Source organism: Octopus sinensis, linkage group LG2 (assembly GCF_006345805.1).
Source record: "Octopus sinensis linkage group LG2, ASM634580v1, whole genome shotgun sequence".
In the NCBI taxonomy this organism is placed as follows: Eukaryota; Metazoa; Mollusca; class Cephalopoda; order Octopoda; family Octopodidae; genus Octopus; species Octopus sinensis.
In genome coordinates, this window is record NC_042998.1 from 58,690,575 (window position 1) to 58,762,663 (window position 72,089).

The window sequence follows — 72,089 nt, forward strand, 5'->3', positions numbered from 1 at the left end:
GCACATAAAATCACCCACTACTCTCTCGGACAACAAACACTACGTAAGTGGAACTGGGAAGCGCACAGTTCAATACAAGGATTTTTGTATTTTTTTCATAAACTAGGGTATGGCTACTGACATTAAGCTTAAGGATTATATAATGTACAAGTATAAGGAAAGAATTAAAGAAAAAAGGACTCATTATAATGAATGTTATCGATAATATCGAGTGGAAATAGGGGGTGCTGCAGTTCCGCAGATCCTATACACGAGCCGCCACCGGTTAATATTTATATCATCATCTAACAGTCATTTTTTGCATTCTGGCACAGGTTAGACAGTTTGAAATGAGCAGGTGAGCCAGAAGACTGCAACAAAGTGTCAATGCCTGCTTTGATATAGTTTCTACAGCTGGATGACTTTCTCAATGCCAACTACTTTACAGAGTGCACTAGTTGGTTTGTACATGGCACTGATACTAGTGAAGTCACCAAATAACACGCAAAACATAAAGTGGCTGATGTAACAGAAGTAATGTGACCTAAAACTGACAATAAAAAAAAATATATTTTATGTTTGCTAAATCATTCATTGAGTAGAGTGGTACAGTGGAAGTGTGCTGGACCCATAACCCAGAGGTGTGTAGAATGACACCATGCTTCAACTGAGTGGTAGAGTTGTATAGAGGGAGGTTGTTTTATGCAAGATAATGAGAGGTTAAAGCATGATAGAGGAATAGGTGTCTTGTTGCTAGGGAGAGACACAATTACTCTGTTGGAAAAGAAAGAGAATAGTGAAGGTGTGTCAGGTTAAAAATTGTGTCAGTTCTTATTGTGGTGCTAATACTGTACTCAGCTTATTTCATTTATATATTACTACACAGTTTATACACACACACACACACACACAGATAGATAGATAGATAGATAGATAGATAGATAGATAGATAGATAGATAAAGAGATATAGATATATATAGATATATGTATATGTATACACACACACACACACACACACACATTATACACACAATTATGTATATGCAGGTGTTATCTGAGAAGCTTTTGAAAAGTCATTTTAAAACTTGGCATTGAAGAAAAAAATGTTTCTAGATATTGAAAGACTTTAACCTCAATTGTTTTACTTACTTTAATAGACTAGCAATGCATCTGGGAAATATAGTTTGTTTTTAAAGTTTAATTTTTCTTAAAGAAACACTCAATGTTCCTTCCCCCACCTCACCCACCCATTACCTACCTGCTTTCAAAAAGCTAAAAGCTCCCAATGTTTCACACTCATCTGATGTTTCACGCATGCATAGAATTGTACTGAAATTACAGATGCAAAAAAATACCAGACCACCACCAGAAAGCCCAACATGCTAGAAACAACAGGTAAACGACATTATTTCTGAAGAAAATTTTGCTTTCAAAAAAGGTGAAAGTGAAGTATTGGGAGTTTGCAGCTTTTTGAAAGTGGTGAGGGGATGGGTGAATGTTTAGAAAGGATATTTTAGTGTTTCTTTAAGAAAAAAAAAGGAAGAAGAAAATTTTTAAAGATTCATACTCTCTGTTTTTTACCAACAAAAAATAATTGAAGAAAAGTAAAAAATGAAGAAATCAGGATGGGGTGGAAGAAAATTAAAATATTAAGAACATATTTTGGGGGGCAAAATCTTAATCTCCTGTATAAAAAACATAGGAATAAGAAGAAATTTAGGAAAAAAAATTAGGGTTGAGGTGTGTGTGCAAATGTCACCTTGAACATGCTAGAAACAATAGGTAAAGGACAAGATTTCTGGGAAAACTTTCCTTTAAGTTTATATCTAAAATCAAGTTTGTAAATACGTTATTACAAACATGAATTACAGATTAGGAAAAGGTCATTTTGATTTGATTTGAGCTGCAAGTTTGCTCGTGCACACAACAAAAAATAACATAATTCGTACAGACATTTTACCATGTATGTGTGTGTGTGTGTGCGTGTGTGAGCCAAAGGAAGTTATTTTATGGTATTCTTTTGTTTGAAGCAGCAAAGTTGTCAGCTCAATCATATGGGATCATATAACTGTTCGTTAATTTCCATTAAAAAATCTTAATTTCTTAATGCTTTGAAGAGAGCAGAAATTGAAAGAGAGGAGAAAGTGAAAAGGTGACATTTGCTTTAAGTGAGAGCAGAAAGTGAAAGAGAGGTGAAAGTGAAAGATGTATGTATGTGTATATGAAATAGACGTGTGTGCATGTGCATGAGAGAAAGAGAGAGAGAGGGGGAGGGAGGGAGGGAGGGAGGGAGAGAACAAGCTAAGGTGTGTATTGTCATGTATGTATTTTTTGCATGTATGTGTGACAATCACTTTCTCTCTCTCTCATACACACATTATCTTTCATATACACGTACATAAATACATATGCATACATTTCTTTTGTATGTGTACATGTGCATGTGTAAGAGAGAGAGTGAGTGACTGTATTTCCTCATAACATATAGAGAAATGGATGTCTTTTCATGAGTGACTAATTCGGAGAAACATTACTTTCATTAATCACACATCATCACTCTCATAATGCAACACTTTGTAATTTTAGTTCAAATTGAAAGTTTGAAACTATTTTCACATTTTAATGAAACCTGGTCATTGTAGAGCAGTGTTTTTCAAATAACTATAGCTGGTTGTTGAGATAACATAGAAAATATGTAAATGAAAATAAAGTTTATTTGGTAGCCGAAAGATTACTGAATCTTTTGATACCCCATATGTCAAAGTTGGCAAATTTTAACACAAGGCCAATAAACTTGAGGTAGGAGAATGGCATTGGTTACATCAATCCCATTACTTGACTGGTACTTTATTTTATTAACTACAAAATGATAAAAGACAAAACTGACCTAGGTAGTATTTGAACTCAGAACATAAAGAGCCAGAAGAAATACCACTAAACATTTTATCCAATGTGATAATGATTCTGCCAGGGGTTAGTCAATGCCATCAAATCCAGTTCTTCAATGGTACTTTAGTTCATCAACTTGGGTTGAAAGGCAAAATTGACCTAAGTTGAATTTTAACTGAGAATGCAAAGAACTAGAATAAATGCCACAAGGTATTTTTTTTTTGCGCCCTTTTAAAGCCTAGCCATACTCATGGGCCTGGTTTCCCAGTTTCAACGGTGTATGTGTTTCCCAGCTGGACGGGACGCCAGTCCATCGCAGCCCTACTCATTTTTGCCAGCTGGGTGGACTAGAGCAACATGAAATGAAGTGTTTTGCTCAAGAACACAATGCGTTGCCTGGTCCAGGAATCGAAACCACATTCTTATGATCATGATGCTGACATCCTAACCACTAAACCATGCACCGCCACACAAGGCATTTTCTCCAACATTAAGAAAAAAAAAATTAACAAGATGGTTCAGATACAAGGCAACTGGACAGAAAACAATACAAAGTGGTATCAAAAAGTTCACAAACAAGTTCTGTTTAATAATATAAAAAAAATAAAACTTATTTACCTAAGTTTTAATATCATCCCCTTTGCAATAGTCATCTTGCACAGCAATACACCAGTCCTAGCATTCCTGCCACTTCTGGAATCAGGCCTGGAAGTTGTTTTCGATAAGCTAGTCAAAGACCTGCAATTCACTCTTAATCTTGACAACAGTGCTAAAATGGTGACCTTTGAGCTGCATCTTCATTTTGGGGAAGAGATGGGAGTCCACGGGTGCTAACTCTGGTGCAGAAGCAATACCATGTTTTTGGTGAGAAACTCCCAAAGTGAGGAGAGCTCAAAGACAGGGAGCATTGTTATCATGAAGAATCCAATTCTTCAAGTGCCACTGATCTGGTTGCTGTCCTTGAATATCCTTTCTCAAACACTTCAAAACATCATTGATGACCTTCTGACAATCCTCTTGCACAAACAGATGACTTTTCTCCACATTTCCAGGAGTGACAGTCATGGCGGGACTTCCAGATCACTCATCTTCTTCTGTGGATATTCTTCTGCTTTCAAAGCACCCATGCCACTCAAAACAATGCTTACTACTCATTGCCTCATCACCGTAAGCTTGCCAAAGCATGCTCAATGTCTCTGTAGTAGATTTCCCAAGTTCAACACCAAATTTCATGTTGGCTCTTTGTTCCAACTTCCTGTCCATGACAAAAATCATAGACCACAGCATACACATGATCACAAAAACACAACTTTCACAACTTGCAAAGTCAACACTGCAATGTCACTCTGCACACTTCCTCATGAAGGTCACTGTTAACTCTCCCTGTGCACACAACCATGTGCTGCCATCTGTTGGCATGCTACAGAGCTAGTCCAGGAAATTTTTGATACCACTTCATACAATATTTAGCTTTTTCCTTTTACATTCTTGAGTTCCACAGATCACTGAAGAAATGATAAAAATGATTACTAGTGACATAAGTGCTTGTTGATTTTGTTACAGCCTATATCAGACCTATGAATAGGAAAGAGTATTCCAGAAGTGACCATCCCATTTTATTTATTTATTTTTTTTTTCAGATGAAGAAAATTTAAGATGAAATTATTCAATAGCCATTATTTGTAAATTGGGAGAGTGGAATTCGGGAGAGATTTGGCTGGTATTTCTAGCAGGTCAATCAGCTGCATTTGTGCTCCCTTTATTTCTAATGTAAGAATCAATATTATTAAACTACTTTTAAAGCTTTATTCATGATTCTAGATGAATATCACTTAAATTATTTTGTCATTATCATAAAACATCACTTTTCATTATAATTTGTTTGATGAGTGACTTATCTGTAACAACTAAGATATAAATGATAGTTTGTTAATATATATTTTCTATGCTTGCAAATATATAAGCACTTAATTTAATAATCTAAGGTAATCCCATTTAAGTGTTAGTAATCTTTTGTACTCAAGAACAAAGTAAAACAACCAAGGTTTCAGTTGTAGACGTGGCTGTGCAATAAAGAAGTTTACTTCACAAGTGTGTAGCTTTGGGTTTAAGCCAAAAACTGCAGCAACTTGAGCAGGGGATTTCTATCATGAATCACCTGCTCAAGTGATTCTATCATGAATCGACTAAAGCTTTGAGAATGGAACATGGTAGACGGAAGTTGTGTAAAAGCCTGTCAAAAGGAATGCTCCTTTTCGGAGATGTGGTAGACTTCACATGGCTCAGTGGTTAAAGTGTCAGGCTCACAATCATGAGGTAGTGAATTCGATTCCCAGACCAGGCTGTGTGTTGTATTCTTGAGCAAGACACTTTATTTCACATTGTTCCAGTTCACTCAGCTGTAGAAATGAGTTGCGACATCACTGGTGCCAAGCTGTATTGACCTTTGCCTTTCTCTGGGATAACATCCGCAGCATGAAGAGGGAAAGCTGGTATGCATGGGTGACTTCTGGTCTTCCATAAACAACCTTGCCTGGACTTGTGCTTCAGAGGGTAACTTTCTAGGTGCAATCCCATGGTCATTCATGACCGAAGGGGGTCTTTAGCTTACCCTTTAAGTTCAAATTGGCTATTCTATTTTTAAAATTAATATTACCATTATTAAAAAATATTTTTTTTTTCTCTTAGTTACTGTTGAGAGCATGTGCCACTGAAATGATCCAAAAACAAGAACAAAAAATACTAAAATACATCTGACATTCTTGCTGGTGACTGCTGGGGTGAATTATCATCTTCTGATATTTGTGTTTTTGATACAGCATGCCTGTAAGAGATATTATCTCAGAACAAATACTGCTATAACTGGCCAATCATCAGTGTCTATACATTAAGTATGATACATAGATTGCTATTTCAGTTTAATACTGCCTCAATTGCATATACCAGATTTTTATTCAGCCTAGCAGCTACTTGAAACATCATGTTTTATTTACTTTTTCCTGTATCAAAAGTGAGAAATCTCTTTCTGAGGATGTGACTGCAAATATGCATCATTAAAAAGGCCCATCTCATAGAATCTGAAATTATCTTAAAGTCACATTTTGTAATATCATAGGCTATTCAAGTAGGGAGTTGTTGACTGAGATGCATCCAGGTATAAATGGTTTGTTTGGTATATCTCAAAGAAATGTGTCCAGATATCGTTTGAAGGTGATGGGATCATTTTCTTCTTGGATTTGTTCTGGGATAATATTAAATGGAGCAGGGCCTGTTAAGGAAGAGTAATTGTGTTGCAGTGTATTTATGTGTTGTGCTCCTGAATTGTGTTGTGAGTGAATGGCATGTGGTCCCAGTCTTGGATAATTTCTGAATTTGATGTTAAGGTCTTTTGAGCAATGCTGGTGTTATATTCTTCACACTGTGTAAATTTCATAGTTGCTCATAGCAGCTTTGGAGAGAATAAAATTCCAATGTTTTAAGGCGGTCCCAATAATCAAGATCAGATATGCCTTTTGTGTTTTTGCTGATTACTCTCTGGGGTGTCTCAATTCTTGTAATGTTTTGTTTGATATGAGGAGACCATATGGGACAACAGTATTCCAGATGTGGCTGTACAAATGAGGAGAACAGGAGAATTATGACATCTCATTCTCTGGAACGGGAAGTTTAGTGGATGTCATATCGCCTTTATTATTGATGTAAGCACTCCAGTTAAGATTGTTGTCAGCAACCACTCCTAAGTCTCTGATATTACTGAATGATTGAAGGAAAAGAATAAAGTTGTTTGAATGCATTCTCTTTCCAAAAGTGCATGCGTTTAAATGATCACTAATTTAACAGCATGTTGTTTTTCTCCACACATTGACTTACAACATACAGATCAGGCTGACGTTTTGCATAGCCTTCTTTTTCATTTGCTGATATACTGAGATATTTCTTGTGTGAATTCTCTCTGTTCCCCCTCCCTCTCTCTTTTTTGTATACACACACACACACATAATACATTTATGTGCCGGTGGCACATAAAATACACCAATCTGACCGTGGCCGTTGCCAGCCCCGCCTGGCACCTGTGCAGGTGGCACGTAAAAAGCACCCACTACACTCACGGAGTGGTTGGCGTTAGGAAGGGCATCCAGCTGTAGAAACATTGCCAAATTAGACTGGAGCCTGGTGCAGCCTTCTGGCTTCCCAGAACCCCGGTCGAACCGTCCAACCCATGCTAGCATGGAGAACGGACGTTAAACGACGATGATGATGATGATGATATATATATATATATATATATACATATATATATGTATCATCATCATCATTTAACGTCCGTTTTCCATGCTAGCATGGGTTGGACGATTTTGACTGAGGGCTGGCAACCAGATGGCGGCACCAGGCTCCAGTCTTGATCTGGCAGAGTTTCTACAGCTGGATGCCCTTCCTAATGCCAACCACTCCGAGAGTGTAGTGGGTGCTTTTTACGTGTCACCTGCACGGGGATGTATACATATATATATAAATGAAGTATACACATATATATATATATAAATAAATGAAATATATGTATGTATGTATTTACTATTGACAATGGCTGTGTGGCATTCAATTATTAAATAAATGAAAAATAACCATTAAGAACAGGACATCACCAACGAGTAGAAAATACGTAAACACACAACAGGAGATAAGTATGGGACAAAATACCAAAAGAAGTCTAACCCTTCCTCAGTCGTCGGCTGTGATATTATTTCCTGTTTCGTGCTTTTAACAAGACAGGAAAACTTCATAAGATTGCAGCATTTAGAAATTTTTCTCTTCAAATATTTATTCTATATCCTTTCAAAATTTCCTCCAGGTGTTACCCATTACAATTCGTCTCTGTCTAACAACCCTAAATGTCTGACGTCATCGATTTTTACTACTATACTGCCTCGTATGCCCATGTTATAGACAGTACTGCCCGAGTGAGTGTAAATATCTAAACGAGCACTACATGCATTAAGTGTGTGAACAGTAAACATTCAAGTATTTTACGAAATAGTTTTATTGTTACATTTAAGAAAAAATGGGACAGAATTTTGGAATAGCAGTCCCTCAAACAACCATATCTTATTAGAAAGGAAAAGAGTGGAAAAGTTCCGTTGTTTTTTTAAAGTATCTCTCTTAGAAACAATAGAAATTATTATTCTGAAAACTTTGTTACAATAAATTTCAGTTTTTTCACATTTCTCTTATTTTCTCATCCTTTTCCATGATGTATGGGTTTTAGAAGCACAACTATTCCAAACTTCGCTGAAAATACTGACACATGTGCTACTCTCAAATATAATCGACATTAATTCCTGCTTAGCAAATACAATATCAAAGAAGATAAAAAGCTAACAAGCTATAAAATCTTTGATAAATTTTTATATTAACAACCGCACGATTTTCACTAATAAAAAACCCCTCAAAAACTTGGATTTTTTGCTTGGAATCAAATACCCTGACCTCCTAATATGCTGCAAGTCCCTTATTTTGGTTCAGAATAAAGGGAGGCGGCGACAACTACATATTCAATAACGAACCATGTAATTCGCACTCTGGAAAATTTATTTCTGTAAAATGTCTTTTTTCTTAAACGCGCAAGATATAGTCTATAAATTTAGAATGTTTTTGAAAGATACTATATTTTATCATCAGAATATATATACTTTCTCACACAACAATTAAGATATATTTATTTTAAATCGTTCATCTTTCTCCCAACTCCGCCCCACACACAAAAATTAGTTTGGGCGCGATTTTTATTTTTCCTTAGTGAAAATCATGCGGTTGAAAAGATCAATGGAGGTGAGGGTGAAATTTCCAAGGCTTTCACCTCACCCTACCCCGTTTTGTAGCATATTAGGAAGTCACAGGAATTCATTCAACGAAAAAAAGAAAGAAATTCCAATGACTTCGAGATGGCGGGGGGGGGGATGTCCCCTTCTTCCGAACCAAAATAAGGGATTTGCAGCATATTAGGAGGTCAGGGTACTTGATTCAACGCAAAAAATCCGAGTTTATTTTTTTTTTCTTAGTGAAAATTGTGTGGGTCTTAATATAAAAAAATTGCTAAATCTTTTCTACTGGCGAGGACTAGTTGATTACATCAATTCCAGCGTTGGTACTTATTTTATTACCTTCGAAACGATGAAGTGCAAAAGTCGACCCCGGTGACATTTGAACTGAGAATGTAAACAGTAACAAGCTGTAAAATAAAACTTAGATAAGAGAGATTATTTTTCTAATAGAGATAAATTATCGTATATCACCGTTTCAAGTTAAATAGTGAATATAATCCAAGTTTTTAATAGAAGCGAGGTTTCGTGGAAACTTTTATTTTCGATTTATATATATATATATATATATATATATATATATATAAATCACATCTTGTGACATATCCTGTCACATGCAAATCAGCAGACAGTCTTAGCTCGCTTAATAGTCTCAGCGCTTCAGTAAAAAACAACGTCAAACAATGGCAAGCACAAGGTGAGATCATGAATTCATTTATTATTCTTTAATGATTCTAAATTAATTACCAGTCTATAACAAATAAGATTTTGCCGCTAAAGTAAATACATGAATACTCTCCCATTATATGCTTTATATTTCTATAGAAAATCGTGATGGTTCGTTTCAACAAGGCAGAAATGTACGATAAAAAAATTTACCGGCTTTATGTCTTCCGTATTTTTTTTCCATGTTAACATAAATACACGTTGAAATAACGTAAATTTATATTCTCATAACTATCGATAAATTAAGGATCGTTAATTATCATTTAGAATTACGTTGTTTATAATGTAAGATGTAAATTATTTCACACGTGTTTGTTTCCGTAATTTTTTTAAACAATATTGTGTATACACTCATATTTTCTTTCTATTACGTCCCCACCTAAATAGCTCGTACGAAACAATTTAACGCAAATATATACAAATAGGTTTTGTTAGTTTGTCATCTGTAAAGGTATATTTTGCAAGGCAATTTATTCGCTCTACGCACGTCTTACCGGCACATCAATACTGAGATACCTTATGCTTATCGTGTGCGTAGATTGAATTAGAATAACTGTTTCCTTTTTTATTGTCTTGTTATTTACTGACTTGAAAACTTATCGTTTTTTTTTTTTTTGTCTTTCGAAAGACAAACAGAAAATAATAAAATATGGAATTTTGAAGCTAAAAAACGAATATGGTATATAAGGTTCGATGCGTCACTAACACTAATTTACCATTTTCGTTTTTCACCTCCAAAATTCCACATTTTATTATTTCCCCTCTGCTTGACAACCTCATATACAACGAATGAAGCATATAAGAGCTTTGAAGTAAATAATAATTTTAGAGTAAGCTTTGTGAAGTTTATAGGAGGCTTCCATCCTTTTAGAAAAGAATTGAAGTAAATATCTCGCATTACTGTACAATTCAGAGTTCAAAAGGATATATAACTCCATAATGATTGAAACGTAACAGATTAACGGTCACACTGCGAAATTCGGGATTGATAAACTTAATGTAGGGTAACGTTAAGGATTCAGTAAATAATTATAGGGGCGAAGGTAAATAATACGCGCACCCGGTGTTTCGAGTTTGTTACGCCGAAAACGAGTGGTGTACGTATTCTTTACTTTCGCCAATTACAGAACTGTATATGACCTTAAAAAATAGTCTCTCTCTCTCTTAATTGTTGACCAACTTCGAAGAAATGGAAAGACTTTGCTCGTCCCTCCCAATTTTCTTCCAAATTTGTTTATTTAAAAAAAAAATTTTTTTGCCCCAAATCCCAGTCTTTAAGATTTTTTTTGCCAAAAATGGGGGTGGGGGTGGTAATTGTCGATTTTTGCCAATGTTTTTGCAGATTCGTATTCCCCGTAGCTGAAAAGAATGGGGTTGTGTCGAAAAAAAAAAAAAGTTTTAAAAAAGGGCGTTTTGGGGGGGAGGGGGACGGGCGGGAGTCTTGCGTGAAGAAATACAAAGCACTTTTTCTGAGAAATTTTATGAAAAGTGAAAGTGTTTGTTCGGCAATTACCGTAAACGTTTTATAGTTCTTTAATTTTTTTTCAGCTGATTCGCTTATGTTTATGTATTTTTTTGTGTATGTCTGTGTACAAATATACTTGTCCACACACACACAGACATCTTTTATATAAATGGTAATTTCTGTCTGTTACCATCTTGCTAACTATACCAGCGAACCAATCTTCTCAAAACTTTGTATACATGTTAGACTAACATCCAGTTCAATTATAGGCTAATTGGATTTCAATAAAAAATCGAATAATGCCCCCCCCCCCACTTACGGGGTTGGGCTATAATAGGATAAAATAAGGGTGCAAAGAGTGTTAGGTTGAGGGAAATGTGGTGGCATAATGAAGGTGGCTAATATCAGGGAAGGGGAAGAGACTGGAAATGTGAGAGAGAGAGAATGAAAGACAGGGACAGATCGAGAAAGAGAGAATGTGTTTATTGAAGGGAACAGCGAATTTTAATACTTTGATCTTTAATTTTTACCTATCACTTAACACATACACTTTAGTGAATTAACTGTTGTATGCTCAGTCAAAACTTTTACAATATGTCCAACAGATGTAAAACTAATAAGTGAAAAGTAAAGTGTTTTTATATTTGTTTTCAAATCACCATATTAAAATTTATTAAAACTTTACCAGGAGTGGCTGTGTGGTAAGTAGCTTGCTAATCAACCACATGGTTCCGGGTTCAGTCCCACTGCGTGGCATCTTGGGCAAGTGTCTTCTGCTATAGCCCCGGGCCGACCAATGCCTTGTGGGTGGATTTGGTAGACGGAAACTGAAAGAAGCCTGTCGTATATATGTGTATATATATATATATATATATGTGTGTGTTTGTGTGTCTGTGTTTGTCCCCCTAGCATTGCTTGACAACCGATGCTGGTGTGTTTACGTCCCCGTCACTTAGCGGTTTGGCAAAAGAGACCGATAGAATAAGTACTGGGCTTACAAAGAATAAGTTCCAGGGTCGATTTGCTCGACTAAAGGCGGTGCTCCAGCATGGCCGCAATCAAATGACTGAAACAAGTAAGAGAGTACTGAAACAATAAAACTATTGTTAATGTCTTTCATTTTCTTCCATAGATGAATATCCCGTCGTTGGACAATTTTTATGATAGAATGTCTTATATAAATTTTTTTTTTATTCCATGTCAGACTATGCCTTCCCTGGCAGATAGGCTTCTCTATCAAGACTGATTCGTGCTATTTCTTGCAAAAAAAAATCCCATGACAATCTCTTCCTTTTTAAATTATTTACATGTTTATTCAACCATGTCACATGACCTAAGTCATTAAAACTTATTAAAACTTCAGAAGTTCTCCCAACTTATGCAGAAATTGTCACCTTCTAAGTCCTGTTTACTGATTAGATAAAATTGATTAAACTTTAAACTCCAATAACATTTTACTGCAATTTTTCTGGAGCAAGTAAATTTACAAAATCACATTTAACATGGAAAATTATTTCAATATACCAAATTTAAAAATTTTGACGTAATTTTAAAATTTCACAATGTGACAGCAACAGGGAAGAGCTTCAAAATTGATTATAATCAACCATCAATCGTTTCATAGTCCCACATCATCAATCCTCTCATCATTCCAACCATCCACCAATTCAACTTTGATATTGCCTTACGATTACAATCAATCCATTTTATGATTCAACTGTATTACTTGCTAGTGTTTGTAAATCTATTTGTAATTTGAACAGGACATGAAACAGTGTAACGGGAACTGGAAATAACCTCGCTTTTGCAAGTTTTACCGGGTAATTCAGCTAGTGTGTGTGTGTGTGTGTGTGTATGTATGTATGTATGTATGTATATATATATATATAATATATATATAAATGGTAAGACAACAAAAGAATGAAAGAGACCTCGATATTATGTAAATAGAGGAATTTATCTGTAAATGTAATATGTGACAATTAATCGATAGCCAAGATAAAACTCCGAGTTTTGGATGCCGAGGTGGTAATCCATGCCGCCATCTCTTCAGTTATCAGGCCATTGGAAAAATACAGTAGAAGGGGTGTGAGCACTTTTTTTTTTTTTCAGATTGTTTTGGGAAATTGCACTAGTGATTGTATATGCATTTTTCTTTTTGTATGTGAGCAACACTTTAGCATTGAAGCTGTTGGTATTATTCTGATGCCCGGATAACTGAAGAGATGGCAGTGTGGATTTCCACCTCAGCATCCGAAACTCAGAGTTTATCATGGCTACCAATTAATTATATATATATATATATATATATATTAAGGTATGTAGAAAAATACAACATGGACAAGAACGTATAACTCTTAGAAGACGATACAATAAACACGGACAAGACATTCGAAACCCTCAGTCTTCAGTCAAGAACCGGATCATCGTAGTAATTTCGGCTGATTAATCTTGAGATTACTAGATCACGGCCAGCCCTCCAAGAAAAACCAAGCAACGAGCATTAGAAAAACTAAGCTGGGAGCGTAGATTTCCTGGAAGAAGGATCGAATGCATACGGACACCAGGACAGCAAAAGGGACGAATATAAAAAAAAACAATGGAATACAGAAACATGAAATACAGAAGCATTAACGGTGAAAACAAGTGTCTTACGACTGATAACAAGCAAACAAACTTTTTCTCTGGCGCAAGGAAAGGAGCCTTATCGGCGATGCCTATAGCGGCGGACGAAAAACAACGATGTTAACACGACGCTGGTCAGAAGCTGAAAGGCAGATTTCGGCCAGCAGTCACGTGACAGAGAAGAGAGAAAAGAAAAGAGAAGCAACGGAAGAGAGAGAAAGAAGGAATCAGAGAGGAGAAGGGATGGGTGTCGAAGAGCGACCTGTGAGTGCAGAGCGAGACAAAGAAATAGGAGGGTAGTGGAAGATTAGACCAAAGAATCAGAGGAAAGAGAAGAGAAAAAGAGGATGAGTAGAGAGAGAAGGGGACAGATCAAGTAAAAGTGAGAGAGAGAGAGAGACAAACAAAGAGTCGTACCAGTTATTAAGAGTATATATATATATGTATATATATACACACACAAATTCATTAACATAAGCAGTTCAGCTAAAAGTGAAGTGTAATTAAAGAAATAAGGAAAAATACTATCACTTCATGTATTTGGTGAACAAATACCATCACTTTACATATATTGTCTCTGAGACATTGCCCAAATGAAAATGTAAAAAAAAAAATACTATAGAGCGGACGTGGCATATGAGTTAATCTTTACCATTTGATTTAATTTTTTTTCAGTCAAAGAACAATAAAGATCTTTCCAAATTTTCAAATAGTCTCCACTTATTTGCCGAAGCTGTTCTGTTTTTCATATTTTTTATTCTATTTTTTTTTATATATTCAGAAGTTCATTGTCTCATAATGTTTTACTAATCATAAATTCATGATTTACTCGGCATCACACCGTCATAACAAATTTTGATGCTAATTCAGCGTGCAGTCTACCACAATATCTCTGGTATGCAGTGAAATGATCCTGATCTGGGTTAGGATTCAGACCACTGAAATTACAGATTGAAGATGTAGAAGTCCATGTTAGTGTCTTACATTTAGACAAGAAATGTTGCTCTCCATGAACTTCTGGGGTGATTCATATCAGCGTAGTTTTTTGAAGTGATAAATATAATCTAATTTTCTTGTTATTATGGAATTTTTATTTACTTCTAATTATCAACTTTCATCGGGTAACTTTCTCAACTGATAGCTTGGGTGTTCTTTCTCTCTCCCCTAAGTATGTATAGTAGGAATATTCAGTAATTGCCCGATGTTGCAGTTCACTAGAATATTGCCCATGTGATCAACAAAGTCAAACCGGTTCTGACTTTGTGTTGAATAAGCTCCAGCAACGATCTCTCTTGAGCCTATCAGTCGGTATAAAATTTGACACACCATCACTACTAGACAGAGAGCATTGACAGACACTAGGAGTTGGCCAACAGAGATGACAGCCAGTTGCTGACACCACAAATGCAATGAACAGTGGGAGGATGAACATTAGAAATCAGTAGCTAGCAAGTAACTAACAACTCTTTTTCTGTTGAATAATCTCCCTTGCAAGAAGGATTATAGAGTAACCTCCCTTTACTAAGTTAAACTAAGCATCTGTGTCATGAGACATGATTCTTAATTATTCAAGAAGCTTAGTGTTTCTCTTGGATGTTTCTAGAATGTCTAGCATTCCATTAATAAAAATAGCTTGCTTACCCTGCTCTTTGCTTCTTAGTCGATAAGACTTAAAGCCATTCACGTCATTGCTATTTCTGAACTTTCTTGCATAGATTACTTCATTCAACTACATTCAACATATTAATTCTATGTATTACATAAATTGGTGACCCCACAAATAAACAAAAATTAGTGACTAACCGACATGGATCCCGAATTTAACCTTGAAGAATAATCACCATATAAACTGATGACCAACCAAAGTGAAATATAAGCAGAAATATATGCGACCAACTTTGGACTATTTTGTAGAAAAAAAAAAAAATCGTCCAGCTACCTAATCCCTGAAGCTATGCTCCCTGTTGAGTAAAACATTACTGTATAGCTCCTTCAGAGGAACTACATTTCATCTTGTATTTGGACCATATTTGTTCAGTCATTACCTGACATTCATGACCATGACTGGATTGGTATGAAAACTGAAATGGAAATAACAAGTTTGGGTTCTTTTCATCAACCTCTCCCCTTTTGAGGATTGAATACTGGAGTTGTCACATGACTGCTAGTACCTGCAATCTCAGCATTCAGTTCAGACTCCTACCTTCTACCTGTTGTGATTACAATTCCAAGATGCTTAAACTCCTCCACTTGTCTCAATGATGTTCCACTAACTTGGGGTTACAACTACTTACATTTGTTACGCTCATATATTTGTTGTGCAAGATTTTTTATGTGAAATCCTGTGTTGAAACAGATATTGTTGTATTTCGGAATGGTCATTTTGCCAGTTTAGCCAATAAAAACACACGTACTGTATATTTGGTGTTACTTTGCTTCAGTGTTATTTATTTTTTACATTAATCTTAATCTTATTTCGGCCAGAGTTCTTTCATCACACTCCTGTGACACACCCACTAACTAAACATAGATGCACATAGAGATATAAGCATGCACAAATGAAGACACATACAATAGAAATATAAAATGGCTGACGGTTAGTAAGGAGAGACACAAAGAAGAAAGTAAAGGACCACTGATGCGGTCACAGGAGTGTGACGAAAGAACTCTGGCTGAAATAAGATTAAGATTAATGTAAAAAATAAATAACACTGAAGCAAAGTAACACCAAATATATAGTACGTGTGTTTTTATTGGCTAAACTGGTAAAATGACCATTCCGAAATACAACAAATATTTACATTTGGTTTTTGTTAAATAATTAATCACAACGTTTGTAAGGCCTTCCCAGACTAGTTGCATTTAAACTACTGTTGGATATAAAACCTTTTTAAACTCATGCCAGCATGCAAACCAGACAGGATATCAAAACAGATTTGAGATAGATATACTTCAGAAATGTAACCACATGTAGACAGTTGGTGAATTTCCTTTTTCCTTCTTCTCTGGACTTTCTCCTTTCTGATGAAGAGCCATGCTCAAAATGTTAAAAACTCTCCTTTCAACGTACATCAAACTAATAATTCTTCTGCATGTCCTCATATGTTCGTTTTTTTTCTCTTTCTTTTGTTTTTTGATTTGTTTGTTCATTGAATTAGTTGTATGCATATAATCTTTTTATATAAAATCCATTCTGTGTGTGTGTGTGTGTGTGTGTGTCTTCTCGGATCTCGGGCATCCTACATCCGATTGCGCTCAAATTTGATATGTAGATACCGACAGTATCAGGGCGTATATAAGTCTTGAAAAAATTACAAAAACCAATTCCAGATGAGGATGCTATCGATAAAGCCATTCTTGTCCTGCTTTTCTTCCGTCAACCTGTACATAACTGCACCTTCCATTTTTTGTTGTTTTTGTACTGCTTAAAGGCACGTTTCTTTCCTGCCAAGCTTACTGTTCAAACCATGTTTGTGTTCTTCCAGTCAACAGCCTTATCATTACTGGTACTTTAAACTCTTCGGTTGCATATTTGTGTGAATAAAATCGTTTTTCTTTGGAATAGAAAAAAGTCTATCTTTATTTCTGATTTTGCTGGTGTCTCAAATTTAGGTTAAATCAGTGTTTCTCAAAGGGGAGGCCCATGGGATGGTCGGACAAGTTGTTTTGAGAAAATTTGGTTTAAATGTTTGACAACTTAGCACCGTCCGTTGGACGGTGGATGTTTTGCTCATGTGTGTGTGTATATGTATATATATGTGTGTGTGTATATATATATATATATATATATATATATATATAGGGAGCGTTTACGAAAAAGAAACAAAAGACGAAGATAGGTGGTGTACAAAACAAACAGATGTATTAGAATAACGCTCGGGAATTGAAAGTCTTTTACGTTTCGAGCCTATGCTCTTCTACAGAAAGGGACACAGAAAAAACAAGGAGAGAAAAAAATGTGTGTAGTGGCTAATGATCTATCATGGCGACATATATATATATATATATATATATATATATATACATATATGTAAATAGATATGTGAGAGAGACTGACTGACTTTCTTGGTAGATAGATATTTCTGTTCTATATTTAAGGGACGAGGAATTATGTACATTATTTGCACTATTTACTTTTGATGGATATTTGTCCTCATCTTGTTAGTTGTTAACACGTTTTGGCTGGTATACCCTCCAGCCATCATTAGGTGTCTTGGGGAAATTTCAAACCTTGGTTCTCATTCCTAAGGTATTTTTCGATATTATTATTATTCAGGTCACTGCCTAGAATCAAACTCGGAATCTTGGAGTTAGTAGCCCGTGTTCTTAACCACTGCGCCATATGCCCGTGGGCTTATGGCATAGTGGTTAAGAGTGCAGGTTAAGAGTTCGATTCCAGGCAGTGACCTGAATTATAATAATAATAACAACAATAATAATATTAAAAAATACCTTAGGAATGAGAACCCAGGTTTGAAATTTCCCCATGACACCTGATGAAGGCTAGAGGGTATACCAGTTGAAACGTTGTGTTAGCAACTAACAAGATGAGAACAAATATCTGTCAAATGTAAATAATGCAAAGAATGTGTAATACCTCTATTTTTGAAATCAGTGAATGTATTTCACTTGAAATCTATATGTTTACATAGGTGAATAAGCATCGACAGCTAGCAAGCCATGCTACTCCAGACTGATGATGAGCAATGACTCTGAAACTGGTTTCTGGTCTTGCTGGGTGGAGGTGCTTATCTTCCCTTTGAAAACATAAGGACACAGAAAATGTGTCATGACCAAATGGAAACGATGTTTCCTAGGGCTAAATATCAGTAACATTCTTCCTTTTCATGGGATTGCCACATTAAGTTGGCAACATACCATCACTTTATCGTGCTGCTACTGTATAAATCTCTCTTAGAGATTTAGAAATGTAATATTTCAACTGCTAAAGTGATTTTGAAATATTAAAAAAAAGACAAAAAAAAAGAAAGAAAAAAAAGAGCAGAGCCTGTTGTTTTCATTGGGTATATGACTAATCAAAAGAAGGACCAGGTGCCAATTTTTATTTTAAAACCAGCTCTAAGAGGTGCAATAGTTGCATTTTGTTACTGCCAGAACTGAGTTGTCAGAGAAAGCAATTAACTTCCAAATGGCCCAGTCAACCTAACTGTAAATAGTAAGTTTTAAATGGTGTATTCAGAAGAATTGCAGTGTTCATGACCTTTTCCTGTGGTTTCTAAGATGGTTGAGTGAAGTTATCCTCAGATTGGAGACTTTGTCTGAACGCTTCTAACTGATGGGACTTTCCTAAGGACATGAGGGAAAGGTGGTGATAAAAAACTGGATGAGGTTTTAAGTCTGCCACCAAAAACTTGGAATAGTCCTGCTGATTGTGTTTCATTTATTTTTTCCTTCTAGTTAGTTTACTAAATTCCACCTTGATTCATCCAAGGCTTTTATAAAAAATACTTGCCCAAGTGCTTTGTATTAGAATCTGTCCCAAAGTCATATAATCATGTCTGATCTTTGGGCTGAAAAGATCTCATTTGTTAAAGTAGAGAGAGAGAGAGAGTGCTGTATAATTGAGTCCTGTTTGTACATAGTACTCTAGTCATACTATTTGGATAAAGAGGATCTTTGCAAAGTTCATCTGTTTTAGATATCTTTTATAAAGATAACCTAAATATTGTCTCTGTAACCTAGTTTATGCTGGTGCTATTCACAACCATTCCCTTAGGAATGTAATGTCTTAGATTGTTTCAATATCAGCTATTGCCCTATTGACCTCTATTTTATTTTCTCACTTTTAATATGAAAATTTAAAAATCTGTTTGCATTTTTTTTACTTTTCAGATTAACTCCTGAACTCTTGGCCACAAGTGATGTGGCTGATTCAAGATTTGATTGTGTTGTACTTGTGACAAACTGCATAAAAAATCTTGACGGCAATCCTGGTTTTTCGAGTTTGAAAGAGACCTTGACCGAATACAGCCAAGTAAGTTATAATCTTTCAAATTTCTTTTAACTCAAAATAATTTTGGCTGTTTCTTATATATCCATATAAACATGTAAATCTTTGTAATTCCTATTAGCAAATGAAAGAAGTGTAATGGAGAAAAATACCAAAAAGTATCCACTTTTCTGTTTATATATGCACGTGTGCATGCACACACATAAAGAGGGGGTGAAATATATATATGTGTGTTAATATAGGTGTGCTATGTTACTTTGATATAGTCCTGATTTCATTTAAATTGGTGTAGGTTAGAGAAGGTTCCAAATCTGAGAAATTACACTGTTAGTCCTGGTTCCATGCTAAAAGAAATATCTGGCCCATAATGTTATAGTTTGTGATAGATTCGAATTGAAGAGCATTCGTTCATAGCAAATCAAGACACTGTAAATGTAAAGATTGCGACACACTGAACGAAATGCTAATCTTTGACATGTTCAGCCGTTGTTGTGACCAAGCAACTCGACATGGTTTTTTTTCTTTAATTTTTGTTTGAAGAATTATATTTTTAATGAGGCGCAGGAGTGGCTGTGTGGTAAGTAGCTTGCTTCCCAACCACATGGTTCTGGGTTCAGTCCCACTGCATGGCACCTTGGGCAAGTGTCTTCTGCTATAGCCGATCAAAGCCTTGTGAGTTTGGTAGAAGGAAACTGAAAGAAGCCCGTCATATATATGTATGTATGTATATATATATATAGTTAATCCAAACATGAAAACACAACAACGCGAGGACGTGGAACAAGTATAGTATTATTGGACGCTAAGAAAAGAAGGAGGGTTTAACGTTTCGAGCGGAGCTCTTCGTCAGAAACATAGGAAAAGGAAAGATCCAAAGAAGGGAAGACGGAGGAAAAAAAATCGCCAACAGTACACATGCGGTCAGTGTGTGTGTCTGTATTTGTCCCCACAACATCGCTTGACAACTGATGCTGGTGTGTTTACGTCCCTGTAACTTAGTGGTTCGGCAAAAGAGACCAATAGAATAAGTATTAGTCTTACAAAGAACAAGTCCTGGGGGTCGATTTGCTCGACTAAAGGCAGTGCTCCAGCATGGCCGCAGTCAAATGACTGAAACAAATAAAAGAATAAAATGTTAATTTTTGTATTTTTGCAGGTTGGAGACCTGAAAGAATTGACAGTTCTTCATTGCAGTGCCTTACCATCAAAACGTTTGGTAAGTTGTCATTTTTCTTGCTGTTATAATTACTGCTAATTGTAGTTTTGTAATTGGTTTGATTATTCTGATGTCTATTTACCTGTAATATTTTCTAAAATGTTTACTTGTTTAGATCTGGAGTCCAACTGGTCCCATTAATAGAGATTATGATGATGTGAGGAGATGGAGTGACGCAGCAGAAAAAGGCATCAAAAAGTAAAATTTTTTTATTATTTTGTAGGGCAGGGGAAAAGCAGAATTGGTAGTATCCCATATAATGCTTTGCAGTATTTAGTCATGCCCCTTTATGTTGCAAGTTCAAATCATACCAGGGTCAGTTTTGTGATCAAGCCTTCCAGACTTAATAAAATAAAGACTAATCAAATAATTGTATTGATCTAATTGACTATATATTATCACCATCAACTCTAGGACATTTTAGTGTTGAGACTCATATGGCCCAGTCATCTGGTTTCCATGTTGTGCAAGTGACCATCATCATCATCGTTTAATGTCCGCTTTCCATGCTAGCATAGGTTGGACGATTTTGATTGAGGGCTGGCGAACCAGATGGCTGCACCAGGCTCCAATCTTGATCTGGCAGAGTTTCTACAGCTGGATGCCCTTCTTAACGCCAACCACTCCAAGAGTGTAGTTGACCAAGATCACAATATTTTCTCTCAATGGACTGCTGGTTCTTTGCAGGGTTACTTGTTTAAAGCTGAATGGACCAGAATAATTTGAAATTACGTGTTTTACTCAAGAACACAGTTCTTTATCCAGTCCTGGAATTGAAACCATAATCTTGTGATTGTGAGTGCAACACTCTAACCACTTGGCCATATGACTTCACATTGACTGTACTCCTCCTATGAGCGTTGTTGAAAAGTTCCTGGTTTGAAGGCTATTGTGAAAAGCCTGGTTGGAGGCCCAACCTTCCGAGTTCTTTTACAGGGCTTAGAAAAACTGAAGGACTGCTGCAGTAAGTGTGTTAATCTGAGAGGGGAATATATTGAATAAAATAATTAACCAATCCTCTTGTATTTTTTTTACCCAAAGCCAAGAACTTTTCAGCATCCCTTGTATGCAGTTGTAGTGTTGCGTCAATGTAAGAAATGACACAAAGTAATTTGTTAAGTTAAGTTAAGTTAATTTTTTGGCTCAAAAAGCAAAAAGCAAGGCCATGTAGGGGGACATGGAGTTATGTACAGGGTGGTGTTCATGCAAAGAGTTCAGACCATTTCTGGTCAAGGGAGACTTTGAACCGAGCGGTGTCGGCATCTTCACTATCTTGTCCGGCAGCTTCTTCCACGGATCCGCAACCCGGATGGAGAAAGCCCCTGTCCTTCGATTGAGATGAAATCGTCGCAGATAGAGCTTTTCGGAGTGACCCTGCAGCTGACGCTCTGGAGCAGGAGTGAAGAACAGCTCTTCCGAGAGGTTACACTTTCCGCTTATGATGTTGTGAGCAAGAATGAAATCATCACGGTGTCGTCGTTTTTCTAGAGAACAAAGGTCGAGCGTCTTCAGCCTTTCTTCATAAGACAAATGTTTGAGACCAAGAACCATGCGGGTAGCCAGCTTCTGGACTCTTTCGAGATGATGTATGTCTTCTGAACAATTTGTTTTCTAAACAATTCTAGTTTTGTGTCAATCGACTTCCATTATTTGGATTCTCTCAGTACTACTTTAGCTATTAGCATAGTGAAAACAATGCTTCACTGATGAGGTTATAATTTAATTTTTATATTAAGAACAAGACCAGCAATTTTGAAGGGAGGGGATTAGTCAGTTATATGGCTTCTTGTGCTCCTACTTCGATTCTGGATGGATAACAGGCAAAGTTGATCTTGGTAGATTTGAACTTCAAATATATCTTTACTGCAAGATGTTTTTCCTGACAACCTAATGATTTTTCCTGCTTGCCACTTTTAATTTCTAATTTAGGCACAAGGCCAAAAATTTTTGGGGAAGGGATTAACTAATCAAATCAATTCCAGTGCTTGAACAAATATTACCAGGTATTTTTTTCCCGATGTCCTGACCTTGTGAATCAATCTACCTTTCCTGACAAGGTCATATTAAGATGACGAGAGTTGTCTCCCGTACCTGCTGAAATCAATGAATCCATGACTAATTGATTTTCACTGAATGAAACATTCCTTGTTGGATTTCTATTTTTTAAATGTTCTTTGTCTTAACCCTTTAGCATTCAGATTACTCCATCTAATTCAATGCTTATTCATTCAAATTAAAAAAAAAATTAAACGTGCATTATCTTGTAGCTTATAAATTCCAATAATGTGGTTGCATATTTTTGGAATGACATTGTGGGGTAGATGTGAGATGCCACATCTGGTCAGTTTGAACATAAATCATGTAGACTATTTAGGCTGGATATGGCCAGTTTAAATGCTAAATGGTTAAACTTTAGCACTAACTTAACTTTTGTTTTTCAATGCAGATGACGTCTAACAGTTATTTATCCTCTAAACTATTTTATCTTTTAACTGTTATCACAGCCTGTTGTGCCATTATTTAATCTTTTGAAGTTATTCTTTTGCTTGTTACAGCCTGTTAACCAGCTGTAGCTATATTGGGGTACATTACCATCATTTATTTATTAAGTTATGTAGCTCAGGGGTTAGTGTCGTGCTCACAATCATGAGGTAGTGAGTTTGATTTCCGGACCGAGCTGTGTGTTGTGTTTTTGAGCTGGACACCTTATTTCACATCAATCCATTTCAATCCGCTGTAGAAATAAGTTGCGACGTCACTGATGCCAAGCTGTATTGGCTTTTGCCTCTCCCTTGGGATAATGCCAGAAGCACGGAGAGGGGAGGCTGGTACGTATGGGTGATTGCTGGTCTTCCATAAACAACCTTGCCTGGACTTGTGCCTTGGCGGGGAATTTTCTAGGTGCAATTTCATGGTCATTCATGACTGAAAGGGCTCCTTTATATGTATATTACAGTTGTTGTGTTTTGAATTACATGTATCTATTGGAAAGCTTCAGGTACACCTTCATATAGAGATCTGAAGGAAAATATAGATCTGGAGTGATTTCACATGCTCTTTTCCTTTGAAATGATCCAACCTCAATACTATATTGTCAAACGAGCAGTAATATATTTTTACATTAAATAGTCTGGCATCCTGCAAGCTAGGAAGTGAACCCTATGGTCACTCTACATATAGAAATAGTAGCCAAAATTTACTTTTATTTTAGCTGTGACCATCCAATGTTTTATATATCTAAGGTTACAATGTCCTGTGACCCTTTCTTTGGATTGTAGGGAGTAATTTGAAGGAATTTAGCTGTTATTTCTAACAGATCAAGTGACTACATAGAGGCTTCCTTATTAACTCCTCTAATTATTATGATCGTAATGCGTTTTAGAAATTGATTTTGTGTATTAATATTGTATTTGATATACGAATAGACGGGATGATTATGTACGGAAAACTTGATCATAAGTATTTGTAATTGAAGTTGATTTGAGACTAGTATATGCTTGTACCTTATTCATCCCCAAGAGTCTTCCAGTTGCATCCTCTTTTATCCTTACACCCACATTCCCACTCCTCTGTGATCATCATAATATTAGATGAGCTAATAAGGGTCATTTATTATGTTAGAAATAGCAGCCAAATTCCTTCAAATTACTCCCTTCCATCTAAAGAAAGTGTCACTGGACATTGTAATCCTAGATATGCAAAACGTTGGGTGGTCACAGCTAAGATACATTTGATCAGAGGTCAGCTTCTTTAAATTTAGCTTTTAAATCAGGTGGGAAGGCAGTGCTCATAACCATTTCTAGAGTCTTTTTTTTACTGGTGGAAAGATAGGAGGATGATCTATTCAAAGTAGAAGTCTGACCTGAATACTTGCTACTGACCAGACACTGTTAAAGGTACCCAATGTGCCAGGTAGTATTAATAAGTTAGGCTACGGATTGTCTCCCACCTTTGTTGGCCTTTACAGATACCAGTCCACCACTCTGGATTGATACTTTCTTTTCTTAAAAAGGATGAAAGGCAAAGTGACCATGGCAGGATTTGAACTCAGTGCATAAACGACAAAGTATTATAATGAATATATACAGTGCTTATCAAATTTAAAATATATATTCTATGATTATTTAATGAATTTTTAAAAACTTTCTTTCAAGGTCTACAGCACTGAAGTGTAAAAAGCCGTTATTGGTTCCTGTTGTAAAGGGTAGCTTTGAACAATCTCACAGAGTTACCATACTGGGAGCACTCCAAGGATTGTATGTTGTAAGTAGATTGCCTTTGTATTGTTTCTTTGAAAATACTGTTAAGCTGGTTATCAAAAATTAATGACGAAGATCAAAAATCCTAGAATCTTTTGGTTATGTGATATTATTGCCTGTATGCCAACATGGTTATGCAATATTATTGTTTGTATGTATGGTAATCAAAAGATATCAGTAAAAAAGTTATGTGATATTATTGGTGCGAGGTAGTGAAAGTAGTAAAATTTGATCGTTAGGATAAAAACGGCTGGAAGAGATTCTGTGCTTTGGATAGAAGCACTCCGTCGGTTACGACGATGAGTGTTCCGGTTGATCCGACCAATGGAACAGCCTGCTCGTGAAATTAACGTGTAAGTGGCTGAGCACTCCACAGACACGTGTACCCTTAACGTAGTTCTCGGGGATATTCAGCATGACACAGAGAGTGACAAGGCCGGCCTTTTGAAATACAGGTACAACAGAAACAGGAAGAAAGAGTGAGAGAAAGTTGTGGTGAAAGAGTACAGCAGGGATCACCACCATCCCCTGCTGGAGCCTCGTGGAGCTTTAGGTGTTTTCACTCAATAAACACTCACAACGCCCGGTCTGGGAATCGAAACCGCGATCCTATGACCGCGAGTCTGCTGCCCTAACCACTGGGCCATTGCGCCTCCACATTCTGTGCTTTACTCCTTTTGAAAAAGAAAACTAAAGTATGTTGGATATCTGCATAAAGAGTGAAATATTGGTAACAAGCAACAGTTAAAGAGAAGATATATACACCGTGAAGAAGTACTCAGTTTAGCAAAGTAGAAATCTTGATAATTTCCTTCAATGAGAATATAACAATCTAGTCTCCTTCAACAACACCTAAGCATAGTCACTACATCTTTCCGAATCTTGAAAAGCATTCAAATAAAATCTTCAAAATTGCTGTACATGCACCTTGGGCAAGTGTCTTTTACTATAGCCTTAGGCTGACCAAGGCCTTGTGAGTGGATCTGGTAGAAGGAAACTGAAAGAAGCCTGTCGTATATATATATATATATATATATATATATATATATATATCATCATCGTTTAGCGTCCGCTTTCCATGCTAGCATGGGTTGGACGGTTCAACTGGGGTCTGGGAAGCCAGAAGGCTGCACCAGGCCCAGTCTGATCTGGCAATGTTTCTACAGCTGGATGCCCTTCCTAATGCCAACCACTCCGTGAGTGTAGTGGCCGCTTTTTATGTGCCGCCGGCACAGGTGCCAGACGAGGCTGGCAAACGGCCACGATCGGATGGTGCTTTTTACGTGCCACCGGCATGGGGGCCAGGCGAGGCTGGCAACAGCCACGAACGGATGGTGCTTTTTACGTGCCACCGGCACGAGGCCAGTCGGGGCGACGCTGGCAACGGCCTTGTTCGGATGGTTCTCTTACGTGCCACCGGCAATATATATATCTGTGTTTGCCCCCACCATCACTAATTTAGGCACAAGGCCAAAAAGTTTGGGGGAAGGGATTAACTAATCAAATCAATTCCAGTGCTTGAACAAATATCACCAGGTATTTTTTTTCCCGATGTCCTGACCTTGTGAATCAATTTACCTTTCCTGACAAGGCCAATGTTGGTGTGTTTACATCCTCGTAACTTAGTGGTTTGGCAAAAGCGACCGATAGAATAAGTACCAGGCTTACAAAGAATAAGTCTGTTCGACTAAAAGCGGTGCTTCAGCATGGCCGCAGTTAAATGACTGAAGCAAGTAAAAGAATTTTTTAAATTTGAAAGCGATTTGGCTGCTATGTTTAGCAGGTTAAGTGACTGTGTGGCGGCTCCTGTAGTTGTTTGACAAGTATATGCTATAAAAGCATCTGATCAAGGGACAGTACTCTGTTATGATTTTATCTGATAATCGATTTTATTTCTAACTCAAAGATGTGTATCTAGCTAGAGTTTTTTTCTTTTTTTAACTGAAATAATTTCTTCAGCCAAACGACATCTCCGCTTAAATAAATGAAGATGAAGTAATTAGATATAATAGAGGTCACTCTGAAAAGATCTATCTACGACGATTTCATCTCAATCGAGGGAGAGGGGCTTTCTCCCTCCGGGTTGCAGATCCGTGGAATAAGCTGCCGGACGAGATAGTGAAGATGCCGACGACCGCTTGGTTCAAAGTCTCTCTTGACCAGAAATGGCCTGAACTCTTTGTATGACCACCCTCCCTGTATATAACTCCCTGTCCCCCTACATGGCTTTGCTTTTGCTTTTTGAGCCAATAAAAATTGAATTGTAAAAAAAAAATTTTTTTTAAAAGGAACTGAAACCACTTAAAAATGCCGTACAACATTTGTAACTTTCACTTGAAAACTTATCTTGGCATTTGACACCCCCCTTATTATATACAAGATTACCCCCTCCACCCTTAAATGTTTATTTTGACTGCATGGTTTTGTATGTATTTCATATTTTTAGCCAATTGAGATAAGAGAGGATGTGCCAGAGAGGGCTGTTAAAGCCGAAAAACTTGGAGTTTGGTTCTCAGATGCTTCTGTTGCAGATAAAGAACTGCTAGTATGCACAGCTTTAGAAGAAGGAAGGTATGTTATAATTTAAGTTGGTCGAAATAGATAAAATTACGGATCTTTTCGGTTTGAATGGCAGTTTTTCTAGCGGTGTCATATGAAATTGTCACCCATAATTATGACCCTAGAATCGATCTATTGCATTTCATTCTCTTTTAGGGTTAGTTAGGGGTGGGGGGAAGGGTATCTTTTTTTTTCTTCACAAATGTAAATAAACCCAATCTGTTTCTTAAACAAGGGACATATTCATATGGTACAGAATGCTTTTTAACTCACTGATTGGTTGAAATTGCAGAAATTGAAGAAAGACAAAAACAACAAATATCTTACAAACTATAGAATTTTCTCAATAAAGTCAAGTATAAACACATTCTACCAGTATACGAAGTTTAACATTTTTTAGTTAACCTAGAAATTATGTTAAAAACTGCCGTTCAAACCGAAAAGATCCAAAATTACATTCTACTAAAGTCTCACATTTTACAACATAACCTTTGTATTTTCTTGATACAGTTATTTCAATGTAACAACTTAAATCAAATCTACTAAATTGACCATCAAGAACCTAGCTGGAAATAAAAATAGACTAAAATTATCACCTAGTACCTCTTCCTTCTGCCAGGAATGTTCTTGATTATATAAACCTCAATTCTTGAGTGATTCTTTATTTTATGGAAACCCCAGAAGAATAAAAGGCAATGTTGTGCTTGGTGGGACTTGAATTCAGAATGTAAAGAACTGAAATAAATACTGCAAAGCAGTTTGTCTTATGCTTTAAAAGAAATTTGTACCTATTTACCACTAATAATGGTTTCAAATTTTGACACAAAACCAGCAATTTTGAGAGTTGTGTGTGATTAAATTGACCCCAATGTTCAAGTGGTGCTTATTTTTATCAATCCTGAAAGGATGAAAAGCAAAGTCAACCTAGGCAGAATTTGAACTCATAATGTAAAGATAGACAAAATTCCAAAATTCCTAGCATGCTAATGATTCTACCATCACACCACCTTCAATTTATCACTATTAATAATGATAATAATAATTATTATTTCAAGTTTTTGCCAAAAGGGCAGCTTAGGTGAGGTGGGGAAGAGTCAATTACATTATGGGTGAAATACTTTTTGTTATTATTGTTGCCTGGTAACTCAGGTAAGACCCAATCAAGCAACTTATGATCAAATGTATTCCACATGTGACCATCCTGCTGTTGAGTTCCATAATATTAAGTAATCACTAAAAATTAGCATTTGTTTTCAATAAAGGCTCTCTGCTTTTCTTTGTAAAATGTATTATTAAAACTAAAATGTTTTTGAAAGAATTGTTTCTAATTTCTTAAACTTTTAGAGTGGTCACTCGAGACATTGGTGGGTCTGACCCAGAGAGGATGGCAGCACCAAAAGTGGCTGAATATGTGAAAAAAGTCTTGGGTGGTTCAAATTCTGACATTAAGGTAATTTCAATATTTACACTTAAATTTACAACTAATTTCAAGCTTATTAACATCGGATAGACTTTGATAATTATTGATTATCTTCTTCAGCATAGATACATCTATGGCTGTGTGGTTAAGAAGTAAACTTCTCAAGCACATGGTTTTGGGCTCAGCACCACTGCTTGGTACCTAACCTCAGATTGATCAAAGCCTTGTGAGTAGATTTGGCTGATAGAAATGGAAAGGAACCCTTATACATTATATATATATATATATATATATATATATCAAGTCAATTCAGATAAATGAATAAAATTAATGGATAACAAAAAGGTGTGCACAAGGAGTGTGTTAGCTTGATGTTCTGAAAAAGGAGAGTTTGACATTTTGACCATAACCCTTCATCGAAAAGGAAAAGTCCAAAGAAGGAAAAGAAATTGCCAACAGCATGTGGTGTCACCGTGGGACTTGCACCTGGAAATATGTAGACAGCATGTGCATATGTAAGAAAATGAGATGGCAAACAAATAAATGATTATCATACATATTTCATTAGTTTGCAACTGTTTTCTCTATAAAAGATGCGGTGGACTTGTAGCTGAGTGCTTCAGTAATACCTTATAGTATCATCAGAGCCTTGAATATGAAGTGCAATATATTAAAGCAGAAATGGCTGTAAGCTAATGAAGTTTGTAAGATAATCATTTATTCCTTTGTCATTTCATTTTATTACTGCTCTACACTTGTCTAAAACATCGTTCTGAAACATGCATATATTGAGTTCTACACCAGGTTATTAATCTCTCAATGTATCTATATAGATATATATTGGGTTGTCCGGAAAGTTCGTGCCGATTTTTAAAGGTAAGAAAAAGGTTAATAAATACTTGCCATTACATTTTTAATCAATCAAATATGAGCCATTTTGTTGCACAATGCGTCTCCATCTTTCCTTTAACTTGAAAATACTCTCTTCCCAGAATTGAAGTGGTTTCCTGGTAAAGAATTCATCAAGGTATCTTTTTACATCATCCAAAGAATTGAATTTTTTACCATTAAGACTATTCTGCAGAAACCTGAATAAGTGGAAATCTGAAGGAGCAATATCTGGTGAATATGGAGGATGGGGTAACACATCCCAGCTGAGCTGCAGCAATTTTTGTCTGGTTCCCAAAGCATCAAGCACCGAAAATGAACTTTCTTATCATCCATTTTAAAGGGTTACAGAATTAACACAGGTTATAGGAACATAATTCTTCTACGAAATGATAGCTTAAGCTGTGCTCTAAATTGAGGTGTAGTCAAATCCTATTTTATGGACTCAACCATGTTCTAAAATAAGTCAAAAGGTAAGCTACTATAAATTGGCACAAACTTTCCGGACAACCCAATATATATGTCCCCCATGTGTGTGTCTTGTTGTGTTGGCCTTGCAAGGTAGCTGTAAACAAGTGTTGCCAAAATGGAAGAAATGTCATTCATTTCCAATTTTCAATGTTGCTAAGTCCATTCATGGGAAAATATTACCTTCATTTAGAAACAAGTACTTCTGTGATCAAACTCAAACTTCTACATTTCCCTAGCTTAAATATTTCGATAAACTCGGTTATGATGTATAAAAACATAAAGAACTCTTATTTTGTTGTGAAAATTTAATAAAATTATGCATTAATCAACAGTAACTCAATTTTAATGAAGTTCTTTGCTTACAGTTCATCCAATGAATATGTTTTCTGTATATTCTAGATAACTGTCCAGTCAAATGTTGGTGAACTTGAGAAGAGCTATCCACTCCTTGGAGCTGTTAACAGAGCAACTAGAAGTAAGTAGAGCTTTACATTGGAATTCTTATTTTACAAATAAGCTTTATTAGTTGATTAGTTTAACCACCTTGAGTGATTAGTTTAAGCGGATCTTTTCGATTTGACCGGCAGTTTTTAAAAATAATTTCCACGTAACTAAACACTTTTAAACTTCGTATATTGGTAGAATGTGTTTATAAAACATCTTTTTCTCTTGGCTTTATAGAGAAAATTCTATGATTTGTAAGATATTTGTTGTTTTTTTTCTTCAATTTCTGCAATTTCAACTAATCAATGACGTCTATTCAGGTGAAAACATTCTGTGCCGTATGAATATGTCCCTCGTTTAAGAAACAGATTGGGTTTATTTACATTTGTGAAGAAAAAATATACCCTTCCCCCCACATCTAACCCTAACTAACCCTAACCCTAAAACCGATTGAAATGCAATAGATCGATACTAGGGTCATAATTATGGGTGTCAATTTCATATGACACCACTAGAAAAAACTGCCGTTCAAACCGAAAAGATCCGTTTAACCTGAATACCATTGATATTTAGACAAGGAAATTTGTTTTTGAAGAGCTTAGCCTTCTCTCTGGCACAAGATTGCCTTGTTATGTGATAATCAGGCTGTCTGGTCTCTTAATTTAGTTTTTAAGACTATCGTTTAATTTCATTTACCTCTGAACTCCATTACGTTTAGATAATAGCTTGTAAGAGTTGTTTCCCTTACACAAATATTTTCTTTTCCTCACGTAAATAAACGTAAATAACATCAATATAAATACACATAAACACACACTTTGTGTGTTTGTGTGCATTTATATTGATGTTATTTACGTTTATTTTTAGTATTTTACTTTGGCTGGTCTTCCATTGCTGGTTGGGTCAAAGTTTAATATTTCTCCCAAATATTTTAATAAACCGGCGGCGAACTGGCAGAAACGTTTGCACGCCGGGTGAAATGCTTAACTGTATTTCGTCTGTTTTAAGTTTTATAGGCGTAGGAGTGGCCGTGTGGTAAGTAGCTTGCTTACCAACCACATGGTTTTGGGTTCAGTTCCACTGTGTGGAACCTTGGGTTATATGTATGTGTGCGTGTGTGTGTGTATGTTTGTGTGTCTGTGTTTGTCCCCCCCCCCAACATCGCTTGACAACCGATGCTGGTGTGTTTGAGACCGATAGAATAAGTATTTGGCTTACAAAGAATAAATCCTGGGGTCGATTTGCTTGACTAATGGCGGTGCTCCAGTATGGCCACAGTCAAATGACTGAAACAAGTAAAAGAGTAAAACCATTAAAATATAGAAGGCACCACTTCGTAGTTGCTTGACCTGCTGTAAACGGTTGCCAAATTATGTCAAATTCAGACCAAGGGCTTAAGATAAAGAGAATACATTGGATGATGTAGTTCTTGATACACTACTTGTATAATAAAAGAGAGAGGGGGTGGGGCGCGGAGAGATCTTCACCCTTGAGAGTGATGAATATTTCTCTCTCCCCACTATTTCTTTTATTATACAAATAGTGTAAACATCATCCAGTGTATCCTTCTCTTTTTCTTAAGTCCTCTGTCTGAATTTAACATAATTTGGCAACAGTCTATAGCAGGTGAAAGGGTTACAGAATTAACACTGGTTATAGGAACATAATTCTTTTTCCATGAAATGATAGCTTAAACTGTGCTCTAAATTGAGGTGTACTCAAATCCTATTTTATGGACTCAATCATGTTCTAAAATAAGTTGAAAGGTAAGCTACTATAAATCGGTACAAACTTTCCAGACAACCCAATATATATGCGCACGTGCACACACACACACACACACATGGTGTGTGTGCCTTGTTGTCTTGGCTTTGCAAGGTTGTCTTAATAAGTAGGAAAGCAGACAAATCACAAATCCCTTGAGGTAGATGGCCCTGCTCGATCTATAGAAATGGCATAGGTAGAAACTCCATAAGATGTACCCAGTGTAAGCTATGGACACACATAAAAGATGCAGCAATATCAAAGGAAGGCAAACTGGGAAGATAGTTTTTGTGTGTGGCGAATGCTCAGTGGCAATAAACACTGAAAATGTGCAGAAAACGGTTTGTTTGCCAGAGGGAAAAACTAGAAGTAATTGATAGCTTCTGTTACCTAGGTGACCAAGTCAATATTGGGGGTGGATGCTCTGAGTGTGTAGCTGCAAGAATAAGAATAGCCTGGCTAAAGTTCAGAGAGCTCCTACCAGAGTAAAAGGTAGACTGTATGATGCATGTGTGTGAATAGCCATGCTACATGGCAGTGAAACATTAGCCTTGACCACTGAGGACATGTGTAAGCTTGCAAGAAATGAAGCTAGTATGCTCTGCTAGATGTGTAATGTCAGTGTGCATAGATGACAGTGTAAGTGCCCTGAGAGAAAAGTTGGACATAAGAAGCCCCAACAAGCCAAGTCAGACCATAACTCTGGCCTATGCCAGTGCAACATAACTGGCCCATTTAAGAGTACCATTCAATCATTGGGCAATAAACTGTGCTTGTGAAGACCTGTTGAGTCAAGTGAAGTCATTGTCATGGCCGACGCCAGTAACGCTTAACTGGCACCCATCCCGGTAGCATATAAAAAGCACCATTTGAGCATGGTCATTACCAGTGCTGCCTAATTGGCTCCTGTGCTGGTGGCATGTAAAAAACACCCACTACACTCTTCGAATGGTTGGTGTTAGTAAGGGCATCCAGCTGTAGAAACCTTGCCAGATCAGACTGGAGCCTAGTACAGCCTTCTGGCTTGCCAGTGCTTAGTCAAACCATCCATCACATGCTAGCATGGAAAGTGGATGTTAAACGACGACGATGATGATGGGCTTCTTTCAGTTTCCATCTACCAAATCCACTCAAAGTTTTGATCAGCCTGAGGCTCAAGGTACCACACAATGGGACTGAACCCAGAAACATTTGGTTGGGAAGCAAGCTTCCTGCCACACAGCTGTGCCTGTGCTTATGTACAAATTCTTTTTGCAAGGTTTCTATTCTTATGCCAATGTTCATTAAAAAAAGTATTTTTATGTCTTTTAAGACTTGGAGCGTCATGCAGCAAGAGTCCTCTTATTGGAATACACTGGCAGTGGGTCTACTGAAGAAAATGTCTATCTTGTTGGAAAGGTATTTTTATTATTTCATTATTAGCAGTTGTGTTGCTGAATACTTTAGTTTGGGATTTATTTGTATCAAATTTCTATGAAATAAGCTTTTCAGTGCTCCCAAATTATGGTTGAAGTTTGTAGGAAAAGCTAAACAAAAATGTAAAGAAACCCCAAAATATAGCATAAAAAACAGCTGTTTCTATGAGGTAGGTTGCCACAATTATTGAATTTGACTGCTCAATTAAGGTTGTTCTTCTTCACATGCTCTTGCCCAACCATATATATACATACACAAATAGATACATACAATAACACTTCACTTTACTAGGACCCACTGTACGAGACCCTGGGTTTTGAAATCAAAATCAAATTCGATGACTGGCATCCGTGCTAGTGGAGTGCTAAGAGCACCATCCGAGTGTGATCGTTGCCAGAGCAGCTTACTGGCTTCTGTGCTGGTGCAGCGCTAAGAGCAGCATCCGAGTGTGATCGTTGCCAGAGCAGCTAACTGGCTTCTGTGCCAGTGGCATGTGAAAAGTACCATTCGAGTGTGATCGTTACCAGCGTCACCTTACTGGCACTTGTGATGGTGGCATGTGAAAAAACATTTGAGCGAGGTTGTTGCCAGTGCCGCTGGACTGGCTCCTGTGCAGGTGGCACATAAAAAGCACCATCTGAACGTGGCTGTTGCCAGTACTGCCTGACTGGCCTTCGTGCCAGTAGTATATAAAAGCAACCACTATACTCTTGGAGTGGTTGGCGTTAGGAAGGGTATCCAGCTGTAGAAACTCTGCCAGATCAGATTGGAGCCTGGTGCAGCCATCTCGTTCGCCAGACCTCAGTCAAATCGTCCAACCCATGCTAGCATGGAAAGCGGACATTAAGCGATTATGATTGATGATTTTACAATAGATATAAGAAGATTAAACAACCATTTTGTGTGTGTGTCGCAACATTGCAACATGTTGCAACACTGGTTCTGATGCATCTACACAGCTGCACATAGCAACGGAATAAAAGCTTCTAAGCAAACAACTCTAGACTTGGTTTTTAAAAAGAAATCTACTAGTCTGTTTACAAGTGCTTGTGAATTGGTGATCACGTCTACAAGTGATGGTGTCTAGTGCAAGTGAAAGTGATTCAGAAAACGATTATAATAATACATTATTTACATTTGACGGATATTTGTCCTCATCTTGTTTGTTGTTAACATAACATTTCGGCCAATATACCCTCCAGCCTTCATCAGGTGTCTTGGGGAAATTTCAAATCTGGGTTCTCATTACTAAGGTATTATTATTATTGTTTTTATTCAGGTCACTGCTTGGAATCGAACTTGGAATCTTGGGGTTAGTAGCCCGCAATCTTAATCACAAGATTCTGAGTTCAATTCCAAGCAGTGACCTGAATAATAACAATAATAATAATAATAATAATAATAGTAATAATAACACCTTAGGAATGAGAACCCAAGTTCTAAATTTCCCAAAGACACCTGACGACGGTTGGAGGGTATATCAGCCAAAATGTGTTAACAACAAACAAGATGATGACAAATATCCGTCAAATGTAAATAATGTACATAATTCCTCATCTCTTAAATATAGAACTGGATTATAATAATGTTTTTTATTATAAATGATCTTGACATTCTTTTTACTTTAGATAAAATATTCTTTCCATTCTACTGTTGTTTTATTGTCATTTATTCATGAGTGTTATAGATTTTATTGGTAAAATAGTTTTCTGGGAATGAATTATGATTTATAACATTACTACTATGAGAAATTATTGGTCTATTTTATGAGATTTTGCTTTATGAGTGGTCTCTGGAAACAAATTAACTTTAATATCCAGGCATTACTGTATACACACCCGAGGATGAAATCAACATTATATATTGTGGTTGTGTGTGAGATTTGGTAGCCATTTTGATCTGTATCACTAGTGTTAGTGCTACCTCTCTCTTTTCCTTTCTTTCTTACTCTCAGAATCAACAACCTTGAAAAGACCAAGAAGGGAGTGTCCTCATCATGGTCACACTAAACCTTTCTCCACCACCCTGACAAAGAAAGAAAGAAAGACCTACTTAATTTTATTGACCCCCACCAGACTTTAAAATGCAAATATCACCTTGTTGGGATTTTGAATATATTTAAAATTGCATTTTAAATTTTTTTTTAAATGTTTAAATTAAAAATTTTTTTTAATTTAAAATTTAATATTGCATTTTAAATATATTTAAAATGCAAATATCACCTTGTTGGGATTTTGATTACAACATTGTAATTTAATACTGACTTTATTTAGTCTCCACCAACACCCTAAGTGATATTTGAACTCCCAATAGTAAAGTACTTATTAGATATTAGAAATCTACTTGTCCTTTTATGAGTACTTTCTCTTTGTTGATTAAACCTGAATGGATGAAATTCAATGTAAGTGGAATTTGAATTCAGAGCTCTGACTGTTAGTTTGCTGCCTACAAATCAATTATGGGCTTTTATTTACTCAGCTGTATACTTGGCCCACAAAAGTTGTGGTCTTGTTTCTATGTTAGAAATCATTATCATTATTATTATTGAGTGAGAAAGCAGTGCATGCCATCAAAGTGACACTGGATAAAATATTCGATTATTATTAAGGCAGCAAGCTGGCAGAATTGTTAGCATGCCAGGCAAAATGCTTAGCGGTATTTCGTCTGCTGCTACGTACTGAGTTCAATTTCCACCAAGGTCGACTTTGCCTTTCAACTTTTCAGGGTTGAAAAATTAAGTGCCAGGGAAATACTGGGGTCGATGTGATCAACTTACCCGCTCCTGTAAAATTTCAGGCCTTGTACCTATTGTAGAAAGGATTATTAATGTGATCAAATATTTTAAACTTTATTTTTGTGCTTATGCAGGGCATCACTTATGACACTGGTGGCCACGATATCAAAGCTGGTGGCCATATGGCTGGTATGCACCGTGATAAATGTGGAGCAGCAGCAGTAGCTGGATTCTTTAAGGTAAGAAATTTATTTTCATTGATATTGTAGTGGCTGTTAAGGTTGGCCACTGTGTGTGTGTGTGTGTGTGTGTGTGTGTGTGTGTGTGGAGTGATATTGGGTGAGCTGTATCCCTATCTGGGCTGTGTGCATTTGGGTGAACTTCGAGACAAACTCCCTTGGGTAAAGCAGGTAGAGCATCATTCTTGGCTGAGCTGAACCAAACTGAATGAATGCTTTTGAAGATTGATTGTGGTGTGTAATAAGTGTCTTTAACTCTCCTATCGAATTTACTTGTAATTGTGTAATCTGTCTTTCATTGCAGGTGTTATCTATTTTGAAACCTAAAGGCATAAAGGTAACAGGATCCATGTCTATGGTACGAAACAGTGTTGGACCAGGTAAGCTGTCTGGCTAGTTGGCTGTCTGTCTGTTTCTCACTTTTATCGGTCAATGTTACCTGTTATTTTTGCTTCTACAGGGTGTCCCAAAAGTCACTGATGGGTTTTAATTTTTAATAACTTTCTTAACTTTACAAATAAATGTATGAAAATATGAAAATTTGATACAATATAAAGGACATAATCGAAATTAATATGCACAAGTAAAATTTTGCAACATCACCACATCACATATAGAAAATGACATCACTTAAATGGCAGCCATTTATGGCTTTGCATGCTTGTGCTCTTTCCAAAACTTGCACCATAACACTCTCAAGAGTTTCAGACCCCACTTCTATGATTTCTCTATTGATGTTCTCTTTGTTGCACCAGGGTTTCCAGGTTGTTGACGTAAACCCTGTCTTTCAGGTATCTCCACAAGAAAAAATCCGGGTTAGTCAAGTCTGGGGAATGTGAAAGCCATTCGAAGTAGATCTCGCATATGGTTGTGCTTGAGAAGACTCGTCAAGCCAGGTGAAATCGTAGTTATGGTTGTTGCTAGTGTCCTGTAAATGGTACCTGTGAAATTGTAGTCGTGCTGTTGCTGGTATGTAAATGACACCCATGCCAGTGGTACATGACAAGCACCCATTACACCCTCAGACTGGTTGGCATTAGGAAGGCATCCACCAATAGAAACCATGCTAAATCAAACTCCAGCATGGAGAGTGGACATTAAATGATGGTGAACTGTTAGGCATCTGATCACATTGTCCCACCAAATTCAGTTTGTTGCCTCGTTTAGTGAGGTTCAATTTATCTGCTACAGTTTATTTAACCTTCCTAATAATCTCCCATTTTATTTGGAAGAGCATCTAATTGTGAAACAATTTCTTACCCTTTAAAATATAATTTGTAGGAAACATAGACAAAAAGATAGACATTCAGTATTTAAAATAACATTACAAATTTAAAGATTATTATTATTACATTGAATTTTAGTGCTTTTTTTTTATTAAGGTTTTCTGATCAATTTTCTTAATTCTATTGTCTTTTTTGTTTTATTCTGTTTAATCAAATATTGTTCAGTTATGACCATCCATCTTTTATTCCCACATAGTGTTTCTAGGACTACATTATTCAATGTCTGCTTCTAAGACAGTAAGGCAATTATTTACGTAAATACTTCAGTAAGGCAATTATTTACGTAAATACTTCTTCACTGATCTGTAATATGATATTTTTTTTTGTTGGAGAGTATATATCTTTTAGGATTAAAGACCTGTGGTTTCATTGTATAGTTTAAGGGAAATTTGGTGGATCTACAACTACATAGACATACATGCCTGTTTTATGAGTATAACGAAGTGTAACAAATTTGCATTTATTTAATATATATATATATATATATATATATATATTGCAAGTTTCATGGAGGTGGTGACAAATGACCAAGGCTTCCAGTGACACTGTGTTTGGGAAGATGCATCAAGCTTAGTGAAATTGTGGCCAGTGCTGGTGACTTGTAAATAGCACCCAGTACACTCTGTAATGTGGTTTGCATTAGGAAGAGCATCCAGCTGTAGAAACAAAGCCAAAACAGATGACTGGGTCTTGGTGCAGCACTCTGGCTTGCCAGCTCCAGTCAAACCATCTAACCCATTCCAGCATTGAAAATGGGTATTAAATGCTGATGATAATGATGCTCATAACTGTTTTATTGGTTATTTTCCTAATTTATTCTTTGAATTCTTTTATAGATGGCTATGTTGCCGATGAGATCGTTACCTCTCGCTCCAATGTCCGGGTTCGTGTTGGTAACACTGATGCCGAAGGAAGAATGGTGATGGCTGATTTGTTGTGTTACATGAAAGAACAGGTTTGTAATTATTCTTGTTTTGATTGTAGACCAGAATGCTGGTGAACATATTGAGAGCATAGCTCCAAATCTGTAATTGTTTTGTGTTGATTGATCTTGCATCGTTTATAATAAGATCACTTGTTTAGGGCTGAAATGTTTATAAACTTAAAAAAAGAAAATTAATGAAAAAAGGAAAGGAAATTGCTCTTTTGGCCCTGTGCTATATAGTGTTACCATGAAAGAACAGTTTTGTATCATAGAACCAGTGGTGGTCTGGTGTCAAAAAGATTAAGATGTATGATGGTTTTAGATGTGTTGTTCTTGAAAGTATGATGTTTATGAAAGGGATTGTCATGCCTTTCCTGAAGGAACTTGTGATACCACAAAATGAAATTAGAACACTCAGGAACTATAACATATTATTAAGTCAGTAGAAATGTCAAAAGGTTAAAGAATCCCTTCAGTCACAAATGACCATGGGATTGCACCTAGAAGGTGCACAAGTCTGGGCAGGGTTGTTTATGGAAGACCAAGAGTCACCCATGCATACCAGCCTCCCCTTTCCATGCCACTGATGTTGTCCAAGAGAAAGGCATAGACTGATACTGCTTGGTACCAGTGACATTGCAACTCATTTCTACAGTTGGGTGAACTGGAGCAACATGAAATAAAGTGTCTTACTCAAGAACACTCTGCCTCGTCTGGGAATCGAACCAACAACTTCATGACTAATAGTCTGACACTCTAACCACTGAACCATGAGATGTCAAAATACCGAGATATTGTTGATCAGTCATTGACACATCTGAAGAAATGCTACTGAAAGTTTCCTATCCTCTCACAGAATTATAATAAACACAAGTGGCTTTGTCAATGTGGTGTCCCGGCTCCCAAAAATGATATTTTGAAGGATATTCATGTCACTGTCATTTAACAGATACTTGCCTGGTTGATAGTACAATTGAGTTTGAAATGTAATTGATATGATGAATGCTGTTTGCTATCCAATATAAGTTCTCAGTTCCTTTCAACCCACAAGCATTTAACCTCACAATCAGCAACTGAAAGTAGGAGCACACACATTATGAAATTTGGATGCCCCCAAACTCCATAATGGTACAAAGCTATAATCAAAGCTCTTATGCTCTATGTGATTGAAGCCATCATTATGACTGGTTGTATCAAGGGAGAAGTTATTTTCATTCATGACATCAGCTTTACTGTTTCATTTGAAGCCCCTTCAGTTTCCAGTGACAATGTCCTTTGTATGACCATCATCAAGTTTGAGACCATTCCTTTACATTGCTCTATTTGAATTGATAAGTCCACGTTTCTCTCCTGGTCAGTTCTATGGTGCATGATTACATTTTGAGCCAAGCAGACATCTTTACACCAATGCATCAAACTGCAAAACGAGAAATAGTGTCTATTCCAGGTCATGTCTGTGCCTAGCGTCTTATACTATATATCAAAATATATTCAAAATGTGTGGCTAACTATTTTGTTATTTAAATGTGTGAATATTTGTTGCTTAAATGTGTTTCTATTTCTTTTTCTGTACAGGCTAAAGGTGTGAAAAATGCTCATATTTTCACAATTGCTACCCTCACAGGCCATGCTGTACTAGCCATGGGACCTGATTACACTGTAAGTTAAATGTGATTTTTCTTTAGCTTTAAGATATATTAGGGAGATGTACTTGCATAGCAAGTGGTTTGATCTGAGATCGTGTGCTGAAACAAAGACAATTGCAGCATGGAAGGTGTTTGTAAGCCATTTAAGAAACACCCAAAAGCCGTTCAATTCACTTCAACATTTAAATTTAATATTTCAAAATATTTTCGTCGTTATAAGACCGCGACCTGTTCACTGACAAAAATCCGTGCAGCAGCACGGATTTTTGTCAGTGAACAGTTCGCGGTCTTATAGCGACGAAAATATTTTGACATATCAAACTTAAATGTTGAAGTCAAGATATATTAGGTTTTAAATAAATATATTTATGTCAACCCAAGCATATCCTTTATGGCCATTTTAACCATAAAGCTGTCCGATTCAATTGCTAATCCTTCTGTAAGTACACTTAGCAGTATTTTCATTTTTCCCTCACTTATATTTTCTGCATGCCACAGTTTCTTATAACATTTTAAATCCTCTTCTTCATCAGCATTAGTAAGGTTAAGTGTGCTATTCCCCAACTACATCTAGATTTGCCTTGACATACTGCTTCACAATCCAAAATACTTTCCACTCCAGTTACTCTCATTGCAGAACACTAACAAACCTGCTTTTCGCTTCCCTTCAAGTTATGTACACTTGTCACCTAGCTTGTCTTAGTTATATAAGATAGTATAAAATGGCTCTAATTAGACAAGTTGTATCAAGTTAATAATTTAACATGGAGATACAAATTGTAAGGATCAGTGAAAATCCCCCCAAAAAACTCTCGGCTCTACCTGGTTGTTGCCACCTTCTTTGGATGTTTAATTTTGACTTCAATTTACTTTTACTTTTAATTGCTCCCAGCTCAAATAAAAGAAGTACATGTAAGATACTGAAATCAGTCTGGGCAACCATGTCTTGCTTTTATAAAAGCTTTACATTGTATTGAAAGAAACACATTTTCTGATTCAATAGTTACTGCTATGTTTTCTCTATTTTTTACCCTTCAACACTTTGAAAGTTACTCCACTTTTATGTTTTTTATCTCTGCAGGCGGTCATGGATAATGGCCCAGCCAAGAAGAAGAAGATGTCTCAAACTCTCCAGGATGTTGGACATTCAATTGGAGATTTATTTGAAATTTCAAACATTCGCCGTGAGGTAAAATTTTATCCATCTTATCATCTTCGTTCCTTCCACTGGGGCAAAAAAAAAAATGGTATCAGCACTCTTCTCCTATTTCAGCTAAAAGAAGAAAACCTAACAAAAACCTTTCAGTTTCCACAGTGCTCCTTTTAGACTTCAGTTGTTTTTAGTTTTTTTTTTTTTCATAAGTTAGTCTTGGTGGACAGGAGTGGTGTTCATCACTCTTATACATCCTCTAAAACTGCTAAAACTGTTGCAGTCGCTACTTAACTTGAATATCTGCTATGTGCTGTTCTATAGGAAAGCTGTGAATAGAGTGGGAACCAGTGTCTTGTTCAAATGCTAGATTAGAGTATACTGTTAAAGGCACCCAAAGATCAAGTAGAGGTGTTGAACCTGGAAGCATGTGAGATGTAGACTGTCTACGTTGTATAAAGAATTCTGTATTGAAATAATTTGAATAATTTCACAGTCACAAGAACCCATGAATTTTGGGTTTCGTCTAGGCTATCTAATCACTGCCTACTCTCTAAACTAGACTGGTACATTTAGTTTACTCATCCAGGAAGAATGAAAAGCATGAAAAGGCAAGGATGTTGCTTCAAATAAGATTTTTAGTGATGGTCATTGATGGGTCCAGTTTCTGCCTTAGTTACTCAACTCTAAGCTTTTTGTTTGTTCCTTCTCGAACCACGCCTGTCTCATAAGGGCCGGTTTCCTTGGCGTATAGGTTCCCCATCTGGATGGGACACCGATCCATCGCAGGTGATCTGCAAGATGCAGGAGGAAAGAGTGAGAGAAAGTTGTGGTGAAAGAGTCAGTAGAAGTTCGCCATTACCTTCTACTGGAGCCGCGTGGAGCTTAGGTCATTCGTTCATAAACACACACATTGCCCAGTCTGAGATTCGAACCCGCGACCCCTCAACTGCGAGTCCATTGCTCTAACCACTAGACCATATGCCTCCACAACTCTAAGCTAGAAAAATGTGACACTTTAGAAATATTTGATTTCCTAACTTAACATTGTTGTTTTCCTTTTTCTGTTCTCTTTGATCAAAGATCAGAAGTTTGTGATTTGGTGTCAGCTTTGTTACACCAAATAATTTTATCTCTTTTAAATTTAAGCCTCTTTGGCCAGTCACAAAATTGCACAAAACAGTGCCATGAAGTATGCAAAGGTTGTTTTGTCAGCAAAATAAACATCAGTGTATTTTGCTTAGTTCGATTTGTTGCTCTAATATTTTCATTAATCCCTTGGGGATCATGGGCACAATATTTATCTTTTTGGATTCTGAAGCATCAGAACTTACTCTGAAATTCTAGTACTGGTTCCTAATAAAATGCTTAATTCAAAAGATATAAAATGCATGCTTTTGCATGTACCTTTCTGTTAAGAACTACCAGCTGCAAGTTCCAAGTTCAAAAGTATAGCCATCAATTGGTACAATGAATTGGATCCAGCTCACTGTGCTAAATAATGGGAAAAATATATAATTTTAGAGTATTTTATTTGCTTGGATTGGTGACATTGAATGTTAGTCTGCAGAGAGTACCAACAAACCTCCTCCTATTATAGTCAGTGGTTGACAGATTTATATTTTGATGGGGATAGACCTGCCATCTGAGAAGACCTGCAAAACCTGTGAAAACTTTTGATATCCTCAGACTAAATAATGCTTCTGAATTAGGCACAAGGACAACAATTTTGAAGACAACTGTTGCCATTGAATCCTGTGATAGAATGGTATTTTGTTTTACCAATCTTGGTGGAGTGAAAGTCAAAATTAATTTCAATGGTATTAGAACTTAGAATATAAAGATTAGGAAGAAATACCACTAACCATTTTGTGTGACTCTAATGATTTTGCCAGTCCACCACCTATGATAATAATAATGGTTTCAAATTTTGGCACAAGGTCAGAAAGTTGGTGGGAGGAGTAATAAAGAAATAGGTATTTTGCCTGTTGCTACATTCCAAGTTCAAATTCTGCAGAGGTCGACTTTGCCTTTCATCCTTTTGGGGTCGATTAAATAAGTACCAGTTATGAAAGGTGAAAGGCAAAGTTGACCTCTGCAGAATTTGAACTGCTAGCATGGGTTGGACGGTTCGACCGGGGATCTGGGAAGCCAGAAGGCTGCACCAGAGCCTGGTGCAGCCTTCTGGCTTCCCAGATCCCCGTCGAACCGTCCAACCCATGCTAGCATGGAGAACGGACGTTAAACGATGATGATGATGATGATGAATGTAGCAACAGGCAAAATACCTATTTCTTTACTACCCACAAGGGGCTAAACACAGAGGGGACAAACAAGGACAGACAAATGGATTAAGTTGATTACATCGACCCCAGTGCGTAACTGGTACTTATTTAATCAACCCCGAAAGGATGAAAGGCAAAGTCAACCTTAGCGGAATTTGAACTCAGAATGTAACGGCAGACGAAATACGGCTATGCATTTCACCTGGCGTGCTAACGTTTCTGCCAGCTTGCCGCTAAGCATTTTGTCTAGCAGGCTAACAATTCTGCCAGCTTGCCGCCTTATTATTATTAATAATAATAATGATGATGATAATTTTTTCTACTCTAGGCACAAGGCCTGAAATTTTGTGGGGAGAGGGCAACTGGTAGCTTATCAACTCTGAAAGGATGAAAAACAAAGTCGATCTCTTTAGAACTTGAACTTGGAATGTAGCAATAGGCAAAATACTGCAAAGCATTTCGTCCAGCGTGCTAACAACTCTACCAGCTTGCCACCTTATTATTAATTATAATAATGGTTTATAAGATAAACACATTGTTAGAAATTTTGTCGTGGGGTTTAGTCTATTATATTGGCAAATAGTTATTGATCATTCCTATCTAAATGATGAAATGCTAAAGTTATCTAAATTAAAATCTTTCAACAAAATTTCATGTAATTTTGTTCCAAATATCATCTTAATAATGACAAAATAATTTTATGAACGTTTTCCTTGTTTTAAAAATTATTTGAAAACAAGGCAGAATATTTCAGTAGAAATATATCTTTTATCTGTTTCAATCATTAGATTGCAGCCATGCTGGGGCACTGGCTTGGAATTTTAGTCGAATGAATTGGCCCCAGTACTTATTTTTAAAGCCTAGTACTTATTCTGTGGGGGTCTCTTTTACCGAAGTGCTAAGTTATGGGGATGCAAACACACCAACACCAGTTGTCAAACAGTGGTGGTGTGACAAATAGTGGCAGAAAGAGAGAGAGAGAGAGAGAGAGAGACACACACACACTCTCTCTCTCTGTCTGTCTGTCTCTCTCTCTCTCACACAAACAAACAAAAAGTTAAGTTCTGGTCGTAGTGTTACCAATGGTTTCACAGCCTTGTGGACAGCTCATCAGACTCTATTCAAAGACAAAATTTAAGTTTCTAATCTTACAGACATGACAAAACACTAGGATAATGAGATTTAACAGCTAAGATATAAAAACGTCTAAGAGGACGAGTTATCTCCCCTGGACAAGAGGCTAAAAGCCCTTTACAAACTCTTAAAAGCTTAACCAGCAAAATGGAGAGGTCCAGTTTTCCAGTAAGTAGCACCTGAAATGGACACGTTTAGAACAAATTTCTTTACAACTATTTAATGCACCAGCTTTAGCATAGTCCTTAAGAATTTTGGTTCTCTCCGTGATGCAGATTTTGTAACGGCCACTCCCAGCCTTGATGTTCTATTATTTTCCACCTGATATCACATGGGGTCTCTTGATTTTTGAGGTGCCATATATGGCTGGCTAGGGATGTGATAAAACGTCTTTCTAGGACTCTGAAGGATGACTGGTGGTTGCAGAAGTGTTGTATGAAAGATGTACTGGTTGATCAGATATATTTAGAAACTTGGGAGGTGGCTATATTTGCACTCCTGGTATATCTCTGTTAGTCTTTGGATGTGGTGATGTTGTTGGTAACACCATTGCTGATGTTGTTATGATGCAATGATCCAGAAGTGTTATCTCCGTGGTTATCATTTCTGGTCATATGGTTGGCAATGATGCTGCTGGTGTTAGTGTAGCTGTGGCTGGTGGTAACGTATGGTGCAGGACCAGTCTCTTCATCATCTGTGATGGTAGTACTGGTGTCATCAGTTACCTCCTCTGTGTTGTTGGTCCTGAACTGGTCGTCATTTCTGGCTGTCGCGATTGTACTGGTATAAGAGCTATTGTTGCTGTTGGATGGTACATTGCTGGTAATGCAGATACCAGATCTAGGTGTCACTGTAGCTTCATAGATGACTCCTTCAGCCTCTCATTGCCCTCCTCTCTTGTTTTGTGGGTGCTTGTTAAAATGCTTTTTATGTTAGGTGCACAACTAAAGGAGAATCCTAGGTTGTGCCTGTAAAATAAATGCCTGTATATCTATGTGTGTGTGTAAAATGCTTATCCATTAATCGAAGGAAAATCCTTCTTACACAAGTCTTGATGTTAAGTGAGGAGGGTGGGGCAAACCAAATGATCTTTTTGCAGCACTTCCTTTTCTGGGTGTTAGGGCCTGGCATGCAGAGATGCAGTCCTTAAACCCACTCGATGTTAGTGCCTCATTGCAGTAGTGGGTAGTGGTGTTGAAGATATTTTGGCTAAATGATAGATTCAAGGTCCTCTTGCTTACACCCTTCACTAGGTTCTTGACGATTATAGGGGGTGGCAGGAGGGTGTGTTAATATAAGACAGCTTCTTGTTTGACTTGTGATAGGGCCTGTATGCTTTAGAGCCCAGATCTAAAGTAACATCTAAGAAATTTTATACAGATAGATAGATATGGCTGGACTATTGGGTCAGCCCTGCTTTTTCGAATTTATGATTTACTGACTATATATATGTGTGTGTGTATATATATATATATATATATATATATATATATATATATATGTAAAAAAAATACAAACTGGGACAAGAATGCAAAACATTTAGAAGACGATACAAAAAACACGGACGGGACGTTCGAAGCCTTCAATCTTCAGTCAAGAACCGGATCATCCTCGCAATTTCGGATGATTAATCTTGAGATTGCTCCAATCTGGCCAGCCCCAAGGAAAATCTAAGCTAAGCGCATTAAAACCATCATCGTTTAATGTCCTCCTTCCATGCTGGCATGGATTGTATGGTTTGACAGGAGCTGGTCAGGCAGGTGCCTGCACCTTGCTTCAGTCTCTATTTTGACATGGTTTTTATGGGTTGATGCCCTTCCTGATACCAACCACCCAGCAGAGTGGGCTGAGTGCTTTTCATGTGGCACTCGCACAGGCGAGGTCAGCTTTGGAATGGTTTGTATAACTGGATGCCCTTCCAAATGCCAACCATATTATATACTCTTTTACTTTTACTTGTTTCAGTCATTTGACTGTGGCCATGCTGGAACACCACCTTTAGTTGAGCAAATCGACCCCAGGACTTATTCTTTGTAAGCCTAGTACTTATTCTATCAGTCTCTTTTGCCGAACCACTAAGTTACGGGGATGTAAACACACCAGCATCGGTTGTCAAGCGATGTTGGGGGGGACAAACACACACACACATGTGTATATATATATATATATATATATATATATATAATAACAATAATAATAATATGAGGGAATATTATTCCAAACTTACAGGGAAAAATTCAATTTAGAAATATTAAATCAAATTTCACCAAATATAATATATATATATATATATATATAAATTTTATATATAGAATTAGGAAAAAACACCTTTTATCAATTCAATAATGAAAAATGAAATTATACCATCTAGAAAAATTACATCTTATAGAAAAATTAAATATAAGATAAAATATATAACAATGATTAAGTAATGTGCAAAATAATGAATAAAACGTATATAATATATTTATTATTTTGCACATTACATAATCATTGTTATATATTTTATCTTATATTTAATCTTTCTATAAGATGTAATTTTTCTAAATGGTATAATTTAATTTTTTATTATTGAATTGATAAAAGGTCGTTTTAAGCACCAACCAATCATGGCCGTTGCCGGCCTACCCTGGTACCTGTGCCTGTTGCACCTAAAAACCACCATCCTTCTGTGGCCGATGCCAGCGCCGCCTTGACTGGCTTCCGTGTCGGTGACACGTAAAAACCACCAACCGATCGTGGCTGTTGCCAGCCTCCCCTGGCACCTGTGCCAGTGGCACATAAAAAGCACCATCCGTACGTGGTCTATGCCAGCGCCACCTTGATTGGCTTCTGTGCTGGTGGCACATAAAAAGCACTAACCGATTGTAGCCGTTGCCAGCCTCCCCTGGCACCTGTGCCGGTTGCATGTAAAAAGAACCCACTACACTCATGGAGGGGTTGGCGTGAGGAAGGGCATCCAGCTGTAGAAACACTGCCAGTCGGACTGGAGCCTGGTGCAGCCTCCTAGCTTCCCAGACCCTGGTCGAACCATCCAACCCATGCTAGTATGGAAAACGGACGTTAAACAACATGATGATGATGATATATATATATATAAATACATATATATATACATACATATATACGATGGGCTTCTTTCAGTTTCTGTCTACCAAATCCCCTCACAAGGCTTTGGTCGGCCCGAGGCTACAGTAGAAGACACTTGCCCAAGTCGCCACACAGTGGGACTGAAACCAGAACCATGTGGTTGGGAAGCAATTTCTTACCACATAGCTTTTGGTTAAAAAAAAAATGGGGCTAATGATTTCAGTCTCACTATTATACAGGGGAAACTGATAGCCATGGGTACAACCCCTCTTCCAGACCCAGCAAATAAAAATGCAAAACAAACCAAAAATAAAAATGAAAAAAAAGTAGCCCAAGTAAAGTCTTTTGATGCTATATTTCATTTGTTTCCATTACCAGGATTATAGCTTCCATGCCGGTAAATCTGAATATGAAGACGTTCTTCAGTGTAACAATTTACCATCTTCTCAGACACCAAGAGGTCACCAGACACCAGCTGCATTCCTTATTTTAGCATCAGGAATGGACAAAGTAAGTTAACATCAATAATATTGAACATCTTGCCAGTTCAAATTTATTTCATGTTGATTTTGTTTATTTTATTTTTTACTACAAAGAAATTAAGCTGTTTTCTTAATTATCGCTTTAAGTCTGAAATAATTGGCAGTGGCTTAAATTTCTTTGTTTCTTTATTTACTGCTGTTGTTTTTGTCTGTTTGTTTGTGGCCATATATATTATTGAGCCCACTTATCAGTAACTGTCTATATTTCTGCCTCTCTGTCTGTCTGTCTGTCTCTGCCTGCCTGCCTGTCTTTTTGTGTGCCTGACTGTCAGTCCGTCCATCCATCCATCCTTCCTCTTTAATTCCATTTACATCCGTTAATCTAGGTTATCAGTTCAAATTTTATGAAGGTCAGCCTTTTCTTGTACCCATCAAGTATTAGATTCCATTGATTATATAGTTCACCTACAAATTTTGGCTGTTCTGCCAAAATTAGAAACCATCATTATAACAGTTTATAAATATAATAGACCTTAATCCACTTAGTCACTTAAAAACATATCCTTTAGTTTTGTTTAATGATTTTCTCTGTGATGGCTTGTCATCTGCAGCCCCAAGGAGCCTGAATACTTTCAACACTTTTTCTGTAAAATAGTTACAATTATCATAAAGCCAATTGGTTTAATTATATCTGTTTGTTACTACTTCAGTTTTTAATAATGGGCAACTGTGTTATTCAGTCTCAACATCACCATCATTTAATGACTGCTTTCTATGCTAGCATGGGTTTGACAGTTTGACTGGAGCCATTAAAGCCATGGGTTGCACCAAGCTCCAGTTGTCTTTTCTGACATGGTTTCTGTATGTGGATGCTTTTCCTAATGCAAACCACTTCAGAGTGTAGTGGATGTTTTCAGTATGAGCCCAGCATGAGTGCTTTTTATGTGGCACCAGCACCAGTATCAATTCTACTGTGGTGGACAGGTCTTCTTCTGTACAGCAATGCACCAGATATCTCTATCCTTAGTTGTCTCTTGTATAAAGCTCAGTGTTTTGAAATTGGCTTTCAATACTTGAAATATGTAGCTTTGTTTCAAAGTGGTAAAAATAAAAATGAGAATAATAAGAGCTGTAAGAATTAATAAACTTAGAGAATGTGAAATAATTCTCTTTTGGAATAGTGGATCTTGAAGCACAAATCAAGCTATAAATAATAGCATGAAAATATTGGGTTCAAAAACCAATTTGAATAGAAGGGAGGGGCTAAGTCAATAAGATTTACACTGGTGTTCAACTGGTACTTAATTTATTGACCCCGCTCGATAATAATGATAATAAATGAAAAAAAACCCAGATCTATAGGGATGTTTTGTATATGTGTGTGTGTGTATGTGCATTTGTATGTATGTGTGTGTGTACATGCATTTCTATGTATGTGTATGTCTGTATGTACATTTGTATGTATGTGTATGTCTGTATGTGCATTTTTATGTATGTGTGTGTATGTGCATTTTTATGTATGTGTGTATATGTGCATTTGTATGTGTGCGTATGTGCATTTGTATGTGTGTGTGTAAGTGCATGTGTATGTGTGTAAGTGCATTTGTATGTATGTGTACGTGCATTTGTATGTATGTGTACGTGCATTTGTATGTATGTGTATGTGCATTTGTATGTGTGTGTATGTGCATTTGTATGTATGTATTTGTGTATGCATTTGTGTCTGTGTGCATTACTGTGTATGTATGTGCATTTGCATGTATGTGTGTATGTGCATTTGTATATGTGCATTTGCATGTGTATGTGTGTGTGTGTATGTGCATATGTATGTGTGTGTATGTGCATTTGTGTGCATATGTGTGTATTTGTGTATGTGAGTATGTATTTGTGTGTATATGCATGCATTTGTATGTATGTATCTGTGTGTATGTGTGCAGTTTTATGTATGTTTTTGTGTGTGTATGTGTGCATTTGTATGTATGTATGTATTTGTGTGTATGCATTTCTGTGTATGTGTGTGCATTTGTATGTGTGTGTATGTGCATTTGTATGTGTGTGTGTGTGTATGTGCATTTGTATGTATGTGTGTGTATGTGCATTTGTATGTATGTGTGAGTATGTGCATTTGTATGTATGTGTGTGTATGTGCATTTGTATGTATGTGTGTGTATGTGCATTTGTATGTGTGTGTGTACATGCATTTGTGTGTATGTATTTGTGTGTGTATGTGTGCATTTCTACGTATGTATGTATTTGTGCGTGTGTGTTTGTGTAATATTTCTATATATTCGTTGCATATGTCTAATCCAGTGAAAACTGATAACAACTTGTGCCATTTGAAACAGAACTGATATTTGTTTTCTGCTCGTTTTTCTTTTAGCATGGTATTGATTCCAACACTCCAATTCCTTACTCTCACATTGATGTTGCTGGTTCCAGCGGACCATTTCCAGGTGTCCCTACTGGAGCTCCTGTTTTGGCTCTATCCAGTCACTACGTTCTCCCTCGTATCTGAAAAATCATTCCAAAACAAAATGAAATACAATAGAGAAATATTTGATTTCCTTGTATTAATTCTAATAAGATTATTTTTCTCGATCTATTTTTTGATTCCTATTTGAAATCTTAACAGTAATAAAGATCACTCTTCAAAATTTCTTTGTCTCTCTCTCTCTCTTTTATAAAAAGCTTTAAAGATATTTTTCCTTTTCCCTTTCTTTTACTTATTATTCTCAAATTTCACTTGCTTATCTTTTATCGTTTCACTTGTCCCAGTCATTAGACTGTGGCCATGCTGGGGTACTGCCTTGAAGAATTTTTAGTCAAACAAATTGGCCTTAGTACTAATTTTTTTTTTTTTTTGTGTAAAGCCTGGCACTTATTCTATCAGTCTCTTTTGCTTAACTGCTAAGTTACAGGGACATAAACACAGTGACACTGGTTGTCAAGCAATAGTGGGAAACACCCCCCTCCCCGCACACACAACAGATTTCTTTCAGTCGTTATTTACCAAATCTACTCAAAGCTATGGTGCCACACAGTGGGACTGAACCTGGGATGATGTGGTTGGTAAACAAGTATCTTACCACACAGCCACACCTGTGCCTGTAGATTATACACACAAACAATGGGCTCTTAGTTTCCATCTACTAAATTTAGTCACTAAGTTGGCCTGTACCTATAGTAGATATTTGTCCAAGTATTCAAGTTTCTTAACTGCATAACCATTCCTAATCTTGTTTACTCTTTTACTCTCTTTTACTTGTTTCAGTCATTTGACTGTGGCCATGCTGGAGCACCACCTTTAGTCGAGCAAATTGACCCCCAAACTTATTCTTTGTAAGCCTAGTACTTATTGTATCGGTCTCTTTTGCCGAACCGCTAAGTTACGGGGACGTAAACACACCAGCTTCAGTTGTCAAGCGATGTTGCGGGGGACAAACACACACACACACACATACATATATACGACGGACTTCTTTCAGTTCCCACCTACTAAATCCACTCACAAAGCTTTGGTCAGCCTGAGGCTATAGTAGAAGAAGATGCCATGCAGTGGGACTGAACCCAGAACGATGTGGTTGGTAAGAAAGCTACTTACCACACAGCCACTCCTGCACCTTGAAGTTAATTGAAAATTATCCTCATAGCTTGAAGGAAGTTATTAAGCATAAAGGAGACAGTATTGATTTTTAATTATTGAATTTTGTAGAGGTGCCAATAATTTTGAACAATCCAATTACTTTGTTTTTCTTTTACTCATTAAAAATAGTTTTGAAAATTTAATTTTTGTTTGTTCTTTAAACAATTTTGCATACATTGACCTTAAATCATTTATGTAGACACTAATTTTATTGAGAAATTCAATAAAAACCCATTTTTGACTAGGGGTGCCAATAATTGTGTGCATGAGTGTGTATGACTAAAAGAGGCTGAAATCACGTGATCTGGTAGTCCTGGCATTGGAAATAAGTGTCTGCCACTGGTGATAGCTATTATGTGCTTTTATGCACTGAAAATCCATATGGAAGCCTTTCTTGCTTGGTAAATATCACAGTATTTGTGTGTTTTAGTGCAGTATACACTTTTAAGTGGTGAATATTTTACCTTTTGGTATTAATGCTTCAATCTCCCCCTTCACTCTCTCTCTCTCTCTCTCAATCTATATATATATATATATATATATATATATACTCTTTTACTTGTTTCAGTCATTTGACTGCGGCCATGCTGGAGCACCACCTTTTAGTCGAGCAAATCGACCCCGGGACTTATTCTTTGTAAGCCCAGTACTTATTCTATCGGTCTCTTTTGCCGAACCGCTAAATGACGGGGATGTAAACACACCAGCATCGGTTGTCAAGCAATGCTAGGGTGACGAACACAGACACACAAACACACACATACATATATATATATATATATATATATATATATACATATATACGATGGGCTTCTTTTCAGTTTCTGTCTACCAAATCCACTCACAAGGCATTGGTCGGCCCGGGGCTATAGCAGAAGACACTTGCCCAAGATGCCACGCAGTGGGACTGAACCCGGAACCATGTGGTTGGTTAGCAAGCTACTTACCACACAGCCACAATAGGGTAATAAGAAATTATTATTGTCAGTGGCCTAGCACAGAAACGAATTAGTCATTAGACAATATATAATTCACATAGAAATACAATAAGAGGCTTCCAAATAGGAAAGCCTTGTGCTAGAAAGAACAGTAGAAAACTCAAACCACCAAATAAGGATAAATTCTCGAAAGGAATGACAATTAAAAACGTTTACCATCTCAATTATTTCCCAGACCATGGTTTCTAACTATTTCCAGCAAAAAAATATTTGCTGAAGCCCAGTTTCATCAGTGGGACAGCCTTTCGATTTCAAATATACGCACAGCCAGATCCACATGTAAAACTAACTGCCTGTATATCCTAACTTTTCAGACCACTGTGCAGACGCAGATTATACCCGGAGACAGAGAAGATGCCAGTAAAAATTTCAAACAAATTTATCAAAGAATATTTAAACATAATAAATAACAATAGGGTAATAAGAAATTATAATTACCAGTGGCCTAGCACAAAAACGAATTAGTCATTAGACTATTTATATTTCACATAGAAATACAATAAGAAGCTTCCAAATAGGAAAGCCTTGTGCTAGAAAGAGCAGTAGAAAACTCAAACCACCAAATAAGGTGGCTTGTGCTAGGAGAGTTTTGTATCTCTTCAGCAGCCTCAAGTTTTGGTCTCCTAATTCTGATTATATGTGTGAGGCATGATTGAAAAAGACATCCACTACTCTACCTGTAACACCAAAGCCAAGCTGGTGGCCAATATGAGAAAAATGTTCAGAGATCTTCCCAGGAAAGCAGTGAGGAATGCATGCACCAGGTTCCAGAGATGTCTTGAGGTTGTGGCAGAACCTGAGAGCATCTACTTTGAGTAAACTGTTCTCCCTGTCATAATTTCATTGATATTTTTTGATTTTTAAAAATATCTTTACTTTTGGATTTTACTTCTTTTCCTTTTATGGAAACTGCCAAATTTAGCCCCAACCCCCTATATTTTTATTATATATCTAGAACTAGATAATTCCGTATATAGTGTAATTTGAGGGTGATGAGGCAGCTATTACTAGCAGGTAGACCTCCTGTGCTTGGTGATTATTTATATTGTTAGTGTTATTTAGCCCAAGGTTAATTTTAACTGAACTGCTCATGTGTATGCCATGTTTTCCCAGGCTCAATCTACCCAATGCCACAGTATTCAAATATGTTCTTGTCTATAACAGGATGTAATTTGAGGGATATTTGACTGCTATTGCAAACAGACTGAACTCTGTTATTGGCTCATCTTACTTTCTTAGTTGTTTAGTTCCAAGTCAGCTTTGATGAAACAGACCTATGATCAGACATTCCGGCAGTGACCATCCTCCCTTTTTTTCCCCTTTGTACAGAGAATCTGGGACTGCATTATATGCTGCTTATTTATAAGGCTACAATATGATTTAAAGGACTTTTGACTGTTATTTCTAGTAAGTCGAGTGACCACATAAAAGCTCCCTCAATTTGTTGGTTGTTGGTTATTTTCCATGCTGTAATGAGATTAGACAATTACTGTAATAAGATCAATTTTTGCTCATTACATAAGTAGAAACTTGTTTATTTTGGACAGTAAATTTATTTTAAGTCACAATACCACTGGCTTGAATCAATAGAAGAAGATAATTACGATATGTCTGCTGGTTGATGGTTCACTGATTTTCTGCACTGTGTGTCCTGAACAATTTCTTAGCTACAAACAATACTGTTGCTTACATCTTCACTGTAAGTTACTTAGAACTCTCCAACCCAAATAGCAATCTATAAAACTTTGGACAAAGAAATATCAACCGCATCATTTTTAACAAAATGTTTTCCATGTTATCTCATTGGTTTAGTGGATATGCAAAACTGTGAGTTATCCTTAGAAAATTTTTGCCTAGAATTCTGTACATTTGATATGGCTGCAGTTTGTAACAACTTTAATTCCTCCACTTCAACCTCCTCTTCCTCATCCTCTTGTCCACATCCTCCTCCTCCTTGACCTTGTACTTGTCCTCCTCATCCTCCTTGCCTACTTTGTCCTCATCGTCCTCGTTGTCCTCCTCCTCATCATAAAAATCACCATCATCATCACTGACACTGATATCATCACCATCACCATTACCAATCATCATCACCACTATCATCATCATCATCATCATCATCACTATCATCATCATTATTATTTTAATGTTCACTTTTCCATGCTTGCATGGGTTAGTGGTATTAATTGAGACAAATTTTATGCAGCCAGATGCTGTTTTTGTTGCCGGCTGTCACTTGTTTCTAAGCAAGATAATATTTCTCCATGATCAGACATGTTTTCATGAAAGATTGAAAATGAATGACACTGCTTGCACGATAATAACACATGTTTATAATTGTCATACAATATTAAGACGAGGTGGCACAAACACACATACATATGCACACACATGCATGCACAAGCACATGTTTGTGTACATATATATATATATATATATATATATGCTGAGACCCCCTTCGGTCATGACTGACCATGGGATTGCACCTAGAAGGTTACCCTCCGAGGCACAAGTCCGAGCAAGGTTGTTTATGGAAGACCAGCAGTCGTCCATGCATACCGGCTTCCCCTCTCTGCGCCACCAATGTTTTTGGGTCTGAATAAAAATGAATAATATTATCAATACACATAAAATCCTTAAATGCAAAAGGCAACATAAATCTTTGAAAAAACTCTTAACAAATGCCAAACTTCAGACACTACATCCACTCCCATCAGTTAAAAATTGTGCAGGCCATAACTGTGGTACCTGCCCCTTCCTACTTGAAGGCTCTGAATATACTTTCAAACAAGGAACAAAGTTTAAAATCTCCTGTTCCTCTGAGAACCTCATCTACGTTCTCACATGCGCCGGTTGCCAACACAATTATGTTGGACAAACGAAGAAGAGTAGCGGTTCATAAAGAACAGATAAATCTCCCACAATACCGTCAAATTCCACTAAGTAGCCACATAGACTCTTGCGCTAGAGATAAAAATCCCAAATTTCACATATTCCCTTTCTACCACTGTAAAGACGGAATCTCTACACAAGAAAGAATCAACAAGGAGAATCTTTTTATTGAAAAGTTCCAAACGCATCTTAATATGCAAACTCCACGATTACCATACTCCTTTTTCTAGCATCCTATCTGACAAAAAATTGATATAAGCATCCTGTTTGACAAAAATCCATCTTTCCAATTAAAGAGCATAAAATCCACAGAATTGTCTCCCCTTACTCATAGGAACTGGATAACTCCTATCCCATTTCCTGTTTTGACACACATTCACCCAACGCTTTAAACTAAGCACTACATTTAAGCACATGGATCCTAATCCTTCAAAGAAGTTTTTCCAAGGACTATTATTGAACTCTAAAAGCATAAAGACTCTAAAATGTATTGGTATACTTATTTATTAGTTTTTGTATATATGTATTATTATTTTTTTGAAAAAAACATTGTAAATTTCTTTTTTTTTCCCCTTTCTCAATTTAAAAAAATTTCTTTTCCACTTACAAATCTTGAAAATTTGCTTTGCAATGAAAATCGGTATGATTTATTATTATTTTTTTTTAATTTTCCATACACCCATCTTTATTAAAATTTGCTTTCAATTTAACATTCTGCTTTATTATGATTTTCCCTCTCCTATCATTTCTCCACGTGCGGTCAACACAACCCCACCATTTACTGATTTATATGTATATATATATATTTCTTTACTACCCTCAAGGGGCTAAACACAGAGGGGACAAACGAATATATATATATATATATATATATATATATATATATATATATATATATATATATACAGTATCTCACAGAAGTATGTACACTCAAAAAAAATTTCAGTAAAATTGCCATTACTCTGATTATAGCGGAGGAAATCAAATGAAATTTATGCTGAATAAAATATATTATTTATGCTAGCATTATACAAATTTGGAACACAAAACAATGAAGATTTTCAAAGATATGAACGAAATATTAACTTTCAAAAGTTACAAAAATATGTACACCCTAAGGGAAATTTGCTATATTTAATGTTTTGTCCACTTTTTATTAATTAAATTCAAATATTGTCGATAATTTCAATTCTAATAAATTATTTCTCCCGGCACTTTTGCACTGGTGGTTGTTATTGCATCTGCAGGAATTCTGATTCGTGTATCGTGGTGGAAATCTTCATTGTCATTAAAACGGCACCACAACTAAAAGAATTGTCTGACGATTTAAAGAAAATTATTTTTACTTTGCACAAGAATTGTTTCGGATACAAGTTAATTAGCAGACGAATACATATTAGCGTAAACGTAGTTGACAAAGTTATTCAGAAGTACAAAGCTATTGTACGGCTAAGCAATAATCATCGCCCGAGTCGTCCATCTATTTTAACAGCACGTGATATTCTTTTCTACTCTAGGTACAAGGTCTGAAATTGTGGGGGGGGGGGACCAGTCGATGAGGTCGATCCCAGTGCACAACTGGTACTTAATTTATTGACCCCGAAAGGAGGAAAAGCATAGTCGACCGCGGCGGAATTTGAACTCAGAACGTAAAGACAGACGAAGTACCTATTTCCTTACTACCCACAAGGGGCTAAACACAGAGAGGACAAACAAGGACAGACACACGGATTAAGTCGATTACATCGACCCCAGTGCGTAACTGGTACTTATTTAATCGACCGCGAAAGGATGAACGGGAAAGTCGACCTCGGCGGAATTTGAACTCAGAACGTAGCGGCAGACGAAATACCGCTAAGCATTTCGCCTGACTTGCTTATGTTTCTTATTTCTTTATTGTCCTCAAGGGGCTAAACATAGAGGGGACAAACAAAGACAGACAAAGGGATTAAGTCGATTACATCGACCCCAGTGCGTAACTGGTACTTAATTTATCGAACCCGAAAGGATAAAAGGCAAAGTCGACCTCGGCGGAATTTGAACTCAGAACATAGGGACAGATGAAATACCTATTTCTTTACTACCCACAAGGGGTTAAACACAGACGGGACAAACAGACAGACAAACGGATTAAGTCGATTACATCGACCCAGTGCGTAACTGGTACTTAATTTATTGACCCCGAAAGGATGAAAGGCAAAGCCAACTTCTGCAGAATTAAATACCGTCAAGCATTTCGCCCGGCGTGCTTACGATTCTGCCAGCTCGCCTTATATATATATATATATATATATATATATATATATATATATATATGTATATATGTATGTATATATGTATGTATATATGTATATATATATATATATATATATATATACATATATATATGTATGTATGTATGTATGTATGTATGTATGTATGTATGTATGTACGTACGTCTTCACTGCGCGTGATGTTCACCACATCCAACGTTGCGTGATGGACCACAGGCGTCGTACCGCTTCATCTTTGGTCCAAGAAGTATCTTCTGTTAGTGGAAAGAGTGTATCCGCTCAAACAGTTCGCCGAAGCTTGAACCAGTGTGGTCTTCATGGACACATTCCTCGTAGGAAGCCTCTCCTCCCTACCAGGCATAAATCAAGTCGTCTTTCTTTTACCGAAACCTATGTGAGTAAGGAGAAGAAGTTTTGGAATAAAATTCTTTTTGCTGATGAAACTAAAATCAACTTGATTGGGTCAAGTGGTGTTAAATGAGTATGGCGATGGCCAGGGGAAGATAATAGCGACAAACATACTGTACCTACCGTGAAACACAGTGGCGGAAGTTTTATGCTTTAGGGATGCATGAGTGCAACTGAAGTCGGAGGACTCACATTTATTGAGAGAACAATGGATTCAGGGCTTTATTGTGACATATTGCAGTAAGCAATGTTGAAAAGTATCAAGGAACTAGGAAGACATTCCTTGTTCCAATGACCCTAATGACTCTAAACACACTTCAAAGATGACAACTAAGTTTTTATCAGATAAAAAGGTTAAGGTGTTGCCTTGGCCTATCATGTCATCTGATTTAAACCCGATGGAGCATCTTTGGGGTGTTTTGAAAAGAAAAGTTGAGGAGAAAAAATCTTGCAATGTAACACAGCTGAAAGACATTATTTAGGATGAATGGAGGTCGATTTCATCGGTTATATGCAAAAATTTAGTCGACTCTCTGCCCAGAAGACTTAATGTAGTCATTGAAAGCAAAGGCAGTCACACCAAATATTGAATATAGCAAATAATGCTTTAGAGTGTACACATTTTTGTATCGCTTGAAAATTAATATTTCGTTCATATCTTTGAAAATGTTTAATGTTTTGTGTTCCAAATATGCATAATGATTGCATGTATAATATACTTTATTCAGTATAAGTTTCGCTTGATATATTTCGATAATGACAATTTTACTGAAATTTTTTAGGGGTGTACATACTTCTGTGAGATACTGTATATGATTGTTTCTTTCAGTTTCTACCCACCAAATCCACTCACAAGGACTATAGTGAGACTGAACCCAAAGCCAAGTGGTTCGAAAACAAACTTCTTAACTACACATGCCTGTGCATTGACTGTTCACATGAAATGAGTATTCCTAATATATTTCCTTTCTCATTTTTCTAGTATTGTGCCAATGTAAGGAATGATTTGATTGTAACTACTGACATATTTAGAATACTAGCTTAAAAGTGGAGGCGCAATGACCCAGTGGTTAAGGCAGCGGACTCGCGGTCATAGGATCGCGGTTTCGATTCCCAGACCGGGCGTTGTGAGTGTTTATTGAGCGAAAACACCTAAAGCTCCACGAATCTTCGGCAGGAGATGGTGGTGATCCCTGCTGTACTCTTTCACCACAACTTTCTCTCACTCTTACTTCCTGTTTCTGTTGTACCTGTATTTCAAAGGGCCGGCCTTGTCACTCTCTGTGTCACGCTGAATATCCCTGAGAACTACGTTAAGGGTACACGTGTCTGTGGAGTGCTCAGCCACTTACACGTTAATTTCACGAGCAGGCTGTTCCGTTGATTCGGATCAACCGGAACCCTCGTCGTCGTAACCGACGGAGTGCTTCTAAAGAGACTCTGGACATAATTTTGCTATCTAGACGTCTGACATCCCACCTCTATCTTTTATGTAGTTCAAATAACAAGCTACCGGCATACTTCCTATTGCAGCTCTGTTAGTTGCCTCTTATATGATATATTGGGAGTTTTGGAAGGTTGAAGGCGTAATGTATTTAGAATAACGAGAAAATATGTCAAAATCTACCCTTGGCACCGGCGAGAAATGATTAGAGTGAACTTTTATTAGTCAATGGAAAGAACCAGGGCAACATTCGATCAAATTCTGTTTACACAAAAGAAATATTTATCCAATATGAAGCAAAAAGCTAACAATTGCAAATAGGAAAATGAGAAAATATGTATGTCAGAATATATCATTGGCATTGGCGAGAAATAATTGGGGTAAACTTAAAAAGTCAATGGAAACAAGCAGAGCAACATTCAATGTCTGTTCTTCCCTTTTTGTTACATAATCGGAAGAAATATTTATCCAATATCAAGTAAAACGCGAACAGTTACAAATAGGAAATTAGCTTCTATACATGGGGTGGAGGTCAATATTTGATTGTATTCTACAGTATTGATTATTATAGTTACCGATATTGGAAAGAAATTGTGTTGCTATGTGAAAAGTAACAAATTTATTTTTCGTATAACGTATATAAGCCTTGATTTCTAGCCATAAGACATATTGAAGAAAGGTGGGATGTGTACTACTAAAAAAAAAAAAAAAAAAAAAAAAAAAGAAAGAAATATCCTAGCTTCAGTATTTTCTGTCTGAACTACCGAGGCAAACAAAGAAACCACAGAGTGCCGCTAGACCTATCAGAAAAAGTAACTAAATATTCCTCAAATCACGTCCTACCATCTCAAAAAAGAAAAAAAGTTCCTAGATAAATGAGTTGAAATGGCTACGGATGGAATACCTTTGATTATTAGGTCAACTGAGTCGAGACGTAAACTAGTGTTTCTTAATCTGTATTACTCTACGCTCCACTTGGATATCTGGGATCTTTTTCGGTTTGAACGGTAGTTTTTTCTAGCGGTGTCATATGAAATTGTCACCCATAATTATGACCCTAGTATCGATCTATTGCATTTCAATCTGTTTTAGGGTTAGGGTTAGTTAGGGTTAGGAGTGGGGGGAAGGGTATCTTTTTTTCTTCAGAAATGTAAATAAACCCAATCTGTTTCTTAAACGAGGGACATATTCATACGGCACAGAATGTTTTTACCTCAATAGACGTATTTGAATGGTTGAAATTACAGAAATTGAAGAAAAAAATAACAACAAATATCTTACAAAATATAGAATTTTCTCAATAAAGCCTAGAGGAAAAGATGTTTTATAAACACATTCTACCAGTATACGAAGTTTAAAAGTGTTTAGTTACGCGGAAATTATTTTAAAAAACTGCCGTTCAAACCGAAAAGATCCGATAGCTGTCCTTCTCCATCTGCAAAATGCACGTTATTATTACGAAGGTTCAAAGTTAGTATGACGAATATACGTATATATTCAATAGCATATAAATGTTCAAAGGAAGTTTAAATTAAAACTTTATTGCAGCTATCATTCATTTGTTACTTACGCGCTATTCTGAACTATCCCACCATCCCAAATGCTAACATGCTCCACCGGTAGGAGCACTCCCCTTCATTCAGAAACACTGGTCTAGACGAACAAATTAGCACCTACTCTCCTGGTACTAAGACTTGTTGAACTGGATAACATGGACGTTTCGTGACTTTGAACTAAAAACAAAATCAAAAATCATTGGAACAGAATTTTATTACCTCCAGTAAAGACAGGTAGTGGTAATGACGGTGGTGTTTGCATTAACTTTGGCGCTGATGATGGTGATAGTAGGAGCGGGGTATTGTTGGTAGTTTTGGTGTTCTTAATTGTACCGCTGTTGCTATTTAGTCTAAAGCCAATCCTCATTGATCTAAAATCAAAGAGATTTAATTCAACTTTTAAAATACATTAAGGCTATCGCATTATCTCGTGACATTGTCTTTTATATTAGATGGGTGTCTTCTACCCCGTCTTTGTTTCAGTTGTTGGTCATTAAAGAGCTTGGTGGGTTGGAGGCGGCAGTGCCTTTATTGGTTTTGGTGGGGATAATGGTGTTGAGGTGGGGATGAAGATTTACATGCATACACACACACATACATACACACATACACACACACATACATACACACATACACACACATATATATACATACGCACGTCCATCCATCCATCCATACAAACATACAAACATACAAACATACATACAATATATATATATATAAATATATTGATACGAGTAGGTCAAATTGGTAAACAACTGCTATGACCTACTTTGCTGGCTTGTAGTCTGAAGGTCTGGAATCTAAAGTTATTGTCCTTTGTTCTGTCAGATTCACGAAGGAGTAATGAGCTTTGAGGGGACCTTTGGTCTTGTGCCGGTCAGGGAAGGGTCAAGGAAACTACCCTATAAAAAAGCGACGAACTGTGAGTCTGTTAGACAGTTCGGCCGGAGAAATTGAGTTGGTAACAAGGCAGATGGGATTACGGAGGAGGCGGTCAGTTGAGAAAGACAGACAGATAATCTGAGAGATGACAGGCGAGAGAGTGACAGTGACAGCGGTGAGAACGACAGGCAGACAGTGAGAGGATGAGAGGTTGAGAAAGACATACACAGAGGACTGAGAGCGAAGGAGGGATTACGGCGGATAGAAGGCACGGCTATTATAGTAGGAATTGAAACGGTATGTGTTGTTGAGTTGTGTTAAAATGTAAAAGAATTGATATGTGAATTAAGTAAAAGACTTGTCGAAAAGAAAGAACAGTGCTAAAGAGATTATAAAGAACAATGTGAATTGTGTTGATACGTGACGTGAAAAAAAGAAAGAGAAAGACTTTAATGTATTGAACTGTTCTGATTTGTCTTTGAACTGTATCGTGAACATTAATGTGATTTGAACATTGTATATTGTATCTGCATGTTTAAATGCTTTGATTTGTTGTATACCTGATGTATCTTGATTTATTTGATGTTGTAATAAGTGTTATAAACCGTTGTTAAATGTAAGCCAATTGCCTTCCGCCGTCTCTCTTTGTGTCTCTTCTTCCTGCTGTTGTTGTTGTCGTTATCTCTCCGGTCGCCGGTTGCCGGGTTCGCTGCCATTCTCCCCCACAGAATTCTCTCCTTCCGTGGCGAATTGCCCGTTCGATCCAGCCGGTCAATCGTCGTCGCTCGACTTAGTAGGGTCCCGGGTTTTTCCCGAAGAGTTTGAGCGACGGCAGGTTCGTAACAATATATATACATATATACATAAATACATACAATAATAAATCTCTGAACGAGGTATAAACAGTACATACATACACACATAAATAAATACATACATACATGCATACATACACACATACACACATACATTTATATAAAGATACACACATTCATACACACGCATACATTTACATATAGATACAGACACATACATACACACACATACATGCATACTCACATATACATACATACAAACATACATACATGTATACACACATACACACACATACATACATACATACATACATACATACATACATACATACATACATACGTACATACATACATACAACATACATACATAGATACATAGATACATACATACATACATACATACATACATACATACATACACACATACATACATACATACATACATACATACATACGTACATACATACAAACATACATACATACGTACATACATACATATATACATACAAAAATACTCCGCTGATTTTGTTGAAATTTCAATGAAGGAGCCTTGGATCTAGGTTAGAAACTGATTCTTTCTCTATTGGCCAGAAATCTTGAAATATCAGGCTGAGTAAAAGGTAAACAACGTTTTGAAACATGAAATTCATCACAATATATTTCAACAATGTGGAAATTTTATTCATCGAAGTAAGTACCATTATAACCAACACATTTTTGGCAACGAGTTACAAGTTTGTTTACTCCAGTAGCATAAAAATTTGGAGTTCTGAAGCTGATGAACTCTTTAAACTCACTTTTAGCATCGGTTTGACTTTTGAAGTCCTCTCGCAGGAAATCATCAAGGTGCTTGAGAAAGTGGTAGTCGGTAGGAGAAAGTTCTGGGGAATAAGCTGGGTGGGGAAGAACTTCGTGGCCAAGTTCCCTCAATTTCTGGAGCGTCATTAGTGAAACATGTGGTCGAGCATTGTCATAAAGAATGATTGGCCCTCTTCTGTTGATCAGTTTGCGACGGAGGAGTAGCAGTTTTTCGTCCATTTTGGCAATTTCATGCCAAAATGTTTCTACAGTAATTTTTTTCCGGGTTTTTAGTTACAGTGGATGAGTCCAGCAGTATACTACCAAACAGTCACCATAACCTGCTTTTTGAAGAGCTCGGATTTAAGGAAGGTTTTCGGTACTTCATTTTGGTCCAACCACTGCGACGAACGTTTTTTATTATTGTACAGAATCTTTTCAACGCAAGTTACAATGCGGCCGAGAAATGGATCGGTCTGGTTACGGATTTTCTGATTTTCATTCAAATCGTATGATACCCATTTGTCGAACTTTTTTGATTTTCCGATCGCATGTAAATGGTTGCAGGCAGTTTTCTGGCTAACTTGAATTTCTTTTGCGAATTCTCAAGTGGTTTTACGTGGAACTTTCTCGATGGCGGTCTTTAATTGACCGTCATTAATGACAGATGGGCGTCCACTGCGCACACGATCTTCAAGGCTCAGGTCTCCACCGCGAAATCGTTTAAACCAGTTTCCAGATGACCACCCACTGGTCATTTCCTCACCAAACGTTTCGTTGATATAGCGAGTAGTTTCAGCTGCCTTACATCCTTTTTTTGAAATTGACTAGCAAAATTTCTCGAATATCGCACTTTGACGGAGCTATTTCAGATGATTGTAACAACGGTGAAAAAATATCAATGTCAATCCATTAATGCATTTGAGCAAGTTTATGTCTGTATTATCAGCCAATTGTAAAACACATGTTCAAAAGAAATTCAAAACTATAAAAATCCGGTACAAATTCTTTATGATTCAAAACGTTGCTTACCTTTTACTCAACCTGATAAAACTGAATAATGACATACATTCATACATACATACATACATACATACATATTGAGCAAAAACACCTAAAGCTCCACGAGGCTCCGGCAGGGGGTGGTGGTAATCCCTGCTGTACTCTTTCACCACAACTTTCTCTCACTCTTTCTTCCTGTTTCTGTTGTATTTGTATTTCAAAGGGCCAGCCTTGTGACGCTGAATCTCCCCGAGAACTAGGTTACGGGTACACGTGTCTGTGAAATGCTCGGTCACTTGCACGTTAATAAATGAGCTGCGACGTCACTGGTGCCAAGATGTATCGGCCTTTGCCTTTCCTTTTCCCTTGGATAACGTCGGCGGTGTGGAGAGGGGAGGATGGTATGCGTGGGCGACTGCTGGTCTTCCATAAACAACCTTGCCCAGACTTGTGCCTCGGAGGGTAACTTTCTAGGTGCAATCATGACTGAAGGGGGGGGGTCACAACAACAACAACAACAACAACAACAACAACACACACATATACATATTAGAGGGAAACCACTATGTGGACACCCTTATGCTATGGGAAGACCATAGCGGATCTATTTCTAGCATAAGGGTGTCCACATAGTGGTTTCCCTCTAATATGTATACACACACACACACACACACATATATAACTGAGTTAGAAGTTAAACTAACCGTCTAAGGGATAGAAGCATCCATTACACTACCGGTATATTACCTATGTTTAGCCATAGGTATACACATGCAAGCATATTATGTTCATAAATTATAAGTAAAGACAAGAATAAACATGAGTTTATCGAGAATCAAAATTTCATGAAGCCAGAAAATTGAGAAATATCGATGAACAACAATTGACTTCGATTATTATTCATTAATCCATTACAAATAGACTGCATCTCATTCCTCTACATTTGATCTTGTAATTCGTAATGGTTAGTCTAATGGTAAAATAAACTAATAGGAAATAGCTGGGAATGTAATCTTATGTATTCTTCGTTGGATTTCATAGAAATTTATATCTTTATCACTATCAGGTGATAAAACAGATTCGGAACTTCAAAGAGAATGCCAATTACATCAATGACGGTGCACGGTGTAACCATTTACATTTCCGAATTTGCTTTTTGTGGCTCGGCGAATTGAGTCGAAAGTTTTGTTAAAATCTATAAATGATAGAACAACTTTTATGTTCTGATATTTCATAGCTTCAATAAAACATCGTAAAGCATGGATTTGTGATAATGTTGATTTTCCTGGACAAAACCAATTTCATTGGTTCTTTGTAACAGTGCGTGTTCTTAAAAGAAACATTTGTTGTTGTATTTACCAGCAGTAACCGATAAAATAACGCTTTTGTATTGTTTATTATATCCGAGATTTTCCTTTCGATAGGTTCGGCACTCAATCATTTTTCTACCAGATTTCATGGTTGTCTTTTGTGTGAGGTTTTATTACATTCCGCATGTAGTGGGTACAACATTGCTCCTGTTTTCCTTTCGTCCACTTGTAAATTGTCAAGGTATGGTACCTTAACGTCTGAATAGAACTTAATATAATTCTTTATTTCTTCTCTGGTACAGTAATCTCCACGAATAGATATTTCTTTTGCAATATTACCGATAATTTGGACTATAATATTTATTGAATACCCCAAAAGACCAGGAAGTACTCTATCCAATTATTTAAATTCGGTCTCCAGGCTTGTCTGCTTTTAATTTCCATTTATTGGTTTACTTTCTCCTTGTTATTTCCTTCACAGTTGCCATGCGAGAAAAATTTGTTGGTTTTCCGAAACATTTTCGATTATATTACTTTGTAAATAACTTTCAAGTTCTTGTTTATAAGTTTCTTTTTGTTGATGTTTTTCCATTTTCCAGTGTTGCTCTGCCAACTCTCATGGGTTTATTTATTTTCGATGTATCTTTATGTGTTAGCTTTGATTCTTCCTCTTATTTAAAAACAATATTTCTTGGTTTGCTCTTGTGATACGATTGTTTTTTTCTCTTTTCATTATACTTTCGGATATCTGCTTCTTCTGCATTTTTATGTGCATTTATAAAGTTATTGTAAATGCAGTTCACATTTTTGCTATTATCTAAAATTTGTAATGCTTCGATGAGATTTTTGTTATCAACTTTAGTTGATTTTCTTGCGACAGCATCGAAGGTAAGCTGCTTGCAAGTTGAAGGCATTGAATTTTTATTAATGTTCTTACAAACAAGCTCAGCCTGAATATTCCTGTCGCAATTCGACGATTAGATTATCAAAGTAATTTATACACGTATGTATGTATGTATGTATGTATGTATGTATGTATGTATGTATGTATGTATGTATGTATGTATGTATGTATGTATGTATGTATGTATGTATGTATGTATGTATGTATGTATGTATGTATGTATGTATGTATGTGTGTGTGTATGTATGTATGTATGTATGTAGTGAGAGGCCTAGTGGTTAGGGTGTCACTATCGCGAAATCGTGCGTTCGATTCGCGGAGCCGGCAGTGTGTTGTGTTCTTGAGTAACACACTTTAACTCTCGTTGTTCTACTATCACTTAAACCTCTAACGCGCGGCACACTGTGCACCTGTACAGATAGTGTCAATTTGCTGTAAGGAGTGAGCTAATGTACAGCGTAAACAATTTATCACTATAAATAATTCATCTGTGTTGGTCGTTCAGCAAGAAATTGCAAGAACCGTCTTTCACGGACATGAAAAAATACCATGTATGTATGTTTCTCTTCTGATTTTAATTATATGAATTCTTCCTTTGAAAACGGATACACTGCTCTATCATTGGAATGTAGCCAACGAAAACAATGTCACATTTTCAACCCGAAAAAAGTCTTGCATAGTTTTACTATTCCGGTTACAAATTGTATTTGTAATATGTAAGTCAGCTGGTTGAGTTCTTTTTCTGAAAATCCAAGCTTATCCCGACTGACAGTTAACTATTTTAATTACAAATCCAAGTGCTCCAATTAATATTGGTACAAATGTAAATTTTAGAAGCTGGAAGATTTGAAGCAGTTCCCCATAGTTATTTTCTTTCCCTTTGATTATCACAGCGATATTCACATCAGTAGGACAGCTGACCTCTATGATGGCACATGTGTTTTCTTGCCTGTCCCAAACAACAATATCCAGCCTGTTATGTTTACACTTGATATATGTTTAGATGGGAATGTTACACTAATATTCCTTGTGTTGATATTCGTGTACGTATTCAATAACAGGGGGTTTGTCTATATCTATTCCAGGACTCATTCTTTCTGGATGGCATTGCTTATTGTTATTGCGTCAGCATCGTGTTGTACAAGGAGGTAGTACCTCGATGACATTTTTGGGCAGTTGCAAATCACATGTGTGATGTCTTCCAAATAAATATGTTATAATCTACATTTTCGGTTTCATTTTGGAACTCTAAAAGCGTCAGAGTTTCTTTTGATTATTACATATTTAGTAAAAATCTCCTGTTCTCTCTTGAGTTGCAAACGTATAGCCTTCGGAGTGTGATGTAGCGGTAACGGGTCCTTCATGCCAATCGTACTATCTTCTTCAGGTCCTCGGGAAACATACCTATGCATGGGTTTTTTTTGGGCGGGGTGTGTGTGTGGTGATGAGCGTTTCCCTCCAGGTCTTCTTTGAGACATGTTAGCCCGGTTGATTTGGGGTTGTATGGGAGGTCATCAGGAAAAGAGTGCTTCCAGAAGAACCCGCCTCCGATGCGTAGGATATTGTTTTCTTCCCTTTTCAGCACTAATTCAATGTACTTTTTCTTCAGCTTGTACCTCCTTTATGTCCTCTTAGGCAGAGCCTATCGATATCGTTATTTCCTTCATCTTTTATTAGACTAGGGTCATGCTGGGGCATCGCCTTGAGGAATTTTAGTTGAACTAATCGACCCCCAGTACCTATTTTCTTTTCTTAAGCCTGGTACTTATTCTATCGTTCGTTTTCTTACCGAACTGCTAAGTTAAGGGGTCGTAAACTCCCAAATAGCGGTTGTCAAGCGGTGGGGGAGGCAAACACAGACACAAGGATACACACACACCATACTTTTCTAAGTTTCCCTCTACCAAATCGACTTACAAGGTTTTGGTCAGCCTGAGGCTATAGTAGAAGACACTTGCCCAAGGTATCACGCAGTGGGGTTGAATCCGGAACCATGTAGTTGGGAAGCAAACTTCTTACCACACAGACAGAATCTTATGGGTTTTAATGTCTTTGGAGTGCATTTCTTCTACAGACCAGTCAAGTATCCCAAATGTTGGGATCAGCACTGGTACTTAAAATGCATTGTGGGATATTGTTTTGTTATAAGAAGTTAGTTCCCACTGCCATATTTTTCTTAGTTTGGTGTAATATTCTTGGGTCATTCTATTTTTATTCACAGTACCTTCGTATGATATACTTTCATCAATGCCTAGATACTTGTAGCATTCTTTGTGTGGTAAGGAAAGATGGTGAGACCATTAATGCACAGGTTTTGTGTCTGGGGCGGGGTTGGGTTTGGTTATCTCCGTTCAACAGATATGGACATTTCTTTTGACCAAATTCCATTCCTGTGTCAGCTGGAATTAATGACATTTATTCCAGCTGTTTTTTTCTTTTTAGCATTGCTGACATTTTTAACATAAATCTTGAGGTTATCCACAAAGAGATTATGGGTTACATTAATATCTCTATGAGTTGCAGACCCTAGAATGTAGCCATTTGAGCAGGAAGGATAATGGATTTAGCGCTAAAATGAACAGAATTACAGAGGGACTATTTTCTTGGAATATTCCCTTTGAAATATTTATGGCATTGGAAACTATCATTGCACTCTCTCTTCTACGAGTGAGAATTGTTGCCCAGGTTTTTGGCCTTTGTGAACTTCTCAATGGTAACAATTAAGATAATAGGCATTTTTGCCAAACGAACACACACTTCAGCAGCCATATATGGGGAATAGAGTCAAATACTTTCATATAATCAAGCCATATTGTTGTAAGGCCCCTACAAGGTATTTTTAACTGCAGGCAGAACAGAATTTCTTATCAAAAGTTGTTCAGCACATACTCACACCCCCTTCCATTGACCGGCCTGATCACAATGATCTTGGAAGAATTGGTTGAGGCAGCTTATGTACAGTTTGTACAAAATACTTAGGCAAGTGATGGATCTAGAGTTTTCAGCCCACTCGATAGTTTCATATGTATGTATGTATGTATGTATGTATGTATATATGTATGCTTATCTCAGGTCACTTTCGAGTGCTACTGGTAACATGTAACCCAGTACAACCTGTTGCATGGTCGGGTCGTCGGCAACTAAACCGGCAACCCCATCAAGTTTGCTTGGTGAGGAGGGTGTTTATTGGACACCCTGCGGGATGAAAATCAAAACCCGTCAAACGGCGGAGGAACTCTTGAGAGTCAACGGCCATCCAATAAATGTCTTAAGGCTGTATCATGCGCGGGGACAGAGAAATAATCGGACTGAATACCCGATCGCGCGGTTAAACCACTGGGAGTGAAGGTTAGAGCATCCTTCTAGGAGAAGGTAACTCAGGTAACTGGGATAACTCCCACATAAAACCTGTGGCTCAGTGGTTACCGATGATGTTGACTTATTCTTCTTTTCGGATTATGGCTGCTGTTGCTTAGTGAGTGGGATTGAATCAGTGCACAGACTTTCCTCACTTAAAAAAAAAACTTCTTGCACAGGCATTGCATGATAACCACATTAATTAAGCTTCGTGCAATGGCCATACTCGATAACGAGGAGGGCAGCCACCATGTATGTATGTATGTATGTATGTATGTATGTATGTATGTATGTATGTATGTATGTATGTATGTATGTATGTATGTATGTATGTATCTATGTATGTATGTATGTATGTATGTATGTATGTATGTGTGTGTGTGTGTGTGTGTGTATGTATGTATGTATGTATGTATGTATGTAGGTAGGTAGGTATGAATGAATGAATGTTCTCTTTCTCTTTTTAACATAGAGTAGATTTTGACCGGCCATCTAGTTAGTAGCGAGGTTGTGAAGGAAAGTATCGTGTTTTAACGATCATCCTTTAAATCTTAAGGTCTTGCAGATTTTTATACCCTGAGATATCGTGATCAGTAGTAGTTTATGAATTAAAGACTTGCGTTTTCTCCCTAGACCCCTAGGTTCAATCATACTTTCATCCAGACAGGTACGTATATATCCTGTTGCTCCAATAATAATAGGTATGAAGTAGAAAGTGTATATTGGGTAATAGATTTGCAGACTCCTTATGAATTGTCCATAGATGTCCTCTCACTCTTGCATTTTTCTAACCACATTGGTGTCGAGAAGGCAGCTAATTTCCACAAGAGAACATATCTTGTCTTTGTTTAACGGTACAACAATATCTGGCTGGTCGAATTTTAACTTGGTAGCTGTTTTACTTTTTACAGTCCACCAATATTT

At 36.9% G+C, this 72,089-nt stretch overlaps 1 protein-coding gene across 2 annotated transcripts; it reads left to right on the forward strand.

Moving 5' to 3' along the window:
- Nucleotides 1–9,085: 9,085 nt before the first annotated feature.
- On the forward strand, nt 9,086–51,537 carry LOC115232621 (putative aminopeptidase W07G4.4). 2 transcript variants are annotated; one of them, XM_029802615.2, is made up of 16 exons: nt 9,108–9,382; nt 19,355–19,496; nt 20,629–20,688; nt 20,804–20,886; nt 24,843–24,951; nt 27,394–27,518; nt 28,851–28,956; nt 30,685–30,760; nt 33,806–33,891; nt 36,778–36,882; nt 37,187–37,262; nt 39,005–39,123; nt 40,669–40,752; nt 41,821–41,928; nt 48,777–48,908; nt 51,261–51,537. In XM_029802615.2, exons 1-16 carry the CDS (start codon nt 9,369–9,371, stop codon nt 51,393–51,395), a joined length of 1,560 nt encoding a protein of 519 aa, XP_029658475.1. In that variant the 5' UTR covers nt 9,108–9,368; the 3' UTR covers nt 51,396–51,537. The 2 variants fall into 2 exon arrangements, with proteins under 2 accessions (XP_036369407.1, XP_029658475.1); XM_036513514.1 differs by lacking the exons at nt 48,777–48,908; nt 51,261–51,537 and adding an exon at nt 41,996–42,031 and having other exon boundaries at nt 9,086–9,382; nt 41,821–41,961.
- The last annotated feature ends 20,552 nt before the right edge of the window (nt 51,538–72,089 follow it).

Excerpts from the sequence above, each read along its gene's own strand:
- LOC115232621 (XM_029802615.2), top strand. Across the intron at positions 39,124-40,668 it reads TGTGTTACATGAAAGAACAG|GCTAAAGGTGTGAAAAATGC; the intron begins GTTTGTAATTAT and ends TTTTCTGTACAG. Across the intron at positions 41,929-48,776 it reads TTTCAAACATTCGCCGTGAG|GATTATAGCTTCCATGCCGG; the intron begins GTAAAATTTTAT and ends TTCCATTACCAG.